Below are 72,089 nucleotides of genomic sequence, written 5' to 3' on the forward strand. Positions count from 1 at the left end.
AGAACCAGGAGATCATTACACATGGCAACAATAAGATTAAACAATGATTAATTCTGATGGATGTGGCCCTCTTCAACAATGAGCTGATTCAGGCCAGTTCCAATGATCTTGTGATTATGAGAGCCATCTACACCCAGAGAAAGGACTGTGGGAACTGAGGATGGAAAACAACATAGCATCTTCACTCTTTTTGTTGTGATTTGCTTGCATTTTATTTTCCTTCTCATTTTTTTTCTTTTTTGACCTGATTTTTCTTGTGCAGCAAGATAATTGTATAACTATGTATATCTATACTAGATTTAAAGTATATTTTTACCATATTTAACATATATTGGATTACTTGCCATCTAGGGGAGAGGGTGTGGGGAAGGCGGGGAAAATTGGAACACAAAGTTTTTCAAGGGTCAGTGTTGAAAAATTATCCTTGCATATGTTTTGAAAATTAAAAAACTTCAATAATAAAGTAAAAATTATTTAAAAAAAGAAAAAAGGTCTTTATCAGAAACACTCGCTGTAAAAAGTTGTTTCCCATCTTTCTGTTTCCTTTCTAATTATGATTGCATTGATTTTGTTTGTGCAAAAACTTTTCAATTTAATGTCATTAAAATTATTCTTTTTGTAATTCATAATGTTCTCTGTATCTTGTTTGGTCATAAATTCCTTCCTTCTCCAAAGGTCTGACATGTAAACTACCCCTTCTTCTCCTAATTTGCTTATGTGTCACCCTTTATGTCTAAATCATGAACCCATTCTCATGAAGTGACTTTTGAAAGAACAGCAAAAATCATATAGTTCCCCAATTCTAACTATGACACTTATCATACAGGACTGAACTCGGCAAAACTCGAGTTACCTGAATGGTGGCGTGCAAAATACACACGCGCGCGCGCGCACACACACACACATATACACACGCAGACGCAGACACGCACGCGCACACATGCACACGCACACACGCACGCGCGCGATTAAGGATATTCCCCGGAGTGGTTAATCTTAAATTTTTCCCGCCTCAAACCTCTCCAGCCTCTGTCACTCTCTCTGATGACCTTGATTCCTACTTTTCTGAGATTAAGACCAGGCCATCCGATCTGAATTTGCTGGACCTTTCACCTCTTCCCCTTAACACATGTTCCAATGTGAGTTTTCTTCAGACCTCCCCCGGTATTTTGCAACGTTCTCTTACTCAGGAAGTTCTGTTTTGTACTATAGTTACCTCTCTGTGTAGCTATTAGAATGTAAACTCCAAGAGAATTGGGTCCCTCGTGTCAAAGATATTTACTGAATTGAAAACCCCAGTCTTTAGCCCTTAGTTTGCCCTGATCACCAGTCCCTCTTTCCAAAGCCTGCAGGGCATTTTTCAATAAATTCTGTATAACAAATTGCACTTCTCGGAGCGAACGTTAATCTCCGAGTGAACTCCAGTCCCTTTTCTCTTAGCTCTAACGCCCGCCCTTCACTCCCGACTACATTTCCCAGCATGCCTCAAGACTTTTTTGCGTGACTCAGGAAGTTGAAGCCTTTCGTAGCCGGGGCTGGCGCAGTGATGGCGGCTTTCAGAGGGCCGGCTTCCTTTTGGCTCTGCCGAGCGGCATCTCGGGGCTCAGGACTTCTAGGGGTCACAGCCCGGCTCCCGTTTTCGCCCTCGGCGGGGGCTTGCGGGACGGGGCCATCTTGTCGTCGGGTGGGCTCCGAGGCTAGTAAGTGTTTGAGGGCTCACTCCCGGCCTCGCTGCCCCGGGTCGTCCGCGGGAGGCTCTGGGTTCGAATGCGGGTCCTGCAGCTTCCGATTCGCCTCACCTCCGAGCCTTGCCTTCCTAATCTGTGAAGTGCGGTCGGAGGAGAGCCTAAGCCCTTAGCTGTTTTCCCCACACCTTTGAATGACTTTTCCGAATAACGTTTTTAATCCGTAACTCCTCAGGATGGCTAAAGAAACCAATTCTATTGAAATACAGCGTGTCCTAAAAATCTTAGTGCAGTGGTGAGCTTCGGTTGCTTAAAGTGAACATAATAGTATCAAACCGCACTGTTTCGGGGACGTGTTGAACGGGAGAAAGGAGGGAGGGAGTTACAGCTCTCAGGTTAAACCCCGGGGTTCTGAGCTTGTTCTGAGTGCGCTGTTCTCCCGTGAGGGCCGGAACGTTACTGAATGTTTACGCCTTGGTGCAGGAGGCTGGAAAGATGAACCCGGACATAGGCACTCTCTGCTGGAAGGAGGGAGGGAGTTACAGCATCCCATGTTATGTGCGACAGTCAGTGAAGTAGAAGTTCTTGTGGAACAGTCTCGCATTTTCCATAATCCGGAAATAGACACAATTTAGTCTTTGGTCCCTCTGCTTCTGAAAACCCGCCTGCTTTTCTGGAAATTCTAAGTGCACGTCTTGCTGCAGTCTAACTTGCAGTGAGCATAATTTAGCTGGCTGGGGAAATGAGCATAGTGGTTTGGGCTTTGACATTGCCCTTTAGGAGTGGACGTAACTGATCAGCGGCCATTGCTGAGTTTTTCAGATTTGCCGGCGCATTGGGTCAGGTACATTCACAGCATCATCTTTTAGGGTTTTAAATAGCTCAGCTGGATTTTCGCCAGTCTTACTGTTAGTGGTGCTTCCTCAGATCCGCTTGGTTTCAGTCCTGAGGATCAGTGACATTGTGCTGATCGGTGCTGTTAAGATCTTTCTTGTATAGTTCTTTTGTGTTTTCTCGTCACCACTTCTGTTAAGTCTCCACAATTTTTATCTTTTAGCATGCTCATTTTTTGCACGGCATGTTCCCTAGAAGTCTTATTTTCTTGAAGAGATTGCTTGTTTTTCACATTCAATTATTTTCTTCAAATTTTTCTGCACTCCTTTTTATAAAAGCCTTTTAATCTCTCCTTGCTGTTCTCTGAAATTCTGCAGTCATTTGGGTATATCTTTCTCTTTCCTTAGCTATTTGTAAAGCCTCATCAGACAACTATTTTGCTATCCAGTGGTACATTGAAAAATATATAGTTATAGTGACTTACCACAAAATTGTAACAATGGTCTTGTTTTCCTTTGATACAGCTGAATAATTGACCTACATGGGCTCACAAAACTGCTTTAGGGAGTAGGTTTTTGTTTCTTGAACTTCATATCATTTTTCTCTGGACATGTTTTTGTTTAGATGCCACTTGTATATTTTTGTGGAATTTTGTTAGTTTGTATTTAACTGAAGTTCATTTTGATAGGCTCATGTTGCTCTGACGCAAAGAAGCCAGAATTCACAGATGAGGAAGTTCAAAATATACTCACCAAAATGACGGGTTTGGATTTAAAGAAGGTTTTTAAAGCAGCTAAACAACCACTCAAGCCACCAACATATAAGCTAATGACAGAAGCACAACTGGAAGAGGTAATCAGATGTAAATAAATGTTACCAGGAAATTTTAATTGAAAATAATTTAGGTTGTTTGGTGCTCTAATGATACTATATTTTATTGACGTATTTTGGTTCTATGTCATCCAAATTTCTCCACATATCCATAGCCTGCTTTCCTTTCCTTTTCCTTTTCCTTTCCTTTTCCTTTTCCTTTTCCTTTTCCTTTTCCTTTTCCCTTTCCCTTTCCCTTTCCCTTTCCCTTTCCCTTTCCCTTTCCCTTTCCCTTTCCCTTTCCCTTTCCCTTTCCCTTTCCCTTTCCCTTTCCCTTTCCCTTTCCTTTTCCTTTTCCTTTTCCTTTTCCTTTTCCTTTCCTTATTTACCAGATATATGCATGGGTAATTTACAACACTGACAATTGCCAACCCTTTTATTCTAATTTTTCCCCTCTTCCCCCTCCCAAGATGGCAGGTTGACCAATACATGTTAAATATGTTAAAGTATAAATTAAATACAATATATGTATACTTGTCCAAATAGTTGTTTTGCTGGACAAAAAGAATCAGACTTTGAAATTACATTAGCCTGTGAAGGAAATCCAAAATGCAGGCAGACAAAAATAGAGGGATTGGGAATTCTATGTAGTGGTTCATAGTCATCTTCCAGAGTTCTTTTGCTGGGTGTAGCTGGTTCAGTTCATTGCTGCCCATAGCCTTCTTTCAAGAATGATAAAGAATTTAAAAATTCAGCAAGACTAAATAGTATACCAACTAAGTCAGACATATGTAGTACTTTGTACTATTGATATCAAGTTCAAAAGAAATGAATTATTGATTTAGAAAACCACAAATGAACATTTTTTATATTATATTGTATTTTTATAAACATTTCCAAATTCATTTTAATCTAGTTTGCACTAATGCTAAGCAGTTTAATACTTCTCTTCATTTGTCATTTCACGTCTTTGTAAAGAAGAAAAGGACATTCCTTCTTGGGTCCATTTATTCTTTGGGGCCAAGCTTAATTATTCTAATTCCACAATGTTCATTTTTTATTATTTTATTTTTCTTTTCATCATAGTAAGTGTGTATATTCTTTTCATAGAGTTCCATTTTCTGTAGAAAGTTTTGATTTGTGAGTGCAGGGCATATAGTATATATAGTTTTTTCTGAGGGGCTTAGTGTAGAAAAGCTGGAAAAAAATGAAAAGAAAATGATTGAAGATACCAAAGTTGATATATTCTTGCCATGTCTGTTGGACATGCATTAGTTTTCAACTAAAAAGCAGAATTTTCTGCATTATGTCTCCTTTCCTAGAAGTCTGTCTTATTAGCCACTTCTCAAAAAACATTGGGGTATAAGATTTCTTATTAATATCTAGTCTTACCACTGAAATTTCTGGTTCTAAATTGCATTTAGTGATTTACTGCCTGAAATAATGCCCTAAGGACAAATTTGGTGCCCTTGCATCTTTTAAGTTGCCTCTCTTCTTGAACATATTCCTGCTTTTTATATTCATATTTGATTAACACACATTAACACAAAGAGATAACAAAAACCTATTTACCAAAAATTCTACTTATGCACATGAAAAGAAAGTTTTGATTTGTGACAGAATTGCTTTTTACATAATTTGTTATCATTTTTAACAACTAATTTTCAGTTTTAAAGTTAATAAATCAATGTTTTTGATTGATCTTTTGGGCTACTTCATTGTTCAATTACTAATTCTTGAAAAAAATATTTTATTTTGTAGGCCACAAGACATGCTATCGAGGCAGCTAAAGAACGGTTAAAAATGCCTCCTGTGCTGAAAGAAAGACAGCCTATAAATGATGTATTAGCAAATGATAAAATCCTTGAAGGAACTGAGACTTCTAAATATGTGTTTACTGATTTAACATTTAGCATTCCACATCGTGTGAGTACATCTCTTAAGGACCATTATTTAGAGATTTGATTGGCAGTTTGGGGCTGAGATTTAGGAATCAGTGTCACTTGATCTTATTTTTTACAATATAGCCAGACCAAAATTAGTAGAACTATGTTAATTCACTAGTAAAAAGAGCTTATATAGCCTTTTGATTTCTGGATAATTGGAAAAGTGTAATAGATTCAGAAAGCAAAAATTGAATCCATTTTAGAGTAATCAAATGAATCTTGCTGTAATGATTTAGACTACCGTGTATTCTCTTAATATTAAAGATCATGGCAGTCTCAAAATTGAGAAGTAAAATGTACAGAAGCTTCAAGAAAAAGATGTTATTTGAAATTGAGAGATAAATAAATATTTTATTTATTACATTTACATTTGGAACATTACTTATGAGTTGTATAAAATACAAATCTAACTGAGGAAGAAAAATAAAATCTTGCTAAGTCCTTGTCATTTTTAAAATAACTACATTGCTTTTTAAAATAATTACACTGATTGATCTTTTACAAAAGACGTTGACTACAAATTAGTATAATAAAAGAATTTAATGAGAAACTGAAACTAAAAATAAATCCTTAAATCTCACCTTTGATTTGTTTTCAATTATAGGAGCGTTTCATTGTTGTCAGGGAACCAAATGGTGTTCTACGCAAAGCTTCCTGGGAAGAACGAGACAGAATGATACAAATCTTTTTTCCAAAAGAAGGTCGTAAGATTTTTCCACCACTAATGTTCCAGGAAGAAAATCTCCAGGTAAACTGACTTATCTCTATCTCTCTGTCTGTAGCTATCTTATAGTCTCTCCATTAGCATCTGTGGATTTGTGTCTTTATATAGATCTGCATCATGACAAACTGCAGCAAATGTGGATTATTGTTCAGCTGTATGTATTCTGTTTATATAAACATTTTAATTAGTTGATAATCATTGCAGTTATAGTCTTTATCACAGTTTTTAAGACTGTTTTTCAAATTTGCAAAATAACTACCAATATTATCAGTATTCACATAATCTCAGATCATTCACATAGCTTTGGGATTAGTATCCCCAATGTGGGGCAAAATTTACAGTCTGTAATCTACAGACTCCAGTTTAGATCCTTACTCTGAAACATACTAGTTTTATAACCATGTAAAAACCAGAGATTTTTAAACCTCTGATTCTCCATTTTAAAAATGGGTAATTTGCATTCCTTACCCCTAGCCATTGTTGTAAGGAAATTATCTTAGTTTTAGAGAGCAATACCGTTTTTTTTTGTCCAGACCTGTGATTGAATATTTGTGATTTCCTGTTATAGTAGGAAACTCATAGTGTGAACATTTCCCACTACTGCAGATCAATAACTCATTCATAATATATTGTTTTAGGGAATTGCTTGGGACATTGATGGACAAAATTATTTCTCTATGGTGTATCAGTGACAGTCTTGAATCCTTGTGTAAGACTAGCCCTTTATTCACGGTATCACACTGCCTTTTGAATTCTTAATATTATTATTTTAGTATGTGTATATTTGAGTGCAAATACAAATCATTGAGTTAGAGCAGTTCTTGATCAGCTCTGTTCTCTTAATATAACTGATCTGTTGCATCGTTCTAGATTTTGTTCAGTCAAGATCGTCACGAAGATGTGCTTAATCTCTGTGTTGCACAGTTTGAGCCAGATTCAGCTGATTATATTAAAGTGAGTATGTTCAACAGTTTCAGAAAAGACATGGAATTTGCTTAAAATATCACTTGTAAACATCTGAATTCCAGCAAACAGTGCTTGGTTATAAATTTCAGCAACAAAGAAATCGTCAGTGATTTAGAGCTGGGACAAAGTTGTGATTCTTACATTTACATATAAAAATTCAAAAATATGTGGCATTTGCCTTCTGACTTCATAATATTTGGCTTGGATAGTTTACAATTTAGGCAACCTTGGCAGCCATCTACTCTAACCATCCCCCACATGATCTCCATTGCATCATACCCAGCAAGTATATGCCCCCCAGAGAGGAGAGCCAACCAACTCTTAAGGCAGCCCATTTCACTTGGAAGAACTCAAGAGTTAGAAAGCTTTTTCTGATCTCAAACCTGGAAAGGGGCCAAGCAGAGCATCTTTGATGCTTATTTCACAAAACAGTCCTTTGGATATTTGAATACTATCATGTTTCCCTCCTAAGTTCTTCTTTTCTCAAGTCTCATTATTCCTAGTTGAAGGTAACATGGTATAGGGAAAACATGCATTGACTCTGGGATCAGAAGACCTGGGTTCAAATGATACTTTTGTACCATGTGTACTATGTATGACCTTGAGCAAGTCCCTCATTCTATTTGGGATTCAGCATCATTTGTAAAATGAAGAGTTTAGGTGAGATGATTTCTGAGATCCCTTCAGCCCTACATCTATGATTCAGTTATCCTGTCATCTTATTGTCATTTGACATGGACTCAAGATCCTTTGATATCTTGGTTGCCTTCTAGATATTCCCTAGTTTATTAGAGTCCTTCCTAAACTTTGTCACTTAGAATGGAACAGCGTGCTTTACAAATAAGACCTAGCCAGGGCACCACTGTTCTAAATTTTCCAGTTCTGATTTTGCTATCCATTGTATTAGCTCTCCCTCCAAGCTTTGTTTTATCTCCAAGTTTGATGAAGGTGTCATCATTATTTTTCTCATCATCAACAAAATTTTTAAACAACATGGCCAAACAAAACCTTGGGGCAGTTCACCAGAGATAACTTTCAAGTTTTCATTGAACTAAGGTATTTACTCTTTGAGTCCAGAACCCACCTAATTATATTATCTAATCCTCATCTTTCTTTTTTCTACAAGAGAGTTGTATGAATTATTTTATAAAACGTTTTGCTGAAATCTAGGCAATCTCCAGCTATAACAACCCTGTCATCTGTTCTTTTTGATCACTGTCTCTTTGTTTAGATGATAAGCAACCATCTCTTTAAGGAATTCCATTTAGACAATGGTTTTATTTTTTACTTTTGTTTAGGTGTTGTTTTTTTTTTTTAATAATACTTTTTTAAAAATTAAAGCTTTTTATTTCCCTTTGTGATTTAAGTTCTTAATTCTTAAGTGTTTCTCATCCCTTCTGAGTTAACCTGCTATAGAATTTTAGCCCCAAAGTGTTTCTGACTCGAGAGTGCCATCTTTTGTAGTTGTTTTTGTTTTGTTTTGTTTTTGAGAAGTAATTGGGGTTAAGTGACTTGTCCAGAATTACATAGCTACCAAGTATTAAATGTCTGAGGTCACATTTTTGAACTCAGGTCCTCCTGAATCTAGAAACAGTGCTCTATCCACTGCTTTTAGCTGCCCCTAGCTCTTCATTTTTTGAAGAGTGAAATTATAATTATAGGAAGTCAAAAAGTTATTAGTTGTTTAATTTTTGTCAGAAAGCTCTAGCAGATGTCAGGTAATTGAAGTCGGTCCCCAAGCATAACTCAGAGGTTAACTAACATATCTATAGTTGCATGGCTAGTTTGTGGCAGATGCAGATCTTCATCCCAGGTATCAGGACTGATACTAGTTTTCTGTCTCCAATTTTCTGCTTCCCCATTTACAAAATGAGGATATTAATACTTGCATTATGAACCTCAGAGGAAAGTGCTTTGTTAATTAGTGAAACATTGCATAAATATGAGCTTTTGTCATTAACATTATAAATATATTGTTTTATTATGAGTAGGTTCATCACCAGACCTATGAAAACATAGAAAAGCACAGTAAATATGACGTTTTGCGTTCAACAAGACACTTTGGTGGAATGGTGTGGTATCTAGTAAATAAGAAGAAGATTGATGGTTTGCTGATTGACCAGATTCAGAAAGATTTGTAAGTAAGCTCTTCTATAAGCAATTGACTTTTTCTATAGAGACATTAAAGCAAATCTTTAAGTAGGATGTTGTTTCCTTTCACAGGTGATTGGATTTTCTGTTTTGTGTGTTAATATTTTTATAACACTCATAGAGCTAATCAAGTACAAGGTTCACATACTAGTATGAACATTCTTAACTTCAAATCAGTAGGTATGCTTATGTAATATTTGAACAAAGTTTAATATAAAAGATTGTGATAGCTTTTATTTCACTCTTTTTTAGTTTCTAGATAGGTTCTGTAATATTTTACTTTAAAAATCAGTGAATACAATATCTAGAATGTAGCCATCTGTTCTTTGTTGAAGATCTTCAGTAAGGGCAATTATCTCCTTTTGGAGGTAGTTTCTCCCACTTTAGGATAGTTCTTAAGAAAAATTTGTTATCGCATGAAGTATATCTGAGATTATATCTGAGCCTAAGATAAGGCTATACAGTTGCTGGTGCTCTTAATGACAAAAAACAAGACTCATATATCAGATTTATTTTTTGCTTTGCATAATTTAGAGTGCTTAATTCCCCTTCAGATATAGTGATTTTAAATGGAACTATTTTTAGATTCTTTGGAGGAAATCAATGAATATAGCTTCTCCTAATTTTAAAATTGAACTAGATAATGATATGGCCCTTATATTTCAGTAGCCTTTGTATGGGAACAAACATTAGTCTGAAAGAGAGAAGAACTATTTCTTTTCTTTTCTTCTTCATTTTTTGCTAAGGCAATTGGGGTTAAAAGTGATTTGCCCAGGGTCACACAGCTAGGAAGTATTAAGTGTTTGAAATCAAATTTGAACTCAGGCTCTCCTGACTTCAGGGCTGTTGCTCTATCCACTGTGCCACCTAGCTGCCCCGAAGAACTATTTCTTGACATGTCTTTTGGCTTTTCTTAGAAGCACCAAATTATTATAGCAGGAAAAAAAAATTAGAAATTTTCTTTAAAATTCCAATTCAACAAGTTAGCAAGTCATATTTCTAGGAACTTTCTGTAGGGCAGGAAAGTTTACAATAGCCATATAATAAGTAGGCTGGTCTTATCTTAGGGGTTGGGACACTCATTTTGAAGAGCAGGAATGACCTGAGTTATTACTGCTCCTTTGTAAGATGATGTTGTTTTCCTGTGCAGAGGAGAGAAATGTTTCTGTCTCCAGAGTGCTATCTGGATCTAGTGCTTTCCTCAAAAGAAAAGGCAAAATAAGGGTAGTTTGGGAGTACTGCTTTCTTTTTATTTAAAAAAAAAAAAAAAAAAAAAAAAAAAAGGAAAAGAAAATCTGAAACATAGGAATTTGGGAGTAAGAGAAAAAGATTTGTAATTTACTGAACCCCAAGTGTTGGTTCTTGTATTATATCTGTAGAGCTATAAGGCAGCGAATGATAGGAAAATATTGGCATATGAAAAGTAGATAAGTGTGATTAGGTGTAGTGGAAACCAAAGAATTTTAAATGTTGGGGGAAATTTTGTCTTCTTTTCTAAAAGAAAAAAAAAAAATTATTGTGTCCTTGAGTTTGCTTTGCATAGTATAAGCTTTGTGCTGTAAAGAACACTAGTTTCTGTGCTGAAACCTAAGCACTACATTTGGATTCCACTAACTAGGGCTGTAATCACCAGCATTGTTTCTTGGTGCCTTGGTTTCCTCATCTCACAGAATTAGAAAGTCAAGAGGTGAAAGGAATCATAAAGATTATCTAATCCAATTGATTGGTCCAACTCCCTTAGAGATTTGGAAATTGAGATCTAGAAATCATTGACAGAGCTGAGGCTGAGATCTGGGCTTTTGAAAGCCCATTGCTTTTTCCATTTGGTAGGGGGAAAAAGAAAAAGAAAAAGAATTTAAATAGTTCGGATAATTCATGAACCATGATCAGTTAATAGAAACCTTTATCTGCTCCACTTCCCATAGGGATATTGTGGGCGGGGCGGAGTGGTGAGGTGGTGGGAAGAAAGAGAACCCTATCACCTTGTTTAGGTAAGGCATCAGTCCAGCTCCGTTTCACCCCGGCAACTAATTGAGTCCTTTCAGCTTGCCCTTGTCTCAATGATACAGATTTGTTTGCCAACTTAACTTGTTGTACTTGGTGCACAATTTTTAAGGTATTTTATAAAGAAAAGATAATTTTGATTAATGAACATCTTGGCTTCTGTGATGACTTTAGAACCTAACCCCCTACACTGGATGCCAGGATACCAAACCACATTTCTTGCCAAACAAGATATAAGCCGTTTACAAATCGAAAGCTAGAAGTGACCCGGGAGGACCATCTAGTTCAACTTTTTACAGGTGAAGAAACTGAACCTAGAGAAATTTACTGACTTGCCTAAGGACACAAGTACTATTAGAGGCAGTACTAAGCCATGTACATGGGCAATGAAGAGTTCACCTCTGGCTTTGCCCATTTTGTTGCCAAAGTAAAAGCAGATGGGATATGGTTGTTGTGGCAAGGTACCTGTGTTCATATTTACATAGGAAACTAAGGGACAAGTTATATTCAGGTGCACTTACCTCCTTCCTTCCTAATATCTCTCTTCCTCTCCAACTTCCAGCCCAACTGCTAATCTCTTATGAAATGTGTTCCTACCATCTAGTGCTGGTGCTTGGTTGCATATTTAAATAAAAAACAGTATTTTAATAGGAAAACATAAAGCATGAAGCAATATTTTTTATTATTATGAATGACTAGGTAGATGTTAAATGTTGATTTGTGTCCAGCTTGCATACAAATTGTGGGAGTTGATTAAAATGTAAAACTTTAATTTTCAGAATGGATGATGCAACAAGTTTGATCATTCTGTATCACATGCTCCATCCAAATGGACACTCAGCCAAGCAAGCTAAAGAACAAGGGGCTGAGGGAGTGGACTTAATTAAGGTAAGTTATATTATTTCTTGTCTTCAGCATGTTGATTATTAATCAACAGTTTCAGATAGCTTGAGTATTTTAGAGACCTCATTTTAAAGCCACTTTAAGAAAAGGGGTGGATTTTTGTTAATTTGTTGCTCTTAAGACTTGATATTTTCAAAAGCACTAGTTAGTATTTAAGTGGAGAAATCAACATCAGTTTGAATATTAGAAACATACCCTTCTTAGGGAATAATGCATGTACATATTCTTTAACCCAGTGGCTGAAGTTTGCTAAGCTGGAAATTAGTACTTTTTTACTACTGTTATTGAGCAATATTCTGGGGTAATTAGGAGACTTCATGTATGGTTGGAGGAAGAATGTGAAAGAGAGGAGAGGAGGAGGTCTTGTGTACTAAGCATTTTCTAATTGTGCTTATACCATAATTCAACTCTGTTTGAATGCATGTTTCTTCAGATAAAAACAAACATGAGCATTGAGAAAGAATTTTTGTATCACTCTAGTGGTAGTTATACAATTTAAGATGGATCATATAATCTGAGATACACTAAGAAAAGAAAAATGTGGTCCTTAGTAGAAAGGACAGTGTAATCTGATATAATGGAAATAATAGATTCAAGTGCAGAAGAACTAAGTTTCATTTCTGACTTTGCCTTTTAACAGCAGTAACTTTGGGCAAGTCACTTTAACTATAAGTAATGAGATTTATACTGTTACTTTGCAGGGTAGTATTCTTAGCAATCCATTGTAACAAATCTGGGTTTTCTACCCTCCCCCTTAAAAAAGTAACAAGAGGAAATCAAATTGAATTATACCTTCTTTACAACTTATCTTTTGATGTGAATAGTTAGTCCTCCATCAAATCATGATTAATAAAGTGGTGTTACATAACATCTTCCAAATTCTTGGAGTCCATAGTTTAGAGTTTTTAATTCAGTCTGAAGGCAATGGCTTGTTGCAATATGTTTGCTTTTTTCTTTTCCTCTTTCATTTATGAAGACCCATCACTGTAGTACTAGAATTTAGAACAAGTATTCCTTAATAATTTGCTTGTGGGGCTGGGAGCAGGTAACATGTTCTGTCAGACTTAAAGTAGTATACTGAGCCTTGTTCATGAAATCCTTCAAACATTAGAAGCCAGAAAATGTGGAGAAAAAGCACATGTTCTAAAATCCAAAAATAGATATCATTTTCTAACTTTTGTTTCTCCTGCCAAACAGGTCTTTGCCAAAACAGAAGCACAAAAGGGAGGATACATAGAATTGACTTTACAGGCTTACCAAGAAGCATTAAGGAGTCATTCTGCAGCTTCCTGAAGAAGTTACTTAAATAAATTTTCTTTTTATTAAATATTGTCATGATTTGTCTTGCTTTCACATTGAAAAGAATGTGATTAAAAAATCAAGTTTAATTGTATCAATTTAATTCTTATTAAAAAGTTGTAGATATTTTCTATCAAGTTAAAAAGAAAGGAAAATCTTACAATCTTTTTTATGGCCTACCAGGAAAAAACTGATGCTTCTATTTCAGCAGTCAAAAAATATCAACAAGGATAAAAAGATATTGAGAAGTTCTTTGTTGATTATTTACTGTAACGAAAGGAGTTCATGTCAGTAGAAAAGGGGTAATTCAGGCAGAGGCCAGGGTAGAGACAGTAGTAGGGTGTTTGAAGAACACATACCTGGTTGTAAAGAACAGCAGGGTCAGGGCAAGATACAAGGATAGGTTATTAAGTAATCACTCTTCTTCTTGAACCCTCAAATCCTGGTCGGATGTCTAAGGTTTTATTAAATTCTTAAAATGAAATTACCATTTTATAATTGGAAGGTATGAGGAGTTCCATTCTAATCCAACATTAATATTTATGGACATTTTTCTCAAAACTAATTTTTGCTAATGTTACATTAGTCAAGCTATGGTACACCTGTTGTGTACTAGCCATATGTTGTCAAATTTATAACCACTGAGTTAAGTGTGGTTATACCAGGATATACAAGATAGATACAGGGTGATTTGGGGGAATTTAGGACTAGCAGCAATTGAAAGAAATCAGGAAATGCTGCAAGTAGGTGGTACATAAGTTGAACTAAGACCAATTTGGCTGGAATGAAATATTCGTGGAGGCTTGCAAAGGTGTAATTATGGGAAGGCAGGTAGAGGCCACATCACAAATTGTATTCAATAACAAACGATATTTGATCATTTGAAACTAGGGAAGGTACTTGTTTCAGGTCACACAGGACATAAAGTAGAAGATCCCTCCCTCCCCCAGGTGTTGACTAAAGTCCCATAAGCTCTCTTCATGTCATCCCAGGGTCAGCCCCATAATAGTTTGCTTCCAGAAGGTTCCCCCTTAAGTCTGTATCAGATTCCAATTTGACAATGCATTGTCTCATTTTTACAGTGATACCTGTTGACTGGTTGCCATAATAATCATCTTAAAATGAACACTTTGAAGTCTTATTTTCAGGGTAAAAACAAATTTTCAGTTTTTTTTTCTGGTAGCAAAAGTTAAGACTTTTTTTTTTAATCCCTGGAAACATCCAGCCTGCCAAAGCTCTATAGTATTAACTTGATGTTTCCTTCCCAGGGAAAGACATCAGCCTCAAGTTGTTTCAAGTCCACAAACCAGGCCACAAAGAAAAACAGCTTACTTTTGCAAGCTAATTAGTGGTAGAATTAGAGCCAGAACTCAAAAGTTTTAATTCTCAATCCATCATACTCATTTTTTTCTCCTGTTAAGTCAACACCTTGGGGTAGATGGAGGAAAGGGGTTTTATGGAAACCCATTTGCAGTTCTGTCCCCACCCTCCACACAAACATTTCCATTTATGTATATTTAATTCTTTAAGTACTAAAGTCTTTCCCATCTGAGCTTCACTGAGCCCCCATCACTGAAGAATCCCAATGAAATTCTCAGAATATGCTCCTGGGTAAAGAAGGCAGTGAAGAAAGTATGTGCTCAGTCACTTTCTTTGTGAACTTGGGCCACTGGACCATTCTTCCTTATTATGTATCTCCAAAAACTAACCACAAAACTAAAAGTTCTCAACTTTCTTATTAAGGAATCTTCTTGACTTAGGAAATATAAGATGTGAAAGGGACTTAAGATTCTTGGAAGATAGAGTCCAGGTAGCTATAGAATTAATGGGGAGTGGGAATGCTTCTCATTTCTGACTTTTCCAAGACATTATTTAATCTCTAGGATGAAGACGAGATTTCCTGGTTCCCAGAGAAACAATAAGGGTTTCCTCTTTAATTCTTTCATTTCATTCAATTGTCAGAACCAGAACTTGCATATATAGGTGACTACCTATATGTATAGGATTTTCCTGCCCCAGAAATAATTCCTAATTTGTTTCACGGTGTCTGAATGTTTTTAATTAGTTTTAACTTTAGGCACTGATCCTTGTTATAACACTACATTTATCAGCTTTGGGTCAGTCTTAAAGCCCTATATAAATGTATGTCTTTTACAATAAAATTAAAGTTCTTTTAAAGAGCACAGTATAACAAAGGAAGAGAAAAATTTCATTCAGAATCGAGGAATTTAGAAATAGAAGGGTTCTTATACAATTCCCTCCTTTTACAGAACAAACACAAACAGGTGCCATAACTTGCCTGTGCTCCCAGAGCCACTTCGTAGTAGGCTGTCAATAGAATTCATATCAGCAATCTTCTAAGCAGCTATGCTAATCTCAAAACGCTTTTTTATATTGTGAACTCAGACTTATAGCAACTTTAGAGATATCCTGACCAATCAATTCATTTTATGAGTTAGTAAACTGAAATCCAATATAAATTCTTAGGGAAAGGATAAAAGTCAAATGTATGTAGATTTAGTGGCTACAGGGCAATATTAATAAATTAATAAAAATTCAATAGGGGGAAGGGAGTGGGAGGATGAGAGTGCAATTTAAATGCATATGGAACTCAACTATGCAGACAAACTACAAAGACAAATGAAGAATAAATATGATATACCAAAGGGATAATATAAATGTGTACTTCTGGCTAGTAACAGAAGGTATCACCTCCTACATAATTCATTTAAAATTTTACATTGAACCAAATGGAAAAAATTTAGTCAATCTATAGAAGAATAGATCAAATGTACTCAATTGCTCTGTCACTTTTCATGTGGTTTTTATAAAAAGCTATGTAACCACAGTGTTAATTTAAACCACCAGTTCATGTTACACATAAAAAAAATTTTTGGAAGCATCTCTATTAGTTGAAGAGATTTTATATGGCCTAATAACAATATGAAAAATTAGAGCCATGGTTCATTTTCTAGTTAACAAAATTAACTAAGAACACATAATGATTTAATATTGTATACTTCTGCTCCAAAGGGTCCAAAGCAGATTCTAAGTATAAAATTAACCTGGTTTTCATAGTTCAAAATAATGTGGTCCAGATTAAAAGTGAAAATAATACATATTTATGATTTGTTTGGTCAGTGAAATGAAAATGTTCAGTCATCCAAAATATCTTCATCCAGATTGATATCTGTTGTGTCAATATCCTCTAGATCCAAGTTATCCAAATCATCCAATTCAAGTAGACTCTGAGGACAAAAGACAAAATTAAATTATTTTCTCAAATGTACATCCACCAATTCAAAGTTTATGGTCAATAATTTGTAGAGACTCAGTTACATAAGACTTCAGACAATCAAGTCAACAACATTAATAGAAATCTCTAGAATCTCAAATTCTAGAGCATGCAGCCATTACAACCTCTTTCCCTCCTTGGATAGCTCTAATTGTTATTTAGTTCTTCCTTTTAGGCCATAGAACTAAAACAATCCTTAGCTATGTCTAAGCCATCCCTCATTTTATTCTCAGGTAACTAAAGCCTAGAATAGTTGAGACTCACCCAAAGAATTTTTGTCCCTAGGACAAGGAAAGGTGGAATAGAAAGAGGCTGAGGTAGTGAGGGTGGGAAGAGAAAAGATAAAGCTCCTTCAGCACTGGGAAGTTCCCACTATAAACTGCTGAAGGAAGACAGAGGGCCTGGATTAGGAAGGAAATCTGGAGATGTTGCTGTGAGCCTTCTAAAATATCCCACCCTGAGATAAAGCCCCAGTGGCCCTATTCTATTTACACTTATCTAAGATTACAAGGGTTATAATTACAATCCTGTAATTATAAATCTAACACTCAATCAGCTAGATTATACTGCCTGTTTTTTTTTAATCAAAACAAAACCAGCCACTTTGCGGTCTCTATACATTCAGCAGCAAGTGGTAGAATGGAACAAAACACTAGGCCTGAAGTCCAGAAGTCCAGCCTTAAAGACTTGCTAGATGTGTGATCCTAGGCAAGTCACTTCACCTCATTGCTTCACTTTCTTATCTGTAAAATAAAAATCAACAGCACCTATCTTCCAGGATTATTGTCAGGATCTGATGAAATAACTACAAAACGCTAAAGTCAACTGCTAGCTGCGTAGCTCAACAATCGACTTTTCTGGCACACAGGAACTTCATATAGCTCCTTCCTTTCTTTTCTATAGCTCTGTAATGAATTACACTGTTGCTGTTCTGGACAGTCTAGGCTCTTATGGCAGGACCACTTAACTAGGTGAGGCTTCATGTACCTAGGAAGGGCTGCAAGTCTGTTCAGAATAGACTCACTTTCAGATTTAGGGTAGGCGTAGTTATAGCATACCTTCTCGTCTTTTATAGCTGTAGCTGGTTCTGAACTTGCTGCATTCACTATGACTGGAGCAGGAGAAGTTGGTTCCTCTTCATCAAATTCCTTAAAGCAAAACAAGATGTATGTGCTAAGAAAATTTTAACTATTTATATAGCACATTAAGCTTTGCAAAGACTAACTTTATGAAAAATTAGTATAGAAAAGAAAAATGAATGTGGAATAAGATAGTGAAAGAATTATTTTTCTCCTCCATACCATTTCTTCCACATTTCTTTCTCTTTTGAGTATTTTTCCAGTCATACAAGTATGGAGCCTTACCTGTGACTCCCCATTCTTTATGTATAGTTGTTGCCAACTTGTTTTTTTCTTCTTTTCTAACTCCAGAACATCTCAAATTTATCCTCCTTTCTCTACTCACGTGGCCACCAACCCAGTTTGGATCCTCTTCCTCTCTCACTTAAACTATTCACTTCCTAATTGGTGTCCCTTGCTTCTGTCAAAATAATCTTTCTAAGGTTAAAATCTGGCTTCCTCTGCTTAGAAAACTTCAGTTGTTCCCAAATTTCAGAATAAAACTTTACAGCCTAGCATTTAAAGCCCTCTACAAGTTTGGCTCCCATCTAACTTTTCAGACATTTTATATCACTCCCTTTAGCACTAAGATCCAACCAAATTAGATTATTCTTCAAACCTCATGCTATCACTTATCTCCATGTGTTCACAAAGGCTATCACGAAATATACTCTACTCACCTCACCTCCACTTTAATAAATCTTTATACTTTTTTTCATATGCTTCCTCCTATACAAAGCCTCCTCTTCTTATCTATTTAATTAGAGGAATTCTCTTCTTCCTAAAATTGTCTATATTTCTCTCTCCTTCTTTGAAGATAGAACTGTTTTATTTTTGGTCTTTTTAGCCCTAAGACTTATGTTTATTGAATAAAATTTAGAAACTTCAATTAAATTTTTTTTTAAATTTACTGACATCTTTTGGTTTTGTATCACCTTCATTTCCTCTGCCTTTTTTCCCTCCCAAAGACTGAGCAAACCCTTATAACGAAGATTAAAAAACAAAGAAAAAAGTGATATCATATGCAATGTGAAACCAAACACAAAATTTTATAAAAAGGGGGAAAATGTCCATTATAACTCATCTTTAACTAGAAGCAAAATATATGTAAACTAACTGAAGAAAAAGGAAACAAACTGGTAGGTGTATGTATAATGGATTATAATACCATAAGAAACAATAAAAAGAATATTTAAAAAAAGCATGGGAAGACAGAGGAATTGATGTAGAATGAAATAGGAAAACAATTTATTACAATAATATACTGGGGAAAACAACCAACAAAAAGCCAAAATTGAATATTCTATAATTATAATGACCAAACCTGGCCCTGAAGAGATAAAAAAAATAAATCTCCTTTCTTCCTTTCCTCCCCCACCAAAACCCAGAGATAATATATGGAATACTGAATATATCTATCAAAAACAAATAATATTTTTTTGATTTTTTTATATATATTATGATATTAAAAATAACGTACAATGCTTTGTTCACTTCAAAATACACCACTCTCACCTGAGTCATAATTCCTGTTGGTTGAAAGCCTTTAGCTTCTTCCATCACATTTCTTTCTTCATTTGGCTATCACAGAATATGAGAATAAGTATGAATTATTCTGTAATCAAAGAACTTTAACTTACAATTCCAAGACGAAAAATATGAATCATATCATATTGGCATTCACATTTAAAAAATCCCATTTAGAAGAAATGTTTAATAAAAACCTGTCATAATTACAGAGTATAAACTTGGACTCTTACTAAATAAAACCATAAAATTCTTTTTTTAAACACTCACAGTGACAAGTGGATATTCTTTGGCAGGTCGCAGAGCTGTATGGGTCTCCTTCACATACTCTTCAACAATAAAAGCTTCTTTTAATCCAGGGAAAAGATTTTCATACTCTGTAGGATCAGCAAGGGATTCAGCTGCTTTCTGATTGACTTTTGAAAGATTCTCTCTCCACAGTTTGACCACCCTATAATAGAGGAATCAAAAACAAACTTAACAGTTTTCTTCTCTATTGTCCCTTGAAACATTCCTTCCCTTCTCAAATTAAAAGGTACCTTGAAACCTGGCTAGGTAAATATGTCCGAGCTAGGAAAGCAGCTTCAGGCAAACGTCCAGTTCGTATCAAGAGTTCCAGACAAGAGTCAAGCCTAAACAAAAGGAAAACTGATTTAATAGTATCAAGAATTAAACAAGACAATACCAATAGTTAACACAATACAAAAAAAGTGAATTTGAAATTTCAACTAATTATTTGCTCACACTAATAAATGAACCAGTACCTTATAAGTATAAGATGTTAAGACCAGTGTTGGATCCTTAAAATAATATGTATAAAAATCTATCATGAGGTTACTTTCAAATTAAATAGCGAAACAACTCAAAACTTGTCTAGGCAACTCAAGCAAAGTAACTGCCCAGGGTCACCCAATTATTATGTATCCAAAGATGGATATAAACTCAAATGTTCCAGATTATAGGCCTAGAAGTCTAATTACTGCACAATCAGATGCTTCAAGTGGCTTTAACTACTAGAGGTACTGAGTACTAAAACTAAATTTTAAAAATTCTTCCTCTAAAGCAAGGGTTTTTAATTTTTTCTTTTTTTTTATGTGCCATGAATCCTCTGGCAGTATAGTGAAACATGGCTCCCTTTTCATGTTTTTAAAAGCATAAAATAAAACACATGGGACTATAATGGAAATCATCATATTGAAATAAAATTTACAAAATATTTTTTTAAAACTTCAGGTTAAGAACTTCTGCTCCAAAGTCTTTATGAATACATTGTAGCTCATTAACTCAGTTCAAATATATATACATCACACAGACTGAGTAGAAATACCCACCTCCTAAAGAGGGTTTTGTTCCTCCTACCTCAAGTCTTTACCCCCTGGGTTTCTAATTTTCACTCACTTCACACTTCTCAGGAAAAAAAACATACAGAAAGTAGATTTGCATTTAACTGTTTTTAATCAATGTGACTGTTTTTGTGTACAGTACTTACTTTCCCTGTAGAAAATAGCTCATAAATGCCACATTGTTTTTGCCATCTCTCTCAGCACCCTCTGCTAGTTTATTCACCATACTAGCATTTCCTGAAGCAGTGGCCAAAAGCAACAAACCCCCATAATCTTGTGCATGGTGCAGACACTCCTGGGCTAAACCAAATTGGCATTTACTAATAGCAAGTTCAGCAAGTTGTTTCCACTTCTGTTCTGACTGCAAGGAAAAGACATTGCCTTTAGAAAAAAATAATTAACTTGCTATCATAACACTTAACCCATTAAATCTGTTATGAGAATGAAGATAAATTTGTATGTTTTCTGAATTGTTTGTTAAGCCAATTACATTTATGTGAAGAATACTTAAGCTAAATTGATAATAAATAAAAATCTTTTGATTCATATACATAAAATTCATTCAAATATGTAAAATAAATTTGCTGTTATAAGAATAATAAACAGCCTATTTTTATTTGCAATTATTTAGCAAAAAAGAAAAAGACATTTAACAGAATTTTCTAAGTAATTAGAAGGCAAAGAATTTGAATGCCCAATTTAATACTATTTTTTTAATTGAACTGTTTATTAGTCTTAAATATTTAACTTTCATTAAGAGGTTTACATCATTATTTTAGTCATAAAGTATCACAGAAATCAAATACAATTTTGTATGGGAGGATTTCAATGAATATCTAAAACTTTACATCACATCTGAAATATACACTTACCCATTAACCAAATAATTTAACCAAATTTAGAAAAATGCAACAATACTCAATTCAGATATAAATGTCCATAAAAGTAACTAAATTATCCTTCCAAATGTCAGGAACTACTATAGTTTCAATATAATACTCTTTTCTAACTTTGGAGCAGAAATGCCGAATGCTCAAAAATAATAACTTATATTTACACAGAACTCTGAAGATTGATGAAGTATTCACTCGCCTTACAGAGTTGTAAGTAATCTAATTATTTTCACTTTAAGAAGGGAGGGGAAGTGAACAACCCCCCCCCCCATTTTGCTGAGGAGAAAACTGAAGCTCAGAATGGTTAAATTATTTGCTCAGTAGAAATTAGAGCTGGAACTCAAAACTCAGGTTTCCTGACTGTAAGTGTTATTTCCACTTCATCTTCCCTTCCAAAAAACATTAACCCAGACACAGAATTAATTAAGTTCTTGATTTAAAAACCAAAAAGACAACCTCCTCTTCCTCCCTCCAAAAACTCAAACATTCTACCACGTTCCTATATGGCAATGAGGCAGAAAATACATCAGTCTCTGAAGAATTAAAAATCACAAATACAGCAGCAGCAAGGTGAATGGTTAAGTATGAGCAGGCTAACTGATGAGGAGTAAAAGATGTCAAGAAATTGCATGACAGAAATGATGGATTGGTCACATGGCAAGAGCTGACAAACAGATAACCAACCTAGTGTTACAATGGTAACCCAGAAGAAAGCTAAGAAGGGGGTTTTCTAGCCAAAATGGCTATCTGAATGAAAGCAGGCAACACAAACCAACAGAATGACTGCAGGAAAAAATGAAAAAATTACATTTGCCTGAATAACATTTTTAAAAATCCAATGAGAAATTACAGAACCTTATTCCATCAAGGACTGCACACACACACAAAAAAAAAAATCAGCCTATAACCCAGTAAGTGGCCCTGACAGTAAAGCCTATATCTGCCTTAAGGCAAATAAACTAATAGCCTTCCAACATGACTAGTGACAAGCCAGGGATATATATAGCCTATAAGGATTTGTATCTGAAGACAGTGGGAGGAAAGAGCTCCACAGAGAACAACCTAAAAGGTTCAGAAACCCACAGCTGGGATTCTAGAAGGGACCTGGAACTATGCCTATTAGTATCACTCCAGCAATACTTAGACCAGGACACTACGGTCCTAAGGGCACTGAGGACCATCACTGTAGTCCTGTAATGCCAATGAGTACCTTGAAGATTTAGCACACTGAATTTCAAAGATGGAACAGCCTAACTCTAACAAATGTAGGTCAGGGCAAGATACATGACTAATGGGGCCAACCGACCTCTCCACCAAAAAACATAGCAGAAGGCAGAGCTTGTCCTTCTCACAATGACCCAATTTGGGAACTAAGACTGGAGGAACTGAATAAACCAAAAATAATCATACAATAAAGAATTATCATAAATTACAAAGATACTCCAATCCAGAAAAGATTAGCTCTATATAAATTGTAAGCAGAGATTGAAAAGAAATGGATGATTTTTTTACATATAGATTACATGAATATCTAGAAGTAAAGAAACAAAATTTTAAAATGAAATAAAAATTCTGGAGGAAAACAGTGGAAGAGAATATACAACTTAAAAATAAAATGTAGTAAACCTTATTTAGCACCTATCTTGCATGAAGAAAGCAACAGACCTGGAATCAGAAAAATGCAGATTCAACTATGACTTTAGACGCTAGCTGTATGATCCTGGACATGTCACTTAACCTCCCTGCCTGTCTCAAGTTTCCTCATATGAAAAATGAAAATGGTAACAGAACTTATCTCCTAGGATAGTTGTGATAATAAAGTATGATTAATTTCTCTAAAGCATTCTGAAGACCTTAAAATACTATATAAATGCTAGCTATTATTATTTCTCAAATACTGAAATCCCTAAGAACTGGAATAGAGCAAACAGAAATCAATAATTTTATAAGAAATATTAGAACAAAATCAAGCAATTGAAATAAAAATGTAAGTGTTATCAAAAACTGATCTGGAAAACAGATCAAGGAAAGATAATTTAAGAACTGTTGGACTTCACCAAAATCAGTATTTTAAAAACAAAAGTATAAACACTATATTTCAAGTAATCATAAATGAAAACTGCTTAGATATAGTAGGTCAAAGGGCAGAAAGAATCCATCAATCACCTCAGAGATAAATATCATCAGGAAATATCCCAGAAATGTCATCTCAGAAAAGCCAGAGCTTTGAAATCAAAGGAAAAAAATCCTGCAAATAGCCTGAAAGGAGTTTAAGTTTTAAGGAACCACGGTCAGGTTTAAATAAGACCTGACAGTCTCTTCTAAAAACCAAAGATCTTGAAATAGAATATTCCAAAAGGTAATAAACTAATAAGCCAGAATAATTTACACTGCAAAGCTGATTATGAATCTACTGGAGAAAAGAAAAACTCTGAAATGAAATGACAACAGTCAAGAGAAAGCTAAAAAGGTAAATGTATATAAACTAATATTAGAAGAAACTTTAAGATAATTCAATGCTAACATTCTAATATCTGAACTAATGAAAAAAAAGAGTTGAACCAAAACAGTTATACACAAAAAAGTTTAGTGTAGAAATACATTAAACAACAGGGAAACAAGCAGGAATAGGGAGAGATGGAATTAATAGGGAGACAAAACAAACTTCCTGACCTGAAAGGAGATTAAAAGGGGCAGTTAGAACTATTAAGTAAATATGTACCAATCATCTAGGGAATGGCTAAACAAATTGAATATGTATATGAATAGAATATAAATATAATGTATCAGTATATGAATATACTAAACTATTATTCCTTATGAGAAATGACCAAAAAAAGTTTTTTTCAGAGAGTCCTGGGAAGTATGACCTGATTCAAAATGGAATGAGCAGAATCTGCAGACTAAGTTATACAAGGACAATAACAATAAAGTAAAAAAACCTCTGAAAAACTTAATAATTTTGATCAGTATAATGATCAATCATGTCTCCAAGAACCTATGATATACGAGTCATCCACCTCCTCTCCTCAAAGAAAGGTAAAGGAGCAGAAAAAGACATACATTCTTGGTTATGCCCATTATACATATTTGTTTTTCAACTATGTTTATTTGTTATGAAGTCCTCCTCAATCCTGCCTCTATTTTCAATTAAGATAGATAGGTGGGATTAAGAACAGTGATACTAAAAAGTGAGCCACTGAAACATTTTTCAAAATTATTCAGAAAAAAAAAAAAGAAAGAAAGAAAGAAAGAAAGGCCTCTAGCACATTGATGAATCTTTTAGATTTTTTATGGAATTTGGATAAATATCACACAGGCAAGGTAGCAATCTTTATCATTGGAAGCAACTTCCAAATCAAAAGGATCACAGATACATTAGAATATTTGGGTAAATTTTTGTTTACAAATGAGAATGCCTTAACAAACCTTAACAAACAGCAATGCACCTTCTTTTATAGAAATATGCATAAACCTATGTATATTTTTATAAAATGTACAATTTTAAAAATGGAAATTACCTTCAGAAACTATGTCAGTCTAATTTACAAAACAGAAAACTTAACAAAAATGTAAAGCAAGAACAATTTGTATTCACCTCTGCTTCCACTGCCAACTGGTATGCAATTGTTAATTCTCCAAGCTGAAGAGCCAATTCAAATCGATGTTCAGGATCTGTGGATACTGCAAGAGCTTGCTGCTTGAAGCCCTGAACCAATGAAAGACCAAAAAAAAATTGTCATTAATATTGCCTAAAAATCCAGAAACCTTAATCCTTCTAAAGACTGGATATTCTAGGAAATATAAATATCAAATCTTTTTTTGTGATATTAGGTATTGAGGAACATAGCCACTCTTTTTACAAATACAATACAAAATACCAATCATCAAAATGAGGTATCATGGAAGAGTAGAATAAGGCAAAATATAGAAATGGCTATTTTTAAAAAAGCAAATAAAAACAACATGAAAAAAATGGCAAAGGTGGCACAGTATTGGAAAGGAAATCTAGACTAGTATTTTGTAAAATCTACAAACTTAAAAAAAAACACTTCTTCTCTGCATCTTCCTTCTTCCTAAGTCCTGCATCCAACCTTTTGAATTATGCAGGTGGAGGATGTAGGGAGTGAATTGGTACACATGGAGAATTTAAACATCTTAGGTGCCCATACTCCAAGCTGGACTGAGAAATACTTTAGCCAGCCAGTCAAACCCCCTTGTTTTGTACTCAATAAAACTGAGACCTAGAAAAATTAAATGATTAACTCAAGAACACAAAGACCATCAGTAGCAGAGAATGGAAAAAAACAAAGAAAATATATGCAATTTCCTTTCAATTATCTGCAGTAAATTTTGCTTTAATTTTCCTTACAATGATGGAATATTACCAACTCTGTTGCAATCTCCTGTTGACATTGACATTTCAATTTATAGCAAGTAGACTGAAGGGTGGAGTTAATAGTAAGGTCTCCCCCTTCTATACTAACATCAGCTAACAGAAAAAGACTGGGGGAAAAAAATTACTAGTTTATATTATTAAGTGTTTAGCATTGTGCTGTTTCTCCAAGGAGGCTCCAAGATAGCCAACTTTAGTGTCTAGTTGGTGTCTGATGGTATCCTAAGGATATGATAAGCAGTTGTCTGGGTAGTCATGAAGGGGAACTTGAAGTGTTCCCCTTCATTTTTTTGGGATACATTATGAACTGAAAATAAAAACACATCTGTATTCAAATTTAAGTACAAAAATATACTCAAAAGCTAAATATAAATGGAATTGATGCTTGGAATTGAATTTTTTTGATGAATTATCTGTATCACTGCTTTCTTCTAATGGCATTGAGTATATAAGACACCTGCCTAGAGGATAAAACAGAAATCAATATTTATAAATTAGACGCATTAAAAAAGGAAAACATAAGGGAGAGATAAAAATCATAGGAACAGGAAAAAAAAAGATTATAATGTAAGATAAAGAACTGAATGAAAGATTCTGCCATTTTAATTAGAAGGCAAAGAAAAAAGAAAGATTACCAGTGCTACTACTGTTACCGAATGCTTTGGTTCAAGGACTACAGAAAGAGCTTATAGAAAAAATTTCCATTTTTAGAATCATTCAAATATATTTAGAAAAAGTGGGGGAAAAAAATTGCATAGCCATGAATTCAACATTTTAAAAGTACTTAAATTCAAAACTATGGAGATTACAAAACCAAAATCAAAACACTTTGCCTACAAGTAGCTCACGTTCTACTACGTTGATATCAGCATCCTTGTAGTTCATAAATAAATAAGATATCCTTGCCTGTTTTTCCAGGAAGTGGGCAACTCTGGTCCTCTGTTCTTTTGGAATGGTGGGGAGGACTTTGTCGGCCATGCTAAAGTCTCTTCTCATTACAGCTGTCTGGTATTCTAACACTGACACCAACAAGGAGTAACTAACAATGTTCAACTCCTTATCACCCAGATAAAGTCTGTTGTCCTTAGGAATATAACCCAGCAGGTACATTGTCCTAAAACAAAAATGATTATCAATTATTTCATGTAATTAATCAAAGTTAGTTGAGATAGTAGGCAAGTCACAAAATCTTTAAAAAGCTATGGCCTTCTTGATATGTAAAAATTAAGAAAGGAATTAATAGATGGCAAAGATTATATTTTAAACCAAGCTTTAAAAACAGATTCAGGCTGCTTTAGACACAAAGGCAAACAGAAACACTAGAACAGTTACCTGTCCAAGTGAGCAATGGTGACTATTTCTCCTCCAACGTAATAGTTTAATCGGTTTACAGAACTTGTGTAAATAAAGCAATCGCCTACCCATAGCCCTGTTTTAACAATCTCCTGAATCTCACCGAGAACCTGAAGAAGAAAAAACAAATCAAATCACCACATCAAACACTAAAAATACCAACAAGCTGACAAAAAACCAGGCACCTCAATGTAAAGTCAATAGTTTATCATAAGCATATATAATAATGAGATGAAAATAAATACTTCAGGAAATCAATATTTCAAATGCCAGTTTCTATTTCTTATTCCTTCATTTTCAGTAACAATTAGTTCTAGCAAAGGGTGATTTTTAAGATTGTCTGAAGAAGATTATGATTTAAATGAACAATTTGCAAGAAATAAGGTTAGTTCTTCTATGAAAAGCTTACTAAAAAGCCTACTGTCTTTTCAAACAGTCTTCAATACTTCATTTAGCCTTCTTCACTTTTTAAATGAAAGGTCACTAGGTCAAAGGAGGATTACATTTGTATAATTTGACTCCAAAGGACAAAAACAAGTGGAACAAAATCAAATTTAGGTTTGATGTAAAGAAAAAGCCTCCTGGCAATTAGATCTGCCAAAAATTGCCTTCCCCTGGAAGAAATGAGTTCCCACAGAAAAGGCTAGATAACCATTAATACTCTAGAAAAGATTCATGTTGAGCAACAATTTGGTTCAGATAGCCTTTAAGGCCCTTTCTGATCCTAGAACTCTGTGATTCAAGTATGTGAATGAAGTCAAAAGAGGGATTAAACTTGTTTACTTGCTCTAGAAAGTAGAATAATAAGCATAATATAGTAGCTATAGAAGAGTACAGAACTTATTAGCTTGACATATTTAAAAACAAAAACAATTTCTAACAATTAGAACTGTACAAAAAATGGAAAGATGTCTTTAAAAACAGTGACTCCCTAGGATTGTAGTTCTCCAACCAGAGTAGATGAGTATTTGTCAAGAATGATGTAGAAGGGATTTCTGGTCAGGTGAGGATTCTATTATTAGTTTCATCCCAATTTTAACTGCAATTACCTACCTCAAAGGCATCTTCAATGCCATCTTCGGTAACACCTTCATGTGTTTCCTGTGCAGCTAAAACTTTTTCAGATAGATACTTAAGGATAAAAAATGATTCCTCAGTGGCAATGCAGACCAGTTCACCAGAGTCAGACCAAAAGATCTACAAAATAAAAAGTTATGGAATTGTATACAGAAGAAACTGACTATACATATTAATTAAAAAAAAAAAAAAAAAAAAAAAAACAACCCTCAAACTTTTTAAGATGCTGAGATTATAAATCCATTCTATTAATTTTTTAAAAGCATGAGTATTTGGGGATTAGTGGTAGCAGTAGAAGTAAAATAGTTTTTAGCCTAAAAAAAATTAAGAGAAATAATAGCTACTTCTAAATGACAAAATAGGAAATATGCTTATTTTTGTATTGCTTGAAAAGTCAAAACTAAGACTAATAGATACTAAAGTTCAAAGGGGCAACTATTTTTTGATGTAATGTCTTTTTTTAGCAATTAAAGTTGCCCAACAAAACAGCACAATTCAATGGGGATTTCTGCAGGCATGCAAGTAGAAACTAAATGGATATGGATTTTGAAACACACTGAGTGGAATCACTGATGTCAAACTCAAACACAAAAAGGGACCACTAATACAAACATAAGGATCCCTGTGTGTGTTGCATGAGTTTTAAAATGAAATATTATCTATGTCAGGGGTTCTCAAACTACGGCCCGCGGGCCAGATGCGGCCCACCAGGTTATGGCAAATGGGCTGAGGGGCGGAGACAGAGTATGAGCTTTTGTTTTTACTATAGTCTGGCCCTCCAACAGTCTGAGGGACAGTGAACTGGCCCATTTAAAAAGTCTGAGGACCACTGATCTATGCCTTACTATATTATTATTTATCTTATTAAATATTTCCCAATTATTTTCTGATTTGGCCTCTACAAGTTCTGTGGACTAAAAAACTTTCCTTCTATCTCTAAGTTCTATAATTCTGTGATATCTGTAGGTATGTGACTTATTTAAAAAGAAATTCATAAAAATAAATACTAAAGACATTTTATAATGTGGATAACATCTTGTATTTTGTCATTTTATAATTTTTACAATACTATCAAAATCCATTTTATTTTATCAACATTATGAATATTTACTGAAACCCAGCTTACACCGCACTATGCTATCCCCAATGGGAGAAAGATACATATATATGAAGACATTTCTTATGTTCAAAAGGCTAACATAGTTGCTAGAGATAAAATATTTCAAAAAGTAGCATCTTAAGTAAAACTTACATGTTTGGGCTGAATTTCAATTCTGCGTATCAGTTCAGTGTTTTCCCAGTCATAGAATGCTAAGCCATTTACAGATCTGACTCCCAATAAGAAGCCTCCATAGATACCTACAAAGAACAAAATAATAATTTAAAAAAAATTTAATAGGTAAATTTTCCAGAAAAATAAAAGATGTATCTATAGTACACAAACAACACTTACCTTCAGCTCCAAAATCAGGTTTAAATGATTTCTTTTCTTTAAAGTTCTTAAATATCTTTACCACACTATTGCTTTCTCTTATTGCATATCTGGAGGGGAAAATATCAGAAAGTATTTCTAAACCACATGTATTTTGTTTGCTAGAAAGAAGTCAACTATTTATATACTCTGATAACTAGCTAGATAATAAGATGAGAATGGGTGTTATAAAATGAACAAATTATAAATTAAGATCTAGTTCTGGAGACATTTTGATTAAACAATCTATCTGCAACCTGCTTAGCAAAGTGTGCAACACAAAATAGGAGTTATATAAATGCTCACTCTGTTTTTGTCCCTTCTCCTTTTTATTCCCCCCCCACTTTAAGAAGTGGAACAGCTACCCTTTGACCCAGCAGTGCCATTACTGGGTTTATATCATAAGGAAATCATATGGGTAGAAAAGGACCCACATGTGCAAAAAATGTTTATAGCAGCTCTTTTTGTGGTAGTAAAGAATTAGAAAATAAGTTGATGTCCATAAATTGGGGAATAGCTGAACAAGTTGTGGTATATGAAGATAATGGAACATTATTATTCTACAAAAAATGATGAACAAGCTGATTTTAGAAAAGCCTGGAAAGATTTACATGAACTGATGCTGAGTCAAACAAGTACAACCAGGAATACATTATCGATGCCTTACAACCACATACACAACACACAGCATACAACATGCAGGCATACATATAAACACATAAAGTACACTTTTTTGATCAAAGAACTTATTACTATGTTACTGAATTCTTGGACTGTGGAAACTATATTTATTTAATTTCTAGCCTTCCTAACAACAGCAGCAAGAATGTGTGATGATCAAATATGAAAGACTTGGTTCTTTTCAGAAGTTCAGTGATTCAAAGAAATCCCAATAGACTTTGGACAGAAAATGCCATCTGCCTCCAGAAAAAGAACTAAAGAGACTGAATGTAAATCAACACATGCTATGTTCACTTCTTTTTTGGTTTTTTGTTTTTGTTTTTAATCTCCCTCATGGTTTTGCCCTTTTTTTCTCCCAACATGATTCATAAAGCAAGATGTGTTAAAATAAATAAACAAATTAATTCATTAAAAAAAAAAAAAAAGTGGAATAGCTCATGAAAAAGGAAGCTTCTAAAACTAGAACTAAACCAAGAAAACATCAAAGAACTATTCAAAGACTTCAGTTCCTGTTTTGGTTTCCATCAAAGAAGTAAAATATCTCCATTTATTTGGTTTAAAAAAAAAATTATTAGGATGACTAGAAATTAAATAGGCACAGTTTCCACAACCCAAGGATTGATTCAGTAATAAGTTCTTTGACCAAAAAAGTGTGGTATATGTATGTATATGTGTGCCTGTATGTTGTGTGTTGTGTGTGTGGTTGTAAGGCTTCAATAATAAATTAACTTCATGAAAAATTATGCAGGTCATAAAAGTGGCCTCACGTAACTTTTTAGTCTAACAATCAGAACAGAAATGTGTGAAGCAACTAGCCAGTGTTATAATACCAGAACTTACTCTGAAGAATCATGAGCCCAGGCAAACTCCTGGGCCGAACCAAAGCTCTTATTTCTCAGCGCCATTGCTGTATAGATGATATATTCACCATCACCACACACCACAACAAATCTAGGAATTAAAGAAGTCAGTGAGGATAATGCTCAGGTGTTATAACTCTGTAAAAAAAGAAATGTGATCAAATCTACTCCTTTAACATTTAAAAGCTCCTCACAATCTGGTTCCCCCTAGCCTTTTCAGTCTTCTTATTCCCTGGTATTCCTTCAGCAATGCAGTTATGCTGGCCCGCCAATGGGTTGTTCCTCACCCACACACTGCACTGTCACCCCTGTTTCTCTATACTGGTGGCTTATAATGCCTGGAGTGCGCTCTTCCCTCTTCACCTACATCTTTTAAAATGGCTCCTGCTACAGGGGGCTTGTCTTTATCTTTCCCCCAATACTAAGTCTTTCTCTCTAAGATTACCTTGTATTAGAATGCACCCGTTTAAGGTGTTGTTCCTTCACTCTTAACCTCCTTAGAATGTAAGCAATATGAGGGCAGAAGATTTTTTTGCCTTTTTTTAAATTCTGAGTTAACAGTACAGTGTCTGGTACATTTTAAGCACTTAATAAATGCTTATTGATTGGATGACTTTGGTCTTTCAGTTACAATTTAGTTTTATTTTTTGCCATTTTGTTAGTGAATACTAACAAACCCAAGTTTACAGGTAGGCAGCTGATGGCTATAAAATTTTATTATAATAACTCTGTTTTTTCCACCCAGGAAGAAAAGGAAGAAAGAAATAGCTCAAATGGAACAAAAGAATTATTAACTAAATTAAACCAATATTTACTAAATATTTGCAGGATGTTCAGGGTTATGTTGGGTCTGGGAAACTTCTAAATTGTTCATGACTAAGAAATCAGCATTTTTTAAATTATATTTGCAAATATAAAGTTTTAAGTCATTCAAAATATGTCATTTCCAACAGATTCTCAAGAGATAAGAAAACACTCTTCAAGAAATGATTTCAAGTTGAAAATCCCATTACTAAAAGATGATCATATTATAAAAATCAAATGTGTATCACAGTACATGCTATAATGAAGTACTCAAAAATATTTAAATATAAATGCATACTTCAGACTACAAAGTAAAGTATTATTAATTTTTATGCAACTCTAAATTTCTCTAACTTTAAATTGCAGTAAGAAAAAAATGAATAGTTAAAATTCCAAACTCAAAGCAGGTGAGCAATTACAAAATACTTCCTTAAGATACATGTTCTTATAAACTTGCTTTTCTTTTCAACTTTCCCCAGCAATGATAAAGATTATGGCAGACAAAGACAAAGTAAGAGGCATAAACACTGCACTAAAGGAGATGAAGGGATGGTGAAGATTACAAACAAATGATGGAAAATAACATTAGATGCAATGTATACATGCAAAATCATATCATATAATTCTATAGAAATTTGGAGAAAAAACTGTTTTACCGTCCATTAGGATTATGCTGAATAGTCTGAGGATATATTTCACAGCTTCCCATGTCTTTTACTGCAAGGGGCAATCTTTCTCCATCTTTGATTTCAGCATCTCCCATTGCTTTCAGATTGGCCTGTTGGACTTCAGAGTGTTTTGCCCAAATAATCTTTCCATTGGCATCCATGGACATAGCAGGTTCCTCTCGGCCAAGCTAGAAGAAGAAATTAATCTTAGCACCAAAAAGTGAAAAAAAAAAAAACAAAAACGAACACCAAAAACATTCATTTTTTTTTCTCATTTAAGAGTGCTTCATTTCCCTTCCTCCACATTAAAATTTTAATGTTTCATAGAAGTAATTATATTTAAACAAAGTTAGCAAGTTGAAAAACTATTTTTTAAAAAAAGGACAACTGCTTTTCCTTAAGTTTAGTGACTTATATGGAATAATTACAGAAGAATACCTTAACAATGATACTGCCTTCATCATATCCCAAAGCAACATTATTGGATCCCCTAAGACTGGCCACACACCACACCCTTTCCATTCCATAATTTAATGTACTTTCCAAACGGTAGGTGCTTGAATGCCAGATACGAACTGTTCCTGTAAACAAATGAGGTAATTAATTTTGGCTTAAATATTTGATAAAAAATTTTCATTATAGGTCAGCAGCAATAAAAAAAAAAAATTTCACCCCATATGAGAATTATTTCCTAATATTCTAATAACTAGACTTTTAGGATATATTTTATAAATTGTTTTAAAAATATAAGCAACAGGGCAGCTAAATGGCACAGTGGTTAGAGTATTATTTCTGAAGTCAGGAGGACCTGAATTCAAATCTGTTATCAGACACTTAACATTTATTAGTTGTGTGACCCTGGGCAAATCACTTAAGCCCAACTGCCTCTAAATAAATAAATATGGAGGCAAATAAAAGAAAAATCATACAAGAAATGTTTACATAAAATTAGAAAATGATTGAGTTCAATATAACTATCAGTGTGAGAAAGGTTCCAAAGGTAACTCAACACAGCCAATTTTCTTACTCTCTCTTGGCAGCTTGCTGACTTCCTTTTTTTCCTTGAAATTCTCTTTTCTGGCCTATTGTAATCTCATAGTTCTCCTTCAATATCACTAACTACACCTGTCTTCACTGGTGAAATTCCTTTACTCCTCACATCCTATTTAATGCTAGAATTCTCAAAGATTTAGTAAGCTTCTCTCTATATTTTCACTTAATAATCTCAACCACTCCATATCTTCAATTACTAACACTGTGTGGATGACTCCAAATCTACATTTCCAGTTTCAATTTCTTTTCTGAGCTCCAGGCCAACACTTCTAAGTTTACCTAGATGTCTCATAGGCACTTTGAATTCATTTATTCAAAATTCATCCAGATAATTGTGAAAAAGACAAAAATTTCCTTAAACATGGTGAGTGATCTTCAATTTATACTCTTTACTTTGAACTTGAAGCCAAGGAATAATTCATACCTGATATTCCATGCAGCTTAGGCAAGCCTATATTCCAAAAAACTAGAAGCTAAATAAATAATCTATTTAGCTAAGGCAAAGATAACTAAGCAAAGTGAGGTTGGGCTAACTTCAGAATAAAGTTCTTGAGCACAAAATATATTTATTAAATTAATGAAAAATGTTTAATAACCAAGTTTAAATCAAAAGGAAAGGGAACATATTCAAAGACACAGAAACTATTGATAATATTATACCTGCATGGAATAAGTTTCTATAAAACAAAAAGTATAAAATTTTCTCAGAGGTTTTAAAAAACAGACTTCCCTAAGTATGTTAAAAATCCAAAATCAATAACAAAAAGAAGCCTTCTCCCACCACTCTCTGTATCGATTAAATTACAATTAGAGTTATATACAGTTCTTGGCACTGAATTTTAAGACCTAGATAAGCAGAAAAACACCCAGTAGGGCATAGGATGATTCTGAGTAGAGTGTAAATCATCACATATGAAGAATAAGATCAAAGAACAGGGAATGTTTAGTCTGGAAAAACTGAAGTAAAGTGGAGGAGATAGAACATGATTGCTGTATTCAAATATTTAAAGAGTTGTCATAAAGAATAATTTACTTTACCCCAAATGGCAGATCAATGGGTAGAAAGTATAGGAAAGCAAACTTCAGTTCAATATATGGGAAAATGGCTCTGATTACAGCTGACCAAAAACAGCATGAGCTGACTTAGCAAGAGAATAAATTCTCATCACCGAAGGTCTTCATAAAGAGATTAGCTATATATTGAAGATTTGTGTTTCAAGTGGGTATCTGAACTCTTCTGACCCCTAAAATCTATTTTACTTCTATGATTCTATTATTTCTCCTTTACTCCCCCCTCTCACCCTAAAAATTTAGTAATTCATCAAATCCTATTTTCTTCTTTCTGCCCTTTTCTTCATTATATAATGTTCCACCTCAGTTCAAGTTCTAATTACTTCTAACTTAAACTAATACAAGAGCTCAACTAGTTTCCATACACCAATTCTCTCTTCCCTTAATTCACCTTAGACCTATCAAATTCATCTTCTTATAGTTCTGAAAGTATCACATACAACTTAATGAAAATCACAATGGTTCCTCAATTTCTACTTCTCTAAATTAAGTCTGGACTCCTTTTCCTTGCATTCAAGGTCCACTATGATCTGGTTTAAAACCATCTCTTTCCTGTCTTCCATATAATCTTTTCTCAGTCTAAGTGTACTTGCTATTGCTCAAAATAACCTGAAGCCCCCTAACTCAATGGTACCTGCTCACACCTAAAGGATTTCAATTCCTACTCACTCTTCAAGGTTTAGTTCAAATGCTTTCTTTTCTATGAAATCTGCTACCCTCAATTTCAGAAGCAATCTTTCCCTTCTCTTATATTTATACCTCCCTTACTGTATTTCCAGATTATATCTTGCATAGCACTTATGTTTGACTATTTTATCTCCTTATCATTGTGTGCTGGGTGTCATGTGATAAATATGTGAATGAGAAAACAACAACAACAAGAAAAAAAAAATGATTAGTCAGGGAACAGCAATGATAGAGAATTGATAAGCAAATTAAGTGTTCATGGGTATCCACAGAATATCAAGAAAACTAGAATATAGAGCTACATTTGATGAAATAAAAGAATTTACTAAAATATCAGAAAGCAGGCAACAGGAGAATAGAGATTATTTTTTAATTCTTTGTGTTACCCACAGTGCCTAGTACACAAGAGACATTTAATATGTACAGAGTAAAAATGAGATTAGACCTCATCAGTACCAGCATCCTACTTCTATTTATTGATGAATCCAAATGTATCAAAACTATAATTTAACTATAATCTAATTAAGAATTGTATAATTCAATGTGATTAAATTTTAGAAGCACATTAAGTGCTTCCTATATCAAGATATCAACCACAATGCAGAAACGTTTTCCTCTTATACATCCATTTAATAATTTTAAAAATAGGAAAAATATGTATTTTAAACTTACCATCTTCAGAACCTGTGATGATGATTGGCAACTCAGGATGAAAACTGGCACAAGACACATTTTGAGCATGCCCTTCTAGTGTTTGTACACATGTTTTATTCTGTAATGTTATGAATAGAAAGAAAACTGATTTGTCTGTAGAAAAATGTGATATAAAATCTTTTAAAACAAAATCTAACCTATAGCATGTCTGAAAGCAAAAAGGAATAATATCTATTTTAAGAGGAGGAAAAAAAAAGATTCTTGTTCCCAGCTGAATATCATTGGTCTATATTCCTATGATAATAACCTTTTTCTTTGTACACTAACATATTTTAGTGGTCTGGCTTAAAAATAGCATAATGTCATTTTTAATATGTAGGCTGATGGACTTATATAAATAAGTTTAAATATAAGTCCAAATATTAAGTATGCTCACAATTTATACTCTTAAGGATGCATCATAATAATCACTTCTGAATATCTGTCAACAAGATAGCTAGAAAATGGATGTGTGATTTAAGAAAATCACAGAAGCAGAAGAGAAAATGAAATAATGTTCACAATTGAATGATTTGTGAAGTGACATGCATAAAGAAAGCATCCTATCTCTGCCCACACAACAAAAGCATTTTTCTGTTTCTTGTCTTGAAGAGCAAGTTTTGCCCACAAGGTCAATGAAGGCTAAAAAAAATTTACTTATTAATCTTTTTGTTTCTCTGTACCTCTTACATTTAAAAACATTTTTTGTTTTTGTCTCATTCTATGTCTTGATTTTTCTAAGAGTGCTTTACATACAAACCCAAAGTTATATTAAATGAGAAACTGAACAAGTCAAAGTTTCAGTAAAATATTTAAGTAAGAAATGAAGAGAAACTAACTAAATCTGAAGCACTTTAAGTAATAAAAAAATTATACCTGGTAGTCCCATATTTTAACAAGGCGGTCATCTGCTCCTGAAATGAGGTATGGTTTGTCACCCCCACTATAGTAATCAATGCAGTTCACTCCTTTCTCATGTCCCTCCAAAGTAAAGTTAGGTGAGGAAGATCCAAGCTGCCATACCTTAAAAGAAAAAAGAAATAATGTTTGCTTTTACTTTTCAGAATCTAATATCACTTATACATAAGGAGTAAAAGAATTGCTCTCTTAAGATTATATCAATAATAAACAAAACAAAAACTATATTTTATCAACAGATTCAGAAACAGCTTTTGATAAAGTACAATATTAATTTCTAATAAAATACCACTTGAAAATATAGATATAAATGAATTTTTCTTTAAATTGATAAAAAGCATTTACTTAAAACCATCAGCAAACATAATTTGTAATAGGAATAAGCCAGAGGGCTTCCTGGTAAGTTTAAATGATACCTGAACAAGAAAAAAGGATGTCTACTATCACTAATATTATTCAAGATTGCATTGGAAATTCTAGGAATAGCAATAAGAGAAGAAAAAGAAATAGAAGGAATCAGATTAGGAAATGAGGTAATAAAACTATCTCTTTTTGCAGATTATGTGAGATAGTTGAAAAATCCCAAAGTCTGAATCAACTAAATACTTAGTTGAAACAATAATTTTAGCCAAGTAGCAGGACATAAAAGCAAAACCACATAAATCATCAACATTCTTAGATAGCACAAATGAAACTCTACAAGAAGAGAAAGTGAAAAATACCACATTTAAAACAACTCTCAACAGTATAAAATACTTGGGAGTATAGCTACCAAAACAAACTCACAAACTACATGAACAAAATTATAAAAAAAAAAAAAAATTTTATACAAATAATATTAGATTTAAGTAATTAGAGAAATATTCATTGTTTCATGGGTAGGCAGGGTCAAATTAGTAAATAAGTTTTATCTGATCTAATTTAAATATTCAATTATCAAAAAATTAATTTGCCAAATATAAAAGTGTAACAAAAAAAGATTTATTTGGAAGAACAAAAGGTCAATTATACCAAAGAAACTACCAAGGAAAAAATATAAGAGAAGAAGATTTAACAGCACCAGATCTTAAACTGTTTTATAAGGCAGTAATCAAAACTATCTGCAACTAGCTAAAACAGAATAAAGAATTTACATAAACAAGTGACTATAGTAACTTTATGTTTGACAAATATAAAAACTTATGTTTTGGGAATAATAATTCATTATTTGATTTAAAAAAAAATCTGAAAGAAAATAGAAAAACAGTTTAGCAGAAATTGGGCAAAGACCAAAATCTTACACTATTTATCAAGATAAAGTAAAAATGGATATATGAAGAAAATATAAAGTGAGGTATTACAAGAAACTACGAAGAAAATGAAACATATTAACTATCAGACTTGTAGATATGTGAATAATTTATTAATGAAGAGACAGAGTAGTGTGAGATGTAAAATGAATAATTTTGATCACATTAAATTAAAAAGCTTTTATACAAATAAGACATATGTAGCCAAGATCAGAAGAAAAGCAGAAAACAGGGGAGAGGGAAAAATAAATATTACAGACAACTTCTCAGATAAAGGTTTTATATCTTAAACATATAAAGAAATTTTGTCAAATCTGTAAGAATATGAGTCATTCCCCAATTGACAAATGGTCAAAGGATAGGAAAGGCAGTTTTCCAATGAAGAAATCAAAATAGGTCATATGAAGGAATGCAAATTAAAATAACCTATCAGATTGGCTAAAATGATTGAATAGAAAAGCGATAAATGTTGAAGGGGATGTGGAAAAATTGAGACATTAATTCTCTGCCATCAAACTGTGAACTGATCCAACCATTTTGGAGAGCAATCTGGAATTATGCCAAGAGAGTTATTAAACTATCCATACTTTTGACTTAGCAATATCACTACTAGGTCTGTTTCCAGAGAAAAAGAACAAGAACCTGTATGTTCTAAGATATTTATAGTATGCCTTTTTATGGTGGTAAAGAATGGAAATTAAGAAGATGTCCATCAAGTAGGGAATGGCTAAATAAGCTGTGGTATATGATTGTGATGAAATAATACTCTGTTTTAAGAAATGAAGAGCTCGATGGCCTTAGGAAAACATGGACAGACTTGTACAAAATCATTAAAAAGCTTAAGTAAGGAGAATGTTGTATACAGTAACAGCAATATTGTTTTAAATTGGTCAACTAAACGATTTTATATTATATAATTAGCATATCACAGTAATGATTATATTAATAAGATAATAATAGTATAACAATAGTAACAGTGATATTATAAACATCCAAAATAATCATGAAGGACCTATAAAGAAGACACAATCTGTAGATAGAGAAAGAACTGATAAACAAAATAATGTTTAAAATTATTTACACACACATGTATCTAATAGTAGTCATGGGGGGTAGAAGAAGAAAAGGAAAGTTATATGACAATTTTAATATATATTTAAAAGGAACAGCAAGTTATACATAATAGATTTGCAATTTCACGTACAATCATCTTTTTTTCTATTTCATGTTATGGAAATGCTTGTTTTATTTCTTAAGTTCAGAATAAAATAAAATAAAAAGGAATGGATATAGACAAGTATTTGAGTGGGGATAGGGAGGGAGGTGATGTTTAACATTAGATTGCTTGCTACAAAAAAAAAAAAAAAAAAAAAAAAAGGATTAAATTGAGCTTGGGGAAGATAATAATTTGCCTTTGGTTACCTGCACATCGTATTGACAAATATAGTTGTGCTAGATGCTTAAATCAAAGGTAAGTAAGTTATCCAAGTTATTCAACATTCCTAAGGTCACAGCTTTAAGAACTAACACTAAATGAATTTAGGTAGTAACCATTTAAAGAAAAGAAAAGGGAACTGAGGAAACAAATATTAACAAAAGAGAAGAGGAAGTATTCAATCAAGTTTATACCAGAACAGAAAGATATAAATAAATCATTCATTCAAAAGATAATTGTAGAGGGCCCATAGAGGATACAAAAATATATCAACAACTTAAAATTTGTGACCTTAGTGTAAATAGTTTCTAGTAAGCCAGAATGATAAAGTCCAGATATGAAATTTGAATATTTCCATTCTTTGCTACAGAGAAGGAAAAATAGAAAGAGGGTGGAAAAGAAGAAAATTAGAATGTTAGAATCTAATATTAAAGTCATGTAGCCCAAACCTCTTACTTTACAAATAAGAAAACTCATTCAGTAAAGTTAAGTGACTTGACCAGTTACATGACTATTAAACAGCTGAGATTGAACTTGATCCTATGTTTAAATGCTCTAAATCCCATATTCTTTCTACTAGATTGGAGAACTTGAATGGAAGAAAGGATAAAACTCTGAGATAGATCCTAATCATAGAATTCTGTATGAGTAAGAAGGGTTAAATAGCGATCAAGATAACTAAGTTAGTTGAAATAGAGGCAAGGAATAACCAATGTTAGAAACACTGAGTTTTAGTTTATGAATGTTATAGTGATAAGAAAAATATTTAAGAAAAAGGTAATCTGGAGGTTTAAAAGTAAAAACAATATATATATATATAGAAGAAAACAACAATGAAGACACTAAAAGGTAGACAAGACAAGGAATAAGTACTCTAGAAAAAGTCTTGACATTTTAAAATCTTCTAACATATTTTACATAATTGCACATGTATAACCTATATTTGATTGTTTACCATCTCAGGGAGGAGGGGGAAGGAGGAATAGAATTTAGAATTCAAAATTTAAATAATATTAAAATATATAATTGATGAGAAAATAAAATATTATAATTAAAGTTTGCCAATAGCTAAAAATTATTATTCTAGAAAAGCTAAACTTTCAGTTGTGATCATTTTTAAGCCAGAAATTATACTTTTGATTCAAAATAAAAGGACACATTTGACTTCAAAATTGATTTTTGAGAAAAACTTTTGAAATGCTAATTAATTTAGCCTCCATGGAGATAGTGAAGCATCTAAAAGTCACTAACAAACACAATTAACACAAATATGTCTACTGTACCTTGATGGTTCTATCCAAAGAGGCACTGGCAAACTGATTATTATCCTTAGGATTTATGACAATCTGCATGACATAGTGAGTATGTCCTTCAAACACCTGTGAGCAAGACCATTTTTTATCCCAATCCCACAGTTTAATGAGCATGTCATCTAATTAAAAAAAAGAAAAAATATTTCAAATTATTAGATTGTTTACATTATAGTCACTGTCCTTACAGGAAAGTCTTTTAAAAGTTTACTACTGAATGATTCTAAAATGGTAGAAAAAATGCAAATTATAGAAGAAAAATAAAATAAAAAAAAAAACTAGTTCTTTAAAGTACATATGCAAATTATATATAATAATATAAGCAAGTAAAAGATTTTTCTGAGAAAATTTAAAGAAATAATCATTTGAAAGAAGCAATAATAACTAAGAGAAATAAATATGACCGCAGGCTAAAGTTCAATATAATTGACTACAGGATATCATTAGCTCTGTAGGAATCTGAAATGGCTCTTATGATGAAAAAGATATTGATATTAAAATACGAAAGAACTAATCATTAATGCCCATATCTTGATCTTAATTGTTAAATGTTTTAAATGTCCATAACCAGTCTTATGACATTTATTTTACATTTGGCTCCAAAAGACTTGCTATTTTGTGCATAATGTTAATAAGCAAAGCTAATCTAACTACAAAAGTAAAATTGACTGTGAAGGGGAAATCTGCCAAGACTTCACTAATCGGTATGTAAATGAGTTTTCTATTTGGCAACTATCTGAGCATCCAGACCTTCGGGTCTTGCTATTTCAACTATTACTTTTCAAATCCTAAATACAACTGATATTTCATGAAAAACACAAAAGCAGTCAGCAGATTTAAACACTCTATATGCTAGTGGATGTTAGAAATTTCCATTAGAACAGCAGTAAAAGAACAAGGTTTCTTAGTGAATGGACAATAAACAATCTAGAGTGTTTTGGATGATAAAATGAGACATTATATGTCTTACCACTGCTGGTTAGAATGAAAGGCTGAGTTGGATGGACAGCAATACAACGAATATAGTCTGAGTGTGCTTCAAACATATGTACTCTCTCCAAAGTGTTATAATTGAAGACTCTAATTTGCATATCATCCTAGAAATAGGAGAAACAAAAAAATTCTAAATAAGTACTGATATCATATTTATTAAGTAAATTGAACAAAAGCCTTATGGGCACAAGTAAAAAAGTTGAGATTTCAAAAAATTTAACTGATTAAAAAAAAGATAGGAAAAAAAATTCTAAAAATTATTTACATATTTGTCCACAAATTTAGAAAATGATAAAAGGAAAGTACTCTCGAAAACTTGGACTACTTACCGCTCCAGTTACCACCCAATTCTTTCTTGCAACAAACTTTGCTGCTCGAACAGGAAGATCACATACTTCAAATGTCTTTACCAGAGTCTTAAAAATAAAAAGAAATACACTGAAGTTGTGACAAATTGAAAAATAATCTCTGCTAGTTTAGAAACAATGAACATTGTTAATTCCATGTTACAATAGAACAAAAATGATAAAAGTATAAAATTGCAGGATATATACATTAAATATCATTCTTATTTTATCAATTATCTTCGATTCCCATGTCTTGTCAAGTACATTGTATCTGATATGATTTGGATCAGTGGTTTTAAATTTAAATAGAAATGATCCCTGCAGGCAATATTAAGAATCCAGAAATTAACATTACCTATGCTTTAATGTATTTTATTCTGTTAATATTTAACATGTAATTGGGGAGAAAACATTATAATTAAAGTTTACTAAATCAATACCCTCAGAGAACCTAAATTTTCAGTTATGATATATTAGGTTTCAATTATATTTTAACTTGATTGGGCTTCACAGGAGTTTGTCTTTTTTTCTATTTTCTCCCTTCCAGCTACACTCCTCTCTTCCCAATTTGATACCTCTGATTTAGACCTACGTGAAATCTTGCAAGAACAATAATCTATGTAAATTTAATTTTATAAGAAATGGTTAATAATGAAAAATGAGGCATCATAGAAGTTAATTGCAAAACCATATTAAATATTCTTTATTCTTCAATACCCACTACTAATACATAAAATAATAAAAGTGATGGAATTTTAGCAATAAATTAAAGAAAGCATTAAATTTGACACTATTTACTATAAACCACCAAACCAAAAAAATATAATAATGTCCCAATCTATGAAGATGTGTTGCTTGTACTAGATGACATTTAGCTAAAATTTTAGAGAGATTGAATGCTTAGCTGGTTCTCTGAATGATATAGTAAGGACACCCCTACTCTCAAGGAAATTACAAAACAGAAAAGCAGGCAAAACATATAAGAGCAAACAATATAATATATAATATAATTAAATTCAATTGTTGGGTAAATATATGAGTGTAACAAAAATTAAACAGTTTATACTTGATATTAGCAGCACTGGAACCAAATGAGTATAAGAGCAACACTATCAACCCAGTGCATTAGGAAAATTACTCTGGGAACTGTATGGAAGGCCTGGTGAGGAAAATAATTAACATAACTGACAGAGCTAGAACAAAACTTAGACATCAACAAATCTAAAATCATTGTTTTACACATGAGGAAACTGAGACATCAAAAGATTATGTGATTTGACAAAGGTCAACAGCTAATAAATATCTAAAATAGATTTAGAAATCAAGTTTTCTTGACTCAAAATCCAGTGTTCATTGTACCAACTAGATTGGAAGTGAGGGGACTAATTAGGAAACTACTTGTCTCCTCACAGAAGAGATACAACAATAGCTTAAACTTAGATTAATGGTTTTAGAAGTGGAGAAGAGGAGATATCAATTCAAGAGATGCTTTGGTGGGTAGAACTAAGACTTAGCAAATGACTGGATATGTGGGGTAAAAGTAAGGAGTTACAAACTTAGATGGCGAAAGATGATAGTAGGGAAATTTATGAAAAAAGGGAAATTTAGAAGTAGGATGAGTATGGTAAAGAATTCAGTTTTGGACAGGTAGAATTTGAGGTTCTTTAGGGAAATGTAGTTTGAAATATCTAGGCAGTTTCCACTGGCCCTCAAGAATGACTGAGGTTAGATACAGCAATAAGAATAGGTATATAATCTACTAAATTAATAATCATGTGTATATAATCAAGAATTGGCTGTACTTGTCAGTAAAACTAATTTTTAAGATTGTTGGAAATTTTTCTTAAATAACATTATATATATTTAACAACTTTGACAATTCATTGTGAGACACTAACTATATATATATATATATATATATATATATATATATATATATATATATATATATATATATATATATATATCACTTTTACACTGAGTACACACTAATACAGTACTTTATTTCTACTTAGTACACTAAAAATATGTCCTTACCTGTGTTTCATGATTCCAAACACAGACACTGCCATTGTAAAGACTAGCCAACATCCATGGCTCTGTAGGATGCAAATCAACACTCTTGACTCGATCAGATCGAGCAGTGAGCTTCCTCTTGATATCAAGTCTAAGAGGCTAAGGAAAAATTAAAAACATTAAATTATTAAGTGAATAAAATATAACCATTTTTAAAAGAACTTGTCCATCTTATTTATATAAAAATTCTAGTATAATCTAGCTAGTATAAGACTAATTTTTCCTTCACCATACCAAAATTCAGAAAAATTTTCATATTTAATCTTGCTATTTTCTGTCTTACCACACAAAAGTATAAATATATGAAAATATTCACATGGTCAAATCTTAAGCCTAACCATTTACCCAGTAACAGTCCTTCTCTCTTGTAATTTTATGCTTCTAAAATCTGTCTTGTCAAAAAAAAAAAAAAATCTAATTGTTATTTAAATAGTACAAATAATATTAAATTACAAATGAATTCTTTTGATTATGAAAAGTCTAAATAATACAACTGCTTTAGTAAAAACAATTAAACAATTTAAAGTAAAATTGATTTTTAAGAGACAAATGTAATACATGTCCCTCATGTAAAATATGTCCCTCAAAATAAGCTTTGAACATGGACTAAAAAAAGTATTTGAAATTTTGTTCATATCTAGCTTTCCCACTGTCTAATACTGATGACATACAAGATTTATGGTATTTTAGTTCTGTACAACAACCTAAAAGAAAATGTCTAAACCCAGTAGAGCCAAGATGGCGCTACATTCTGAGCTTCCTTCTACCCTCACTTACTGATTACCAAATTCAGCTTCTAAAATAGTGCTTGACTGGTAGAATCCAAGAATATTGGGAATACAGCAAATTGCCAGCAGAAGATAATCTGGAAGATCACCAGAAAAGATCTGTCTTGATCAGGTGGGAGGGAGGCAGAACACGGAGGCCAGTTCGTACTGAGAGGATTGGGGTGGGGTGCAGTCCCCCCAGGGTAGAGAATTTGCAGGGAGGACTCCACCATCACAGGTTGGCTGCTCTGCTTTGGTTGCAAAGCAGTAGAACAGGAGAGAAGTTACACAAATGCCAAAGATAGAGTGTACCCCAAAAATGCCAGAATTTCACAGGACCTGACCACACCCACCCAACACCAGGAGTGACTTGGCATGGACCACAGTACAGCTACCTAGACACAGTGCACTGCACTCCCAGGGCAGTGGCACCTCCATAGTGAAGCCACTCTTCATAGCCCGTTTGCAGAACAGCTACTATCCATCTCTCCCTGTTCTGTAGAGAAAGCTGGTAACTTCCTTGCCCTGAAGGCAGACCCCCCCCGCAGGGCTTTTTAAAAAAAAAATGAGTAAAAAAGCAAAGTGAGCTCTAACTATAGATAGCTTCTATACAGAAAAAGAGATTTCCAACCATGAAGAGACTAACAGCAGACAGTCTCCAGACAAAACCCCAAAGGGGATGTAACCTGATCCTCATGACACAAGGCTCTCCTAGGAGGAATTATAAAAGATCTTACAAGACAGCTAGAAGAAAAATTGGGAAAGGAAAGAGAAGCTCTACAAAAGAGTATGGAAAAGGAATATAACTCACTGAAAAAAAAAAATTGATAAAGGGGAAAAAGAAAACAACTTCCTGAAATGTGAATTGGAAAAGGTAAAGAACTCTCAGGGAAACAGAATTGTGAATTGGAAAAGATAAAGAACTCCCAGGAAAGCAGGATTTGTGAATTGGAAAAAGAAAATAACTCATGTGAACAAATAGAAATGAATGACTCATTGAGACATCAAGAATTGGTCAAGCAAAAGCAAAAAAATAAAAAAATAGAAAAACATGTTAAATATCTACTTGGAAAAACAACAGACTTGGAAAATAGATCTAGGAGAGATAATATGGGGATTATTGGATTTCCTAAAAATTATGACGAAAAAAGAGCCTAACCACTCTTTTATAGGAAATCATCAAAGAGAACTGCCCAGATGTAATAGAATCAGAAGGTGAAATAGGCATTGAAAGAATTCGTCAAACACCTTCTGAAAGAGACTTCAAAATAAAAACTCCAAGAAATATTGTGGCTAAATTTCAGAATTATCAGACTAAGGAAAAAATATTACAAGCACACTGAAAAAAAAAATTCAAACACTGCAGAGCCACAATAAGGATCACTCAGGATCTAGCAACTTCCACATTAAAGGATTGAAAGGCCTGGAGTCTGATATTCTGTAAAGGCAAAAGAACTTGGAATGCAGCCAAGAATAAACTACCCAGATAAGCTGAGCATTTTCTTCCAGAGAAGAAGATGTATGTTCAATGAAACAGGTGAATTCCATTTATTCCTAATGAAAAAACCACAGCTAAACAAAAAATGTGACCTCCGAATACAAGACTCAAGAGAAGAATAAAAGATAAAAAGAACTCTTGAGAACTGTATTTCCGTTAAGGAGTACATAAAGCGTGTATAATTTGGTTTTATTGTTATACAAAAAAAGCAGATTAGAAGTGGAAAGGGGATTGTATCAGAAAAAGGAAAAAGAAGAGATAAAAAGAGGGAAATTACATCCCACAAAGAGACAAAGGAAATCTCTATATCTGAGGGAATTAAGGGAGGGGGAGGAGCATTGTGTGAATTTTACTCTCATCAGATTTGGCTTAAAGAGAAATTACAGAGAAACTTTTCTCACCTCATTAAAAAGTGGGAGAGGAAAAGAGAAAAGGAAAAGAGTAGGCTAAATAGAAGGGAATACAGATAAAATAAAGAAAAGGTATAAAAAAAGAAGGAGGTACTCAAAGGGGATGGGAGGGATTCTAAAGAGGGAGAGCCAGTATGAGGAAAGTGGTGCCCATAAGTTTAATATTGGAGAGGGGGGTAATGAGGGAAAGAAAAAGAAAAGTATAATCTGGAGGTAATAATATGGCAGGAAATACAGAATTAGTAGTTTTAACCATAAATGTGAGGGGATTAACTCTCCCATAAAACAGAGGCCGATAGCAGACTGGATCAAAAGCCAGAATCCTACAACATGTTGTTTACAGGAAACACATTTAAAAGCAGGGGGATACATACAGAGTAAAGGTAAAAGGCTGGAGCAGAATCTACTATGCTTCAAGTGAAGTCAAAAAAGCAGGGGTAGCCATCCTTATTTCAGATCAAGCAAAAGTAAAAATTGATCTAATTAAAAGAGGTAAGGAAGGAAACTATCTTACTAAAAGGTAGCATAGACAATGAAGCAATATCAATACTAAACATATAACATATATAAACATATAACTAAATATAAGTGATATAACATCTAAATTCCTAAAGGAGAAGTTAAGAGTTACAAGAAGAAATAAATAGCAAAAGTATAATACTGGGAGATCTCAACCTTGCACTCTCAGAATTAGATAAATCAAACCACAAAACAAATAAGAAAGAAGTTAAAGAGGTAAATAGAATATTAGAAAAGTTAGGTATGATCGATCTTTGGAGAAAACTGAATGGAGACAGACAGGAGTACACTTTCTTCTCAGCAGCTCATGGAACCTATGTATAAACTGACCATATATTAGGACATAAAGACCTCAAAATTAAATGCAGAAAGGCAGAAATAGTAAATGCATTCTTTTCAAATCACAATGCAATAAAAACTACATTCAACAAAAAACTAGAGGTAAATGGACCAAAAAGTAATTGCAAACTAAATAATCTCATCCTAAAGAATGCCTGGGTGAAACAGCAAATCATAGACACAATTAATAATTTCACAAAAGAGAATGACAATAATGAGAAAACATACCAAAATTTGTGGGATGTAGCCAAAGCAGTAATAAGGGGAAATTTTATATCTCTAGAGGCTTACTTGAATAAAATAGAGAAAGAGAAGATCAATGAATAGGGCTTACAACTTAAAAAGCTAGAAAAAGAGCAAATTAAAAGCCCCCAATCAAATACTAAACTTGAAATTTTAAAATTAAAAGGAGAAATTAATAAAATTGAAAGTAAAAAAAAAAACTATTGAATTAATAAATAAAACTAAGTTGGTTTTATGAAAAAAACCAACATAATAAATAAACCTTTGGTAAATTTGATTAGAAAAAGGAAAGAGGAAAATCAAATTGTTAGTCTTAAAAAAAATGAAAAGGGAGAACTTTCCACCAATTAGACCAATAATTAGGAGTTACTTTGCCCAACTTTATGCCAATAAATTTGATAACTTAAGTGAAATGGATGACTACCTTCAAAAATATAAGCTGCCCAGATTAACAGAGGAGGAAGTAAATTGCTTAAATAATCCATTTTAGAAAAAGAAATAGAACAAGTTACTACTGGGCTTATATCCCAAAGAGATATTAAAAAAGGGAAAGGAACCCATATGTGCAAAAATGTTTGTGGCAGCCTTTTCCATAGTGGCTAGAAACTGGAAATCGAAGGGATGCCCACCAACTGAAGAATAGCTGAATAAATAAATTGTGGTACATGAATGTTATGGAATATTATTGTTCTATAAGAAATGATCAGCAGATGAATACAGAGAGGCTTGGAGAGACATATATGAACTGATACTAAGTGAAATGAGCAGAACCAGGAAATTATTATACACTTCAACAACAATACTACATGATGATCAATTCTGATTGACGTGGCTCTTTTCAACAATGAGATGAACCAAATCAATTCCAATTGATCCGTAATGAACAGAACCAGCTACACCCAGAGAAAGAACACTGGGAAATGAGTATGGAGTATAACATAACATTTCCACTCTTTCTGTTATTATTTGCATTTTTGTTTTTTTTTCTTCTCAGGTTATTTTTACCTTCTTCCTAAACCTGATCTTTCCTGTGCAACAAGATAACTGTATAAATATATACATATACTGTATTTAACATATACTTTAACTTATTTAATATGTATGGGACTACCTTCCATCTAGGGGTGGGGATGGGGGAAGGAGGGGAAAAGTTGGAATGCAAGGTTTTGCAAGGGTCAATGTTGAAAAATTACCTATGCATAGTTTTTGTATATAAAAAGCTATAATAAAAAATAAAATTTAAAAAAAGAAAAGCAAAGCTACTAATCAATGCCCTAAAAAAAAAAAAAAAAAAAAAATCCTCAGGACCAGATGAATTTACATGTAATTTATACCAAACTTTTAAAGAACAATTAACTCCAATGTTACATAAATTATTTGAAAAAACAGGGAATGAAGGAGTCCTACCGACTCCTTGGTACTGACATGGTACTGATAACTAAACCAAGTAGGTTGAAAACAGAGAAAGAAAATTATAGACCAATCTCCCTAATGAATATTGATGCAAAAATCTTAAAATATTAGCAAAAAGATTACAGAAAATCATCCCCGGGATAATACAACATGACCAAGTAGTATTTACACCAGGAATGCAGGGCTGGTTTAATATTAGGAAAACTATTAGCATAATTGACTATATCAATAACCAAATTAACAAAAACTATATGATCATCTGCATCTATTGATGCAGAAAAAGCATTAGATAAAATCCAACATCCATTCCTATTAAAAACACTTGAAAATATAGGAATAAATTGACTTTTCCTTAAAATAGTCAGTAGCATCTATTTAAAACCATTAGTAAGCATCATATGTAATAGGGATAAACTGGAACCATTCCCAATAAGATCAGGAGTGAAACAAGATTGTCTACTATCACCACTACTATTCAATGTTGTATTAGAAATGACAGCTTCAGCAAAAATAGTTGAGAAAGAGATTAAAGGAATTAGACTAGGTAATGAGGAAACCAAATCATCACTCTTTGCAGATGATATGATAGTATACTTGGAGAATCCCAGAGATTCTACTAAAAAGCTATTAGAAATAATTCACAACTTTAGCATAAATCATAGGTATTCTTATATATCACTAATAAAATCCAACAGTTAGAGATACAAAGAGAAATTCCATTTAAAGTAACTGCTGATAGTATAAAATATTTGGGAATTTATCTGCCAAGGGAAAGTCAGGAACTTTATGAGCAAAACTACAAAACGCTTTCCATACAAATAAAGCAGATCTAACCAATTGGAAAAATATTAAGTGCTCTTGGATAGGTCGAGCAAATATAATAAAGACAATAATACTACCTAAACGAATTTATTTATTTAGTGCTATACCAATTAGACTCCCAAAAAACTATTTTAATGACTTAGAAAAAAAACAATAAAATTCATTTGGAAGAACAACAGGTCAAGACTTTCAAGAAAACTAATAAAAAAATCAAATAAAGATGGCCTAGCTGTACCAGATCTAAAATTATATTATAAAGCAGCAGTCACCAAAACCATTTGATATTGGCTAAGAAATAGACTAGTTGATCAGTGGAATACGTTAGGTTCACAGGACAAAATAGTCAATAACTTTAATAATCTAGTGTTTGACAAACCCAAAGACCCCAGCTTTTGGGATAAGAATTCATTATTTGACAAAAACTGCTGGGAAAATAGAAAATTAGTATGACAGAAACTAGGCATTGACCCACACTTAATACTGTACACCAAGATAAAGTCAAAATGAGTTCATGATCTAGGCATATTGAATGAGATTATAAATAAATTAGAAGAACATAGGATAGTTTACCTCTCAGACCTGTGAAAGAGTAAAGAATTTGTGACTACAGAAGAACTAGAGATCATTATTGATCACAAAATAGAAATTTTTGATATCAAATTAAAAAGCTTTTGTACAAGCAAAACTAATGCAGACTAGAAGGGAAGCAATAAACTGAGAAGACATTTTTTACAGTCAAAGGTCCTGATAAAGGCCTCGTTTCTAAAACATATAGAGAATTGACTGTAATTTATAAGAAATCATGCCATTCTCCAAGTGATAAATGGTCAAAGGATATGAAGAGACAATTTTCTGATGAAGAAATTGAAACTATATGTAGTCACATGAAAAGGTACTCCAAATCATTATTAATCAGAGAAATGCAAATTAAGACAACTCTGAGATACCATTACATACCTCTCAGATTGGCTAGGATGACAGGAAAAGATAATGACAAATGTTAGAGGGAATGCGGGAAAACTAGGACACTGAAACATTGTTGGTGGAACTGTGAATGCATCGAGCCATTCTGGAGAGCAATTTGGAATTATGCTCAAAATGTTATCAAACTGTGCATACACCCTTTGATCCAGCAGTGTTACTACTGGGCTTATATCCCAAAGAGACATTAAAGAAGGGAAAGGGACTTGTATTTGCAAAAATGTTTGTGGCAACCCTTTTTGTAGTGCCTAGAAATTGAAAATTGAATGGATGCCCTTCAATTAGAGAATGGCTGAAAAAGTTGTGGTATATGAATGTTATGGAATATGATTGTCCTATTAAGAAATAAACAGCAGGAGGATTTCAGAAAGGCCTGGAGAGACTTACATGAACTGATGCTGAGTGAAATGAGCAGGACCAGGAGATCATTACATACTTCAACAACAATACTATATGATAATCAATTCTGATGGACGTGGCTCTCTTCAACAATGAGATGAACCAAATCAGTTCCATTTGTTCAATAATGAAAAGAACCAACTACACCCAGTGAAAGAAGTCTGGGAAATGAGTGTGAACCACAACATAGCATTTCCACTCCCTCTGTTTTTGTCTGCTTGCATTTTTTATTTCCTTCTCAGATTATTTTTACCTTATTTCTAAATCTGATTTTTCTTATGCAGCAAAATAACTGTATGCATATGTATGCATATATTATATTTAATATATACTTTTTAATGTATTTAACATGTATTGGTCTACCTGCCATCTAGGGGAGGGGGTGGGGGAAAGGAGAGGAAAAGTTGGAACAGAAGGTTTTGCAAGGGTCAATGCTGAAAAATTACGCATACATATATCTTGTAAATAAAAAGCTATAATAAAAAAAAGAAAAAGAAAATGTCTAAACCCAAAGGATTCCACTTATACAGAAATTCATTTGTCAGAAATTAATTTTATTATATCTTTAATAACTATGGAAGTCTTCATAGAGAAAACTTTTTAGATATTTCTCAATTTTTTTTATTAGGTTCTTACTATATGCAATGGGCTAAGCACTGGAGGAGTTACCATAAGTAATATACTGTTCCTGTTCTTATTACGAGAGGGTTACAATACATACAAAAATAACTTTTTTTTTTCCCCCCTGAGGCTGGGGTTAAGTGACTTGCCCAGGGTCACACAGCTAGGAAGTGTTAAGTGTCTGAGACCAGGGTCCTCCTGAATTCAGGGCTGGTGCTCTATAGCTGCCCCCCAAAAATAATTTTAATATAAAATAATACCTAACTGAATAAAGATGTAAACAAAGCCCTGTAAGAGGTGTAAAGAGGAAAAGTTCATTATAGACTGCAAAGATCAAGGAAGGCCTCATGACAGAAGGATTGTTTTGGCTGGTCTTTCTAGAACAACCAGTAAAAGGAAAACTTCGGGAATAAAGAACATGAACAAAGTTATGGGCACAAGAAAATGAAGTACATATAACCAGAAGAGGTGAACAACCCAATTCAGTTAGATCAGAGATAATATAGCACGAGGAGCAGTAAGACATGAGTTGCCTTTCTTCAATTTTCCAAACATCTGCTGGCATGATCTTTCTGCCAAAAATGCCAAGCAGATAATCCTTGGTTTGCTTTAATAAATGCACCTCAGGAAGGGAATAAAAACAAGAGCAACTACTATTCTGAACCTGATTCTGAATAAAAAAGGAAAAATTAGATGCTGAAATACATGTAAGGAAAACCTTGGGAAAGGGAAATAATCACTAAGAATGAAAGAAGCATAGCACAGTAGACTAAGTTCTAGAGTTAAAAGCAGAAGACATGGGTTCAATTCTTACTTCTGATCCTTACCAATTGTGTGATCGTATGCAAATTGTTTAAAGGCCATATCCTCATTTTCTCCATCTATAAAATGGGAATAGTAACTCTAGTATTTACCTAATGAGGTTGTTATGACAATCAAATGAGATTATGCAAAACAATTTCCCTGCAAAACTTAGAAGTGATTTAACTTTTTATTACTCTTATTGATGCCTATAAAATTTCAGCTAATTTCATTTAGCTCAATATTCTAATTTGGTTAAAGAGTCTTCTGGATCCCAATTCTGTCCTCCAATATAGATTAACTATACCTTCTACTTGTCAACTATAAATATGGGATGCCATCTTTCCCTTTATCCAAGATATTAATAAAATACTTTAAATAACATCCAGCCAACTTCAAAATCTTGGGGCTCTCTACTACAGACCTCTACATTAACCATTAATTGACTATTGTTTGGATTTAGGGATTCAACATTCTATTGAGTTATATCCTATTTAACCACAACAAAAAAATCTTCTCACTGCCTCAAAAGAAGTGTTACCTCTGACTCTACTTCCTCACCATTCATTAACTTTATACTCACTCCCTAGTAGTCTGGCCACAGATCTCATCATTTAACCCAAACTACTCTTCTGAAGGTCATTAAAAAAAAAAAAAAAAAAAAAAAAAAACAGTGAATTGCCAATGGCCTCTCCCTAGTTTTCAACCTCCTTGATCTCTGTGGTATCTGATACTAGTGATTATGCATTTTATCTTGGAATTTTCTCCATCATAAGCATTAGTGACACTTGGCATTCAGTAATTTCTCCTTCATTCAATAAATGTTTATTAGAGAACAGTAATGAATTGAACCAGCTACACCCAGAAAAAGAACTCTGAGAGTTGACTATGAACCACTACATAGAATTCCCAATCCCTATATTTTTGTCAGCCTGCATTTTTAATTTCCTTCATAGGCTAATGGTACACTGTTTCAAGTCCGATTCTTTTTGTACAGCAAAACAACTGTTTGGACATGTATACATATATTGTATTTAATATATACTTTAACATATTTAACATGTATTGGTCAACCTGCCGAGGGAGGGGAAGGAGGGGAAAAGTTGGAACAAAAGGTTTGGCAATTGTAAATGCTGAAAAATTACCTATGCATAAAATTTTAGTAAAATTTAATTTAATTAATTAATTAATAAAAAAAGAACTGTGTAAAAAAATGTTTATTAGAAATCAAATATTTTCAAGATATCAAAGGAAGATACAAAGATCACTTAAGACAAAGCCAATATCCTCAGAATTTATAGTCTAGTAGGTAAATAAAATACACAAACTGTTACAAAATGGTCTATATAAAATAACATGTTATGTGAGGTCCTGAGGTAAAGGCATTTTCAACTGGGATCAGGGAAAGCTTCACAGAGAAAGCAGAATAAAACTACATTTCCATAACCAATAGACAACATTTGTATTATGGTTAGTTAGATGCTACATTTTAAGTGGGAAATTGACAAGTTAAACTATTTAAAGGAGGGTGAAAAGGATGGTATGACTCATAACCATGACATAACATGACTGATAAATTACTGAAAAAACTGTTCTAGAGAAGATTTAGCAGAAATATGCTTCAAATATTTAAAAAGCCATCATACAACGAAGTTAGATTTAGTTTATGTGATTTTAAAGCAAAACAAAGACCAGTGGGTGAAATTATAAAGAATGAGACTAATCTTATGAAGAAGTTCCTAACAATTAGATTTATCTAAAAGTGGGGTATACTGTTTCCTGAAGTGCTAAATGCTGTTCTTAAAGGGCTTAGATACAGGCTGAATGATGAGTTGTCACACTAAAAGATTCAGGCAGAAAGAGAGTAGGACTAAATGACTTCTTACATTTCTTCCAATGCTATGATGTTGCTACTGAATGTATAACTTCTTTTAATCTTTTCTGACCTATATCTCCTCAGGTGGAAGATTACATTTTTCCTAATATTCTTTCGTGACTAAATTATTCTATGCTTTTTATGCTTTGTGAAGGGAATAAGGGAAGAAAATAAATAACTATACATGGGAAAATGTTACATTTTAAGAGACAAGAAATTTTTCCTTTTATGGAAACCCTGAGATATCTGTAAAGATATTTGAGGAGAAATGATACTCAAGTAATAGTAAAGTGGCAATTTTTGTTTTTGGAAATATAAAGAATGAATAAAAGGAGTTTTATATACTAATCTTTTTTTATAGATCTAAAACACTTCACAAACGTACTTGAACATCTTCAGATTTATAAAACTATAGTTAAAAAGATATTATAGTTTGTGTTTAAATGTTTAAAAATGTTTTAATGTCCTTTACTTAAATTTAACCCTTTTGAGTGCTATTTTGGGTAGCCTACTCTGTACTAGTGTCCAGCTTTGTAGTACAGTTACCAGAGAGTTAAAATGAGCACTTTTACGGTGCTTTCATGCTGTCACTTTCATCTTCTTCTAGGAAATGACCCATCTCACAGACCAGCACACATTTTGGAAAAGGGCACTATGCTACATACGGCCTTAGGTCAGTACAATCCTTGTTTTCCTCTGGTTGTCATACCCAGCAGCAGACTGACAGTTATTCAGGGTTTAAAGGTTTCAAAACGCATCGTCCACTTTACCTCTTTAGGTCCTCGGAAGAACCCCCTGAGATGAAAACTACGGATATTATCACATCTACTTCACAGATGCGGAAACTGAGGCTCTGAGAGGTCAATTTACCCACGAGAAAGCAGCCGACATCTCATTTCCCCCGCTTGCAACCCAACCTCCGCCCCTAAGCCGCTGGCAGTCCGTCCCCCGCCCCATCCTTCCTTTGGGTACTTGGATCCCGTCACTCCTGCACATAACCAGGTAGTAAGGGCAGGCCCCCAGGGCGCTCTCGGGGGACCCAAGGCCTGTTTTTTCCCCTCCCCCTCTCCCGACAAGGGAGGCCCAAAGGAGATCCCCGGAGCAGCCCCGCCTACGGCAACCCTTCTAGGGTCAGCACCCACGCGCGCCACGCTTTTATCTATATATTAATTTTTCATCCTGCAAGGCCAAGGTCTCACCATGGCTCAGTCAGCGTTGCCGGACTCCCTCGCTCGCTGCCGGGTCCAGGGCCCGCTGGCTCGGGGTCGACGCTGGCACTGGCAGAACACTGACCAACTGACTGACGTGGAGCTTCCGGGAGGCCGGCTCTCGCGAGTTCTGTCGCTTTTGCACGGAAACACCAGAGCTAATCTCGCGAGAGTTTTCACCGCTCTCAGGCTCATAGTTCACATTTCTCCCACCCATCACGTACCTCACTTCCGTTCGTTACCTTGGTAACCCTGAGGCGCTAAGGAAGCCCGGTACCTCGGATGGGAAACTTTCGACTTCGGGTCTTTTTTCTCCGCCCAGAGTCCAGAGGCCCGGGCCACCTGCTTAACTGCCAGAGGAGCTGCAGTGAACGGGGAGCGTGGGAGGAGAGACACTTAAATTAACAGTCCCCGCCGTGCCCCGGGCTGAGGCGATCCCACTCCTCGAACTGTGGGGCGAGAGGTGGAAGAGAACTTTCCCCGAGGCAACCTGGCCCAAACGAGGGCCAGGGGGTGGGAAGAAGCCCTGGTATCTCTGGAAACCCGGAGCTCTCTTTTCCTCGCAGTATTTAGAGATGGAAGGAATATTCGAGATCGCTGCCCTCCCTCCCCCAATTCCTACCTTTTTACTGATGGGGGGAAAAATCAGTGACCCGAAAGGGCAAACCCCGAGTCACCCAAACATTGCCTTTGGAACCAGGCGGGTGGGGCTTGATAAAATATTTTTCTCCAACTACCTGTAAAAACAATTGTTCAGAATTTTGAGTTCCTGGTTCCCTTCTTCCCCTCCTCGTTCTGTGAGACAGTAAGCAATTAGGTGTAAGTTAAACATGTGCAATCACGTTATGAAACACGGCATGATGAAAATAAAATGAAAAATAGTATGCTTTTTTTCAAATAGTGTGCTCTCGTCTGCCTAATGGAAGTGAAGAGCATTTTTCATCATGAATGCTTTGCAATTGTCTTGGTTCCTTGTGCTGCTGAGAATAGCTAACTCTAACATTGTTATTCTGCACAAGGTACTGGTTTTGCGCACTTTGGATCATTCGTGTAGATCTTTATAGGTTTTTCTGACACTATCCTGCTGGTCATTATATCACAATAGTATTCCATTACAATCATATACCACAACTTGTTCAGCCATTCCTCTAGTGATAGATAGACCCTCAGTTTCTAGTACTTTGCTACTAAAAATATTTTTGTACAAATAATGACTTCCCCTCACTTTTCTTTTTAAATTTCTGGGATACAGACCTAGTAGTGGTATCGTTGGAACAAAAGGAAGCATGGTTTTATGGTCCTTTGGAACTAGTTCCAAATTGTTCTCCAGAATAGTTGGATCAGTTCACAACCCCACTCACTGTGCAGTAGTGGCCCAGTTTTCCCACATCCCCTCCATCAGTTATTATTGTTTTCTGTCATATTAACTAGTGTGACAGGTATGAGGTGGTGCTTCAAATTTGTTTTAATTTGCATTCATGTAACCAATAGTGATGTAGAACATTTTTAAAATAGCTTTTATTTCTTCTACTATATATATCCTTGACCATTTATCAATTGGAGTAGGACTGATATTCTGTATATGGCATTCAATATCAATTTTACTCAGTTCTCTATATATTTGAGAAATGATACTTTTTTCAGAAACATTTGCTGTAAAAAAAAAATAATTCCCTCAGGTTTTTACTTTTCTTCTAATCTTGGTTTAATTGGCTTTTTTATGCAAAACCTTTTTAATTTGATATATTCAAAATTATTCATTTTACATCTTTTTCCATAGTTATTTCAAAATTCAGTCTCTTGAAGGACATTATTCATAATGAAATTGCTCTATATTTACTCATAATGAAATTGCTCTATATCTCTTATTTGATCATAAATTTTTCCCTTCTCTATAGATCAAACAGAAAAACTATTCCTTATTCTCCTAATTTATTTATGGTCTTACCTTTATGTCTAAATCATGTAACCACTTTGACTTATGATGTACTGGTCTATATTTACTGTTAATACTGTTAATAGTTTTTCCCAGCAGTTTTTGTGAAATAGAAATTTTTTGCCCTAAAAGTTTAGGACGATAGATTCCTACGCGCATTTACTACTGTGAACCCAATCTATTCCAATGAAGGAAACAGATTAAGAATGGAAATTTGAGCTTTCATAGGGAACAATTTCTTGGACAATTTGCAATTGAATAACTATCAGAAGAAAAGCACAGAATTTTCATCTCTGGATATCTTTGGAAATATTCTTTCTATCTTTGGGAATAAAGGATGAACAACAACAGCTACAATTTTTGGAAAGGAAATAGATAATTTATGATTGTTAGACATATAATGTGGTGTAACTAGAAAAGTACCCAGTCAGGAACCTGGGTTATGGGACTAGTTGTGCATGTTTTCTCATTTGTAAAATGTAAATAGAATCATGCATACAAGGTTGTAGGGATCAAAAGAAATACACTAGCATGCACTAAGTATAAGATATTATTTCACTGAAGACCAAATTATTGAACTAACTAATATCTTTTAATCTCTTTTGGCTCTATAAATCCTATACAGAAACCTGAGCAATGATCTGAATACTATTGGTAGGTTTATTATCCCACTCACTGATGTTTCTGCCTGACTTTGTAAACGATGCTTTCTCTAGTCATCATAAATATAACTCATACTTTAACTAAATATATATCTAGTCTATAGCTAATCAGAGTTTTATACTGTACAACATATTGAATAAAATAAAAAGAAATGCTTTTTTCTTCAGTGTAGTTGAAATGAACAATTTGACAAGACAGAATGCACATACCCTATAGATTGAGCTCTGTCCATAAATAAAGCATTGATTATATGTTAAATATGTGCCAAATACTATGCTAAGTGTTATGTTAATAAAAGGAAGACAGTTGTCCTCAAGGAGTTTATATTTCTAAAAATCTAAGACAATGCATAAAGAGAAAATAGAAAGAGGTGGTATCTACTCTGACATATTATAGAAATGGCCAGGAAGTGAGATGTAAGTCTGGCTCAAGGCAGAAACTCAATTAGAGCTAGGGTGTTTCTAAGGCCAGAATCCAAAATTCTAATGGGAAAGTAGAGATGATGATCCAAGCAGAAATAGCATGGCATGATATACATATACATAGCAGAGATATAAATATCTGGGGGAAACATCTCTATGTTTAGTACTGGTAGTTTTCCACCTCCTTCCTCTGATGTTTAAAAAATTTGAAAGTGTAATTTCTGAATAATCATTTTATTAATAATCCTGACATTTTAATAAAAGAAGTCATTGGCACTCAGGAATGCCAAAGACCCTCATCCAGGTATGCTCATTCATCGCTTATATGGCCTTGGAAAAGTGGATGTTCCAGAGGGTGATAATCAATTCTGATCAGTTAACTATAATTAGTAATGAGAGAGAATGAATATTAACAAATATGAGCTGGGGCTTCCCTAAAGAACTTTGATTATATCATTTATTAACTACCCCAAACTTTGGACAATTTATGGAAAGGATTTATCCTCGTCCAATCTATATAGAGAACAATGGGCTTTCCTACTTTAGATTAAATTCCTTATAAAGTTAAGTAGGATCTGATTGAAGTTGAGAAAAGTTGATTCAATTTCATTATCAGTAACGTCCTTGAAGAGACTGAATTTTGAAATAACTATGGAAAAAGAAGGAATTCTATCTTCCTCAATCATTGGTTACTAATCATTTTTCTCATCCCAAGCCTTGAGCTAGTAATTTCTTCTACTTTTTCTTTTGCCATCAGTAAGCTAGTTAACTCATGTTGTATGACTGTGAAACCTAAACAGTATACCAGCACCATGCCAGGAAGCTGAATCACTTCCATTTGAACTGTCTTAGGAATATTCTGAAGATCACCTAGCAGGATAAGATACCAGACACTGAGGTCCTTTCTCAAACCAAACTGCCAAGCATTCAAACTCTTCTGCAGAGAGAAGTCTGTTGGGCTGGCCACATTGTTCAAAGGCCAAATATATGCATGCCAAAAAGACTATTTTATGGAGAACTCACACAAGGTAAGCGCTCATAAGGTGGTCAGAAAAAGCAATACAAGGACACTCTCAAGGTCTCATAATTTTAAAATTGATTGTATGATGTAGAAGACACAGAAGATTGCTCATCATGGTGTGCCCTCATCAGAGGTGCTGTGCTCTATGAGCAAAGCAGAAGCAAATTAGCTCAGAAGAACACAAGATGTGCAAAATTAGAGAATCCACCCCAAATGTTCATAGGGACTATTTCTGACCTCTGGCAGAGCATTCTGAGCTGTATGGATTTGACCAGCCACAGTCAGATACTAGACTCTAATAATGACATTTTGGTTGCCTTCAAGAACAAAGGACAACCACCAACAAGTATTGGCTATTAAGGGTAACAATAATCTAATATGTCAACATGCTTATTGTTGTTTTGATTTTACATAGAGTTCAGTGCAATTAAAGAATTAAAAACATGCTTAAATATAGCATAACTGAATTTAGTCACACAATGGCTGTTTGAAGATAATAGATTTCAATTTGTACTGCATACTTCATGTAAACATGTTTGTCCCAAGTGGATAATTTTGATTATATTGTTAAGTTTTTTGTACAAATAAAACCAATGCAGACAAGTAGAATGGAAGAAGAAAACTGGAAAAAAAAATTTACATCCAAGGGTTTTGATAAAGATCTCATTACTAAAATATATAGGGAATTGACTCAAATTTATAAGAATACAAGCCATTCTCCAATTGATAATTGAACAGACAATTTTCAGATGAAATTAAAACCATTTTTAGTCATTTGAAAAAATGGTCTAAATCACTATTGATCAGAGAAATGCAAATTAAGACAATTCTGAATACCAGTACATACTTCTCAGATTGGCTAAGATGACAGGAAAATGTTATGATGATAAATGTTGGAAGGGATGTGGGAAAACTGGTGGATTTGTGAACTAATCCAACCTTTCTGAAAAGCAATTTCAAACTATGTCCAAAAATGTATCAGTAATGTGGCTACTGGGTTTGTATCCCAAAGAAATCATGAAAAAGGAAAAAGGATCTGTATATGCAAAAATGTAGCAATCCTTTTTATAGTGGGAAGAAATTGGAAACTGAGTGGAGAATGGCTGAATAATTTATGGTACATGAATGTTCTAGAATGTTATTGTTCTATAAGAAACAAAAGCCTGATTTCAGAAAGGAATGGAGAGAATTGATGCTAAATGAAGTGAGCAGAACTAGGAGATCATTGTTCATAGCAACAACAAGATTATACAAGGACATGGCGCTTTTATATAATGAGATGATTCAGGCCAGTTTCAATGTTCTTGTGATGAAGAGAGCCATCTACACTCAGAGGACTGTGGGAACTGAATGTGGATCATAACACAGTATTTTCACCGTTTTTTTGTGGTTTTTTTTTTTTTTTTTTTTTTTTGGTGTTTACTTGCTTTTATTTTTCCTTTTTGATCTGATTTTTCTTGTGCCGCATGATAATTAGAAATATGTATAGAAGAATGACATGTTTAACTTATATTAGATTGCTTGTTGTTTAGGAGAGAGAATTGAGGAAGGGAGGGAGAAAAAATTGAAGTAAGGTTCTGTGAGGAATATATTTTAAAAATAAAAAGCTATTATTTAAAAAAAATAAAAACATAATTGTAAAAAAATCATTTGTCTCCAAATCCTCATGCTAAAATTCTGATATCCTAAATTCCTCCCCTGTTAAATTGTTCAGAAGCCTTAAACTTCAGCACAAAGTGGTTAAAAGAGATAATTAAACAACGAAACACCAAGTCACAACTTGCATTATGAGGTCAATTCTGGTTATTTTGTCAAAGTGTCATAGTGAATTCTGTGGTTGTAAGAGACAATAAAATGGATTGCATTTTATTGATCATATACATTGTATTAAGCTCTTAAATTGTTGTTATAGACTTATTTCAGTGGCTTAAAGTATTTTTTATGTTGTTTGGAATTGGAGGGGGGTGGTATGGCAGTTAGATTCCTGATTAGATTAGAAGACAGGAAAAGAAGGAATGTCTTAATATATAACCTCACTGCATCTTATTCTAGGGAATATCTTAAGTGAGATGAAGTTTAAGCTGCAAATGAAAGGAATGAGGTAGATTGAAGGATAGAAATCGATGGCTTTGGAAACATGGCAAGAGGTTTCTGTGAATTTAAAGTTTAATATTTTCTCCTTTTTACACAATGTACTCAATCTCGAGCTGAATAGAAAAACTTGCCCTCCAACATGGGTTGAGACTCTATGCCTGTGCTTTCCTACTACCCCTCCCCTCTAAAGCCCAAAGCAGAGGACCATCAGATCATACATGTAGAACTGAAAGGGAGTTTAAAAGTTATCTTATCCAATCTTCTCATTTAATAGATGAGAAACCTAAGGCTCAGAGAAAGTAAAATGACTTATGTAGGATCACACAATTAGATGACTTGCTCAGTATCATATAGTGACTATCAACTAGCGAGGGGCAGAAGTAAATTCTGAAACTAAATCTTTCTGGTTCCAAGTCCAACATTCTATAACATTTACACTACCTGCACTTAACATATAACTCTCTATAGCTATCTTCTTACTAGACTAAAATCTTTGAACATAGGAACTATGTCTTATTTGAAATTTATATCTTCCTGAATATCTGTTAGGCCTTTAAATTGTTGTTACTGCACATTTTCATGAACAAGGCAATCAATATCCTATTGTGCACAATTCTCCATACTTAGTCATAGGAATGTTTTAGAAAATCTATAGGGAAACTCTGTACCAGAAATATCATTGAGACCTTATGATTGTGACCCCAAGTCCCACCAGGCAAGTGAGGAATTACAAGAAAATGTTTATCCTAATAAAAGAGAAGCAAACCTTTTCCACACTTACGCTTCATGAATATACTATCTTGGTTACTCATACCTCATATTTTTCTGATAGCAAACCTCAAGCAATCAATTAAGCACATCCTACTTCTAAGACCCTAAGCTTTGAGATTTAGTGACTCAGACAGAGCAAGATAAACTCTAATATAAGAGGGGGGAAGATGAAGGCCCAAATGTGAACTAAATGCTTTATGCACGATAAATGCAGAAAAATGTACACACACACACACCAATACATACATAGACACACAGAGTCCTTCAATGAAAGTATTGACAATGTCAAGTCATTAATTTCAAAGAGCAAGTTATTAAAAGGTAGTGAGTAATCAATTTGATCAATTGAGAATGCTTATTGTTTATTTAAGAATTATGTCCTTGTAAATGACAGCAGTGTATATAAATAAATGAATAATAATGACAAATAGCCTGACTATCTGAGTATAGCAGTTACCTTTAAAATAATTGAAGGATTTTCTTCTTAATGTAAAAGTGAAATATCTGGAGTGACAAGGCAATGCACAGCATAATTTCCATCAAATTACCTTTCCTTCTAAAGAATTTGTCAGCTCAAGTTGATCTAAGTGCATTACCCAATCTGAATCCAAATTTTGTTCAAGTTCTAAGGTTTAAAAATAAAGTCTTAGGATTCTGAGCTACAATCTTTACAATTCATTTAGATTGCCTAAAGATAATTACCCAAATCACACTGACTTGTACTATTCTAATTTTATTTGGTGATATCAAAGTAGTTTTACCCTGTATTTATAGCCTCTGTTTTATATATGTGTGTGTGTGTGTTTTGTTTCTAATACTGACATTTATACAGAATTTTTAGGTTTAAAAAGTACTTTCCTCACAACTCTAGAATATAGAAATATTACCTTCATTATACAAAGGAGAAAATAGAGGTTTAGAGAAATGAAATGACCTTGTTTGCATTGCAATGAACAGTTTGCATTGGGTAGTTCAAAACAAGGGTTTACAGTATACTCAATATGCTATATTGATTCTACCACTTTTGCCCTTATGGCATTGATTAGAAAAACAAGGGATGTCACACAGTCATTTCCTGCTGTACATATGCATTGGATGTAGCTGACACCCAAAATTCACTGACTTGACTTCACATGCTTAACATTACCCTAATAAGGATATTCCAAAACTATGGCATAAACCATGTTAATAAATACGTAAAACACAGTGTTCGAAATGGATGAATGGGTATTGATCACACTATTAGGGAAACTAAATGAATTCCACAACAGCTTTTGAAGTTGACTTTATCTTAAGATACAGGTAGATTGGATTCTGGGACAACTATACAGAAATTCCTACTGAGAATCGTCTGAAAAACAATCACTTTAGACATAAAAACACCCCATATAGTGTATCACAAAAGTTTTACTGAAAGTTTAAAATTGCACACACACACACACACACACACACACACACACACACACACAGTAAAAATAAGAGGCAGGAGCATAATCAGACTTTATCTGAGGTTAAAAAAATGGTAATTATGATCTCACATAAAACAAAAGCAAAAATAGATTTAATTAAAGAGAGATAAGCAATAAAACTATATTTTGCTACATATTGCCATAGACAATGAGATAATATCAATACTAAACATATATACCATATGGCACAGTATTCAAACTCTTAAAGGAAAAAGTTAAATGAGTTACAAGAGGAAATAAACAGTAAAATTATACAACTGGGGGTTTTCTTTTATTTATTTATTTGTTTACTTGTTTGTTTATTTGCAAAGCATATGCATGGGTAATTTTTCCAACATTGACCCTTGCAAAACTTTTTGTTACAAATTTTCCCCTCCTTACTCTCACTCCACCCCCAGCTGGCAGGTAGTCCAATACATGTAAAATGTGTTGAAATACATGTTAAATCATATATATATATACACATAATTATACAGTTACCTTGTTGCACAAGAAAAATCAAATCAAGAAGGAAGGAAAAAAACTAAGAAAACAAAATGCAAGCAAATAACAGAGTGAGAATGCTATGTGTGATCCACATTCTGGTCCCACGGTTCTCTCTCTGGGTGTACATGGCTCTCTGCTTCATTTTACAAGTGAAACTGGTTTGAATCATCTCAATATCCATAAGAATAGATTTTTATATAATCTTGTTGTTGCCATTTATAATGATCTGGTTCTGCTCATTTCACTTAGCATTAGTTCATGTAAATTACAAGCTTCTCTGAAATCATCCTGCTGATTGTTTCTTACAGAACAATAGTATTCCATAGCATTCATATATCATAATTTATTAAGCCATTCTCCAATTGATGGGCATCCACTCAATTTCCAGTTTCTAGCCACTACAAAGAGGGCTGCCACAAACATTTTTTACACATACAGGTCCCTTTCCCTTCTTTAAGATCTCTTCAGGATATAATCCCAGTAGAAACACTGCTGGATCAAAAGATTTGCACAGTTTGATAATTTTTTGAGCATAGTTTCAAATTGCTCTCCAGAATGATTTGATCTGTTCACAGTTCCACTAACAATGCATCAGTGTTCCAGTTTTTCCATATCCCCTCCAACATTTGTCATTAACTTTTCCTGTTATCTTAGCCAATCTGACAGGTGTGTAGTGGTATCTCAGAGTTGTTTTAATTTGAATTTCTCTGATCAATAGTGATTTGGAACACTCTTTCATGTGGCTACAAATAGTTTCAATTTCTTCATCTGAAAATTGTCTATTCATATCCTTTGACCATTTATCAATTGGAGAATGGCTTGAACTATTATAAATTTGAGTCAATTCTACATATATTTTAGAAATGAGGTCTTTATCAGATCCTTTGGATATAAAAATGTTTTCCCAACAACTGGGGGTTTTCAACTTCCCCCCTCTCAGAACTAAGAAATGAATAGAATCTTAGAAAAGTTAGATTTAATAAATCACAGGAGAAAATTGAATGGAATAAAAAGGAATATACCTTTTTTTCTCAGTTGTACATGGCACTTTTGACCATGTATTAAGGCATAAAAACCTCAAATTCAAATGTAGAAAAGCAGAAATATTAAATGCATCTTTTTCAGATTATGATATAATTTAAATTATTTTTGATAAGGGGCTATCAGAACATAGATTAAACATTAACTGAGAATTAATTAAAAGGAATAAATGAATCAAAAAAAAAAAAAAACAAATGATAGAAACAACAATTTCATTAAAGAGAATAACCAAATAAACATACCAAAATTTATGGGATAAAATCAAAGCTGTACTTAGAAGATTTTTTTTAATCTCCAAATGCTTGTAGCAATAAAATAAAGATAATATCAATAAATTGGATGTGCAATTAAAAAAAAAAACTAGAAAGAGGACAAATTTAAAATTTTCAATAAGCAAGTTTCAAATCCTGAAGATCAAAGGAGAAATGAATAAAATTGAAAGTAAGAAAACTATTGAACATATAAATAAAATTAGAGGCTGGTTTTATGAAAAAAAAAAACACAATAAAATAGATCAAGCTAATTTGATTTAAAAAAAAAACTTACCAATATCAAAAAGTAAAAGAGTGAATCTCCCACCAAAGATGATAAAATTAAAACAATTAGGAGATATTTTGCCCAAATATATGCCAATAAATCTTGGTAATCTAAGTGAAATTGATATTTATAAATATATAAATTGTCCAGCTTAACAGAAAAGGAAATGGAATCTTTAAATAGTACTATCTTAGAAAAAATATATTAAATAAGCCTTTAATGAGGTCCCTACAAAAAAAAAAAAATTCCCAGAAAAGATGGATTAACAAATGAATTCTATCAAACATTTAAAGAAAAATTTAATACTATAGAAACTATTTGGGAAAAATAGACAAAGAGTCCTACTAAATTCCTTTTATAACATAAATATGATGGTGATACCTAAACAAGAAAGAGTGAAAGTGGAGAAAGAAAATTATAGGCTAATTTTCCTAATTAACATTGGTGCAAAAATTTTAAAATTCTAGCAAGGAGATTACAGCAATCTATCACAAAGATTATACGCTAGGAATAGGTAGGATTTATATCAAGAATACAAGGTTGGTTCAATATTAGGGAAATTGCTAGAATAATTAACCATATCAGTAACAAAATCAGTGAATATCTTAAGAGACACAGAAAAAAGCTTTTGGCAAAGTAAAGTACTCTTTCACATTAAAAACAGCTACAACAAACTAGAGAGCAGAGGAATAAATGAAACTTTCCTTAGAAAGGTGCTGTGGATAGAGTGCCAAATCTAGAGTCAGGAAAATAGTTTCCAGAGGTCAAATTTGACTTCAAATATTTACTGGCTGTGTGACTCTGAGCAAGTCATTTAATTCTGTTTGCCTTAGTTTCTTATCTGTATAATGAGCTAGAGAAGGAAATGACAAGACATACTAGTATCTGAAGTGGAAAGACACCCCTGAGACCATGGAAAACATCTTTGTTTGAAACTCTGTCTGCGTCAGAACTATGTTGCTAGCTTTTCACACCCTCATGTAGATAGTATTTACACCCCCAGATGTGTTGCCCTAAAATAACCTTAACCACTACTTAAGACGTTGACAACTTTATAAACATAAATATTGTCTTACCGCCTGTATGGAATGGAATTCTTAAATGTGATCAACTTTACCTCCTGTCTGGAAAAGGAATTTCTATTATTATAATGAGTGCTCCAAAGAGTCCCTTTGCAGATTTTTCTATAAATATGTCTCTGAAACTGCTTGGCACTAATCCCTGGTCCTGACAGGGCTCTGTCCTGGCCAGTGATCAATAAACACTCTTAGACTTTCATTATTTTGACTGTCCTATATTTTCTCTCATATGGACACTGCATTTGGGTCTCCCCAGTGGGATAGCCTTTGGTTCGTCCTACAGCCTCCAGTCCCTTTCCCTGGAGGAGGAAGGGGGTTACCGTCTCTAGGAGGTGGCCACCAAGATGATGTTCCTTGGCCTCGGACCTTGGTAACCCACTTCTGCGCACTGGGAGAGAGAGACATAAATTTAACTCGATTGGCTTCCAGCATTCTGGGAACCAGTTCAATTTCGGGTGAGTACTCTGGGAAAGTAGGTGGCTACACTGGACACAGCAACAATACCCCTTACTGACCTCCAAAGGTGTTGTCGGAGTGCCCTGGCTTGATTGTCTGTCTGTTGTGCTCTAGAATTATTTGTCTACTGTCTGTGTTTAGATGTATGTGTGTCTAGAAATTCCAAATCAAAGGCTCTTTAAGAGAAAGTGCCCCTGAAGTACTTTTTGAAAAACTTTAAAGAATTTCAGAAAAAATGCTAATGATTATGGTTAAAAAGTTACTAAAGGGAGACTAATTGAGAATTGTTAGTCTAAATGGCCTAATCTGGGAACTGGTTGGCTACCAGAGGGAACCTTTAATCCCCAATTAATTGAAAAAGAGAAAAACAGAAAGTCTTTAGCGATCCTGGAAGGACAGATTAGATCCTGTATATTCTTGTCTGGTCAGATGGGGTTCCTCTCAAAAACTCTGAGACCCCCTCACCTGCATCCTCCTCTGGTATCCATCCTAACCCTGATGCCTGTACCTGGAAAGCTTCAAAATTGGAGGAGGCATCCTGCTCCCCTGAGGGCACAGAAAGTTGCTGTATGTACCCCATTCTGCCTCCCCAGACTGTGGAAGATTTCCTAGAGCAGCTGCAGGCCCTACCCTTTTATCACCCTCCCCCTATACATTCTGCTATTCCTGATGATGGTGTCCCAGGCCAGAGTCCGCCCCACACCAAAGGAAGTGCCATTTATGGGCCCCCACAAGTCTTGACTCTAGTATCCCCACTCCTCTGTTCCCTTTGTGGGAAGTTGCGCCCACCCAGGACACTAGGGATTGCAATCATACCTTCATGGTTTTTGTGCCTTTTGCCACTAGCAATCTTTATAATTGGAGACAACAAAATCCATCTTTCTCTGAGAAACTGCAGGGACTTATCAGCCTCCTAAAAACTATCTTCTTCATTCATCAACCCACCTGGGATGATTGTCAGCAGCTCCTTCAGGTTTACAAGCGGGAGAGCATTGTTAGGGAAATGAAAAAGAGTCCTGGGCCCTGATGGCCACCCAATGCATGACCCCTTATGATTGGCCCACTGGGTCCCTGATACACATCTTGACTGGGATCAAAACTCAGACCAACTCAGACCGGATGGTTAGTCGCTCCTTCCTTGCAATGCTGGACTGTCCCTACCCCCTCCTTGGGAGGGATCTTTTGCACAAGCTGCAGGCAACTATTTCCTTTAAGGACTCAAATAATCCCCACGTTTCCTTCTCTCCACAACTGCTCATTTCCTGCCCCTCTCAGAAGACTCAGCCTGGTCTGCTCACTGCAGAAGGTAAAGAAGTAAGGAACAAGGACTGCATAGACCTGGCAACTCAATCTCAGGCTGCCATGAGTGCACTTCTGCCTACTTTAAAATCCCTGATTCCTGCCGTCTGGGGCTTGCCATTCATCACCCCCCTGTTGTAGTCCAACTCAAAGCGATTGTTGTTCCAGTACGGATGAAACAATATTTTATCCCTCAACAATTTTTGTTAGGGATTAAGCCTCACATTGATAGACTTTTAAAAGCAGGGATTCTTTGCCCCTGTCAGAGCGTGCGGAATACTCCGCTGTTGCTGGTCAAGAAACCAGAGTCAGGGGTCTTCCATCCTATTCAGGACCTCAGGAAGGTGAATAGGTGAGTCGAAACCATACACCCGACTGTAACTAACCCTTTATACTCTTTTGTCTTCCCTGAGCCCTGCTCTGACCTGGTACTTGGTGTTAGGCCTTAAGTATGTGTTCTTTTCAATCCCTTTGACACCTGCTAGCCAGCCTGTCACCTGGGAGGATCCCACCACCTGAAACTCTCAGCAATTAACCTAAACCAGGGATTTAAGAATTAACTCTTTGGAGATGCTCTGGAGTGTGACGTGCAAGGATTTAGAGCCGCCAATGTGGGAGCTATTCTGTTACAGTATGTTGATGACCTACTGCTGGCAGCCCCAGATAAAGATCAGTGTTTCCAACTCTTCATGTCCCTCCTTAAACTGTTGGCTGAGAAGGGATATCAGAATCACATATATAGGTTTTGTTCTCAAGAAAGGGCTTCAGTTTTGTCCTCTTCCCGCATTTTCAGCATTCTACATACCCATAGCCCCACTACCAAAGGTCAGTTGAGGGAATTTCTGGGAGCCGCGTGGTACTGCAGGCTCTAGGTTCTCAGCTTTGTGAGACATCCCACTCCTGCAGCTGGACCTAACTCTGTTCACAGATGGGAGCAGCATGGTCATTGCTGGACAGCGCCGGCTGGTGCAGCAGGGGTCTCTCTGTCTGCCACTCTGTGGACAGAAACCCTCCTGTCCTGCACCTCAGCACAGCGAGCCGAGCTCATTGCCCTGACCAAAGCCCTGCAGCTGGCAGAAGGCAAGAGAGTAAACATTTACACTAACAGCCATTATGCCTTTGCTACCACCCACGTGCGTGGCTACATTTACCGACAGTGTGGTCTGCTCACTGTGGAAGGTAAGGAAGTTAAGAATAAGGAGTGCATCCTGGCACTCCTAGACGCTGTCTAGCGTCCCAGAGAGGTGGCCATCATCCAGTGACTTGTGGAAATGCCGCTGCCCATGAGGCCACCAAATCTGTAGCCAGACAATCGGCTGAGCTCCTCGGACATCCTACTGCCACCCTAACCCTTGTGCAGACCTCAGGACCCCCCTGGCCCAGCTGATGTCCAGGGCTGGCGGCACACTCCAGAAGGGCATGATTATTCCAAAAGTGTTGAGCTTATCCTTTTATTTAAAAAATGCACTCCCTGACCCACCTAAGGGGGATGCGCTTATATGATCTGCTTTCCCATTCCTTTTTTTTGCCTGGAATGAAAACCCTCACTGAGACTGCTGCTCACCACTGTCTGACCGGTGCCAAAATAAATCCTGCTTGTCCTCCCATTGTGCCTGCCGTGCCCCACCCCCCCCCAGGACTCACACCTGGCGAACACTGGGAAGTTGACTTCACAGGCATGGCAGTTTGGGTTCAAGGACATCATTTTCTTTTGCTTTTTGTTGACACCTTCTCAGGCTGGCCCGAAGCCTTTCCTGTAAAATCCAAATCTTCTTTGGTCGTAGCCAAGAACCTTGTGACTGAAATCACCCCCACCCCGTTTGGCCTCCCTCTCTCCCTTGGGTCTGACAATGGCCTGGCACTTGTTTCCAGTATTCTTCAATCCCTGACATAGGCCCTCGGGTTCAAGTGGTGCCTGCACGGTGCCTATGGACCACAGAGTTCAGGTCAGGTGGAAGGAATGAAGAGGACGTTTAAGGAGCACATTTCTAAGTTATGGTTGGGAACTGGCGAGACCTGGGTAGGACTCCTTCTCTTTGCCATCCTTAGGGCTAGGTGTGCTCCAAATCCTTCCCTTCTCTCCCTCTCACCCTTTGAAATTCTGTTTGGTATTTTACCCCATATCCTTCCCTGCATGGGGCAGGATGGCTCTTATGATGTTACTAATGGTTCCCTTTTCAAGTCCCTACAGGCTCTCCAGGACACTCGGGCAGCGGTCAGAGCTCTCTATCCTGCCTC

The 72,089-nt window shown here is 34.3% G+C and overlaps 2 protein-coding genes across 2 annotated transcripts; one reads left to right on the forward strand and one right to left on the reverse strand.

The window, feature by feature from the left end:
* Positions 1-1,511: 1,511 nt before the first annotated feature.
* Positions 1,512-13,350, forward strand: MRPS22 (mitochondrial ribosomal protein S22). The gene is made up of 8 exons (XM_074301656.1): positions 1,512-1,700; positions 3,208-3,371; positions 5,091-5,255; positions 5,880-6,023; positions 6,870-6,953; positions 8,957-9,102; positions 11,900-12,008; positions 13,221-13,350. Exons 1-8 carry the CDS (start codon positions 1,547-1,549, stop codon positions 13,314-13,316), a joined length of 1,062 nt encoding a protein of 353 aa, XP_074157757.1. The 5' UTR covers positions 1,512-1,546; the 3' UTR covers positions 13,317-13,350.
* A 2,004-nt stretch (positions 13,351-15,354) lies between these two features.
* COPB2 (COPI coat complex subunit beta 2) lies at positions 15,355-56,712 on the reverse strand. The gene is made up of 22 exons (XM_074301655.1): positions 56,569-56,712; positions 44,642-44,779; positions 42,587-42,673; positions 42,235-42,361; positions 41,238-41,386; positions 37,189-37,335; positions 36,292-36,391; positions 33,247-33,389; positions 32,797-32,996; positions 31,317-31,427; positions 29,778-29,866; positions 29,577-29,683; positions 28,301-28,444; positions 27,227-27,357; positions 26,801-27,008; positions 25,097-25,207; positions 20,752-20,966; positions 19,802-19,894; positions 19,533-19,713; positions 19,251-19,316; positions 17,676-17,765; positions 15,355-16,570 (listed from the first exon to the last, which is right to left on the reverse strand). Exons 1-22 carry the CDS (start codon positions 56,569-56,571, stop codon positions 16,478-16,480), a joined length of 2,733 nt encoding a protein of 910 aa, XP_074157756.1. The 5' UTR covers positions 56,572-56,712; the 3' UTR covers positions 15,355-16,477.
* Between the last annotated feature and the right edge of the window lie 15,377 nt (positions 56,713-72,089).

The sequence above is a fragment of the Sminthopsis crassicaudata genome, chromosome 3, assembly GCF_048593235.1.
Source record: "Sminthopsis crassicaudata isolate SCR6 chromosome 3, ASM4859323v1, whole genome shotgun sequence".
In the NCBI taxonomy this organism is placed as follows: Eukaryota; Metazoa; Chordata; class Mammalia; order Dasyuromorphia; family Dasyuridae; genus Sminthopsis; species Sminthopsis crassicaudata.

What these genes read in the sequence shown, in the direction of transcription:
- MRPS22 (XM_074301656.1), top strand. Translation starts at nt 1,547, where the DNA reads ATGGCGGCTTTCAGAGGGCCGGCTTCCTTTTGGCTCTGCCGAGCGGCA. An exon ending in TCGGGTGGGCTCCGAGGCTA is followed by an intron (nt 1,701 to 3,207) that starts GTAAGTGTTTGA and finishes TCATTTTGATAG; the next exon opens with GCTCATGTTGCTCTGACGCA. An exon ending in CAGAAGCACAACTGGAAGAG is followed by an intron (nt 3,372 to 5,090) that starts GTAATCAGATGT and finishes TTTATTTTGTAG; the next exon opens with GCCACAAGACATGCTATCGA.
- COPB2 (XM_074301655.1), bottom strand. An exon ending in ACCTGATTTTGGAGCTGAAG is followed by an intron (nt 29,684 to 29,777) that starts GTAAGTGTTGTT and finishes TGTTCTTTGTAG; the next exon opens with GTATCTATGGAGGCTTCTTA. An exon ending in AGTTGGCAGTGGAAGCAGAG is followed by an intron (nt 20,967 to 25,096) that starts GTGAATACAAAT and finishes TTTTCCTTGCAG; the next exon opens with TCAGAACAGAAGTGGAAACA.